Here is a 68,757-nt window from a genome sequence, read left to right as displayed (position 1 = left end):
CCTTTTTAAAAATTGGGACTACATTTGCCATTTTCCATACCTCAGGGAGTTGCCCAGTTTCAAATGATGTGTTGAAGATCTTTGTTAATGGCTCACACAATATCTCTGCTCCCTCTTTAAGGACCCATGGAGAGATGTTGTCTGGTCCCATCGCCTTTGAGGTGTCAAGTTCGCATAGCAGCTTCTTCACCTCCTCCTTGGTTATATGTACCTCATTTAACACTTTCTGGTGTGCCCCCCTGTTCTGATTTCTTGGAGTCCTACTGGTTTCCACTGTAAATACCTCTTTAAATCTTGTGTTGAGCTCCTGACATACCTCTCGGTCGTTTCTTGTGAATTCCCCATCACCCTTCCTCAGTCTGATTACCTGGTCCTTGACTGTTGTTTTCCTCCTGATGTGGCTGTACAACAGCTTCGGGTCAGTCTTTACTTTTGATGCTATGTCATTTTCATATTGTCTCTGAGCCTCCCTTCTTATCTGTGCATATTCGTTTCTGGCTCTTCGGCTGATTTCTTTATTTTCCTGAGTTCTCTGTCTTCTGTACCTTTTCCATTCTCTAGTACACCTAGTTTTTGCCTCCCTACACCTTTGGGTGAACCAAGGACTCGTTCTGTTCTTCCCATTATTTCTGTTTCCCTTGGGAACAAACCTCTCCTCTGCCTCCTTGCATTTTGTTGCTACATAGTCCATCATTTCTTGTACTGGTTTTCCTGTCAGTTCCCTCTCCCACTGAATGTCTTGAAGGAAGTTCCTCATGCCTGAGTAGTTCCCCCTTTTGTAGTTTGGTTTTTCCCAGCCTATTCCTGCTACTCTCTCCACTTGGAGCTCAACTATGTAGTCGAAGCACAGAACCACATGATCACTAGCTCCCAGGGGCCTTTCATACATGATACCCTCGATGTCCGAACTACTCATGGTGAATACAAGGTCCAACCTTGCTGGTTCATCCTCTCCTCTCTCTCTCTGATAGTGTCTCTAACATGTTGATGCATGAGGTTCTCCAGTACCACATCCATCATCTTGGCTCTCCATGTTTCGGGACCCCCATGGGGCTCCAGGTTTTCCCAGTCAATCTCCTTGTGATTGAAATCACCCATAACTAGTAACTTTGCTCCTCCCATGTGTGCTCTCCTGGCCACCTCGGCTAGTGTGTTGATCATTGCTCTGTTGCTCTCATCGTATTCTTCTCTTGGCCTCCTGCAGTTCTGTGGTGGGTTGTACATTACTGCAATTATCACCTTATGTCCCTCAGACTGGATTGTTCCTACTAAGTAGTCCCTTTCGCCCATGCCATCCATTCCTTCCATTTTCTCAAAACCCCACTGGTTTTTAATGAGCAGTGCAACTCCTCCTCCCCCTCTCCTCCCTCTGTCTTTCCTGAAGATTTGATATCCGGATGGAAAGATTGAATCTGTTATTATTCTGGTGAGTTTTGTTTCTGTGAGTGCTATTATGTCTGGGGATGTCTCTTTGATTCTTTCGTGCCACTCCTCATACTTGTTTGTTATTCCATCTGCATTTGTATACCACACCTTCAACTTCTTTTCTAAGACTGTGGTCTGGGAAGTATATTGGGGTTGGGGAAGTGGGAGACCTGGTAAGGAACTATGGGTTGTTGCTGTGGGGGTGAAGTTTGTGAAGTTTGTGAAGTTTGTGTGTGTGTGTGTGTGTGTGTGTGTGTGTGTGTGTGTGTGTGTGTGTGTGTGTGTGTGACTCAACAATCAATATTTGCACCAATAACTCATTATAGTTGTGACCGGGTGTGGAAGTGTGAATTGCTCATTACACTATAATTTGTTCATGATTGTAGCCATGTATAAACGTAAGTAACCATTCTTACAGAATTCATTACCTTTGTAACTTGTGAGCTCATTACCTTTGTACCTAGTTCAGCTATCAAAACTTTGGGGGCCCAGTCCCTGGACCCATTACGTACCTCTGTAATCTGTAAATACCTTTGTAACTTGTCATGATTGTGGCCAGACCTACCTGGAGTTCATTACCTTTGTAAATTGTGAGTTCATTACCTTTGTAAATTGTGAGTTAATTACCTCTGTAACTTGCTCAGCTATCAAAACTTTGGAGTCCAGTCCCTGGATCAATTATGTACCTCTGTAATCTTTTGACTACCGCCCACAGGATGAGTATGGGGTGCATAATAAACATATTAAACTAACTAAACTATTGCATATTATATGTATATAAGACATCCTCATAACTCTTCATCCTGTCGAACCTTACTACTGAATATCAACATCACATTTTTGTAATGCCTCTATTTTATTGTTTTATTCTGGTATTTCATTTTTACATTACTTTTTATGCTGTTAGTACTGTGCTTTATACTCTAAGGTTTAGGATAAACACTGTGTACATCACAAACAGTTGTTTATTTCCCAGAAATCTGGTATGCAAAACACGGTTGTAAGTCGAGTGGTTGTAAGTCGAGCAGGTCGTAAGTCGGATGGTAGGTGTGTATATATATATATATATATATATATATATATATATATATATATATATATATATATATATATATATTTTATTGAAAGTATTTTCTTTTTGGGGATTTTCTTCCTTTTTTGGGTCACCCTGCCTCGATGGGAGACGACCAACTTGTTGAAAAAAAAAAAAAAAAATATTTTATTTTGCCCATGAACGAGTGGTATCGATCAATAACAACACTGTGACTAGCCAAAGACACGAACCCATGCTGCTTTGGCCTGCCTTATGGTGGGTGAATACTCATGACGCTTTAATCCACTGGACCATACAATCCTTAACCCTTTCAGGGTCGAGAGGCCCTCTCTGAAACTTGTTTTCAAGGTTGAAAATTTTCAGAAAAAAAAAAATGATTTTTTCTTATGAAATGATAGAGAATCTTTTCCCGATCATAATGACACCAAAACTGTGAAATTTAAGTCTCGACAATGTTTACGCATCGGCGATTTTGCCCAATTTGAGCCCTATTTTTGGTTAATTCCAGTGTACTAGTTGACAAAAATCATAACTATTTCGCTAGAGCTCCAATTTTTCTATTGAATGAGTAAAAGAAACCACCCATTTACCGATTTTAACTATTCAATAAAGTGGTCAGAAATTAGCAATTTTGCCAATTTCACACAAATTTCAAAAGATGCCAATTTCCAAATAGGGTCCAGAATAAACAAGAAAGACATTCCTGGCACTAAAATAACATTTCCTCTGTTCATTAGTCATGTTCCCAGGCCCTTCTTACATTTCTTTTGCTTTCCAGTTTGAATTTTTATTCTCACAAAAAATAGAAGATTTACTGTTATGCAGACTACTGCATTAGTGTAGAAGTGGTATAAATAATATCAGCACACTTGTAAAAGGATATTAGATTCACCAGTTGACGTGTATTGGATGCATGGCATGATTTGTTTACTTTTGAACTTTGGCAAAAATCAAACATTTCTGCTAATTTGAGCTCAATTTCAAGGTGCCTTTCATTGTGAAACCAATCAAAATTGTCTCAATTTCTGTAATATGTCTTCCATTCCATAAAATGAGACCAGAAAAACTAGAATACAACCATAAATACCATACGAAAATACAGTGCAAAGTTGCTGTTTTAAACCAAAAACACGGTCAAAGTTTTTTTTTTCTCATTACACACAGTGTGCTGCAGGATTTTTTTTCTCATTACACACAGTGTGCTGCAGGATTTTTTTTATACTGCAGCACACTGACCACATAAACCCATTCTTTCATATGTAGGCCTACCAGCTTTCTCTCACTAGATTTGAGGGCACTAGAATTTAGGCGTACTAGTACGTCAATAACCCTGGTGCGTAAGCTGTACTAGTACGTCAGAAACCCTGAAAGGGTTAAGAGTAGTGCATCCAGCAGAACTGGATCCTGCCAGATGACTGTGAAACAAAAACCTGTAACTGTTTTGCATGATGGTAGGATTGCTGGTTTTCTTTTTCTGTCTCATAAACACGCTAGATAACAGGGATATCTTGCTACTCCTACTTACACTTTGGTCACACTTCACAGACACGCACATGCATATATATATATACATACATCTAGGTTTTTCTCCTTATTCTAAATAGCTCTTGTTCTTTTTTATTTCTTCTATTGTCCATGGGGAAGTGGAAAAGAATCTTTCCTCCGTAAGCCATGCGTGTCGTATGAGGCGACTAAAATGCCGGGAGCAATGGGCTAGTAACCCCTTCTCCTGTATACATTTACTAAAAAAGAGAAGAAGAAAAACTTTATAAAACTGGGTTGTTTAAATGTGCGTGGATGTAGTGCGGATGACAAGAAACAGATGATTGCTGATGTTATGAATGAAAAGAAGTTGGATGTCCTGGCTCTAAGCGAAACAAAGCTGAAGGGGGTAGGAGAGTGGGGGGAAATAAATGGGATTAAATCTGGAGTATCTGAGAGAGTTAGAGCAAAGGAAGGGGTAGCAGTAATGTTAAGTGATCAGTTATGGAAGGAGAAAAGAGAATATGAATGTGTAAATTCGAGAATTATGTGGATTAAAGTAAAGGTTGGATGCGAGAAGTGGGTCATAATAAGCGTGTATGCACCTGGAGAAGAGAGGAATGCAGAGGAGAGAGAGAGATTTTGGGAGATGTTAAGTGAATGTATAGGAGCCTTTGAACCAAGTGAGAGAGTAATTGTGGTAGGGGACCTGAATGCTAAAGTAGGAGAAACTTTTAGAGAGGGTGTGGTAGGTAAGTTTGGGGTGCCAGGTGTAAATGATAATGGGAGCCCTTTGATTGAACTTTGTATAGAAAGGGGTTTAGTTATAGGTAATACATATTTTAAGAAAAAGAGGATAAATAAGTATACACGATATGATGTAGGGCGAAATGACAGTAGTTTGTTGGATTATGTATTGGTAGATAAAAGACTGTTGAGTAGACTTCAGGATGTACATGTTTATCGAGGGGCCACAGATATATCAGATCACTTTCTAGTTGTAGCTACACTGAGAGTAAAAGGTAGATGGGATACAAGGAGAATAGAAGCATCAGGGAAGAGAGAGGTGAAGGTTTATAAACTAAAAGAGGAGGCAGTTAGGGTAAGATATAAACAGCTATTGGAGGATAGATGGGCTAATGAGAGCATAGGCAATGGGGTCGAAGAGGAATGGGGTAGGTTTAAAAATGTAGTGTTAGAGTGTTCAGCAGAAGTTTGTGGTTACAGGAAAGTGGGTGCGGGAGGGAAGAGGAGCGATTGGTGGAATGATGATGTAAAGAGAGTAGTAAGGGAGAAAAAGTTAGCATATGAGAAGTTTTTACAAAGTAGAAGTGATGCAAGGAGGGAAGAGTATATGGAGAAAAAGAGAGAGGTTAAGAGAGTGGTGAAGCAATGTAAAAAGAGAGCAAATGAGAGAGTGGGTGAGCTGTTATCAACAAATTTTGTTGAAAATAAGAAAAAGTTTTGGAGTGAGATTAACAAGTTAAGGAAGCCTAGAGAACAAATGGATTTGTCAGTTAAAAATAGGAGAGGAGAGTTATTAAATGGAGAGTTAGAGGTATTGGGAAGATGGAGGGAATATTTTGAGGAATTGTTAAATGTTGATGAAGATAGGGAAGCTGTGATTTCGTGTATAGGGCAAGGAGGAATAACATCTTGTAGGAGTGAGGAAGAGCCAGTTGTGAGTGTGGGGGAAGTTCGTGAGGCAGTAGGTAAAATGAAAGGGGGTAAGGCAGCCGGGATTGATGGGATAAAGATAGAAATGTTAAAAGCAGGTGGGGATATAGTTTTGGAGTGGTTGGTGCAATTATTTAATAAATGTATGGAAGAGGGTAAGGTACCTAGGGATTGGCAGAGAGCATGCATAGTTCCTTTGTATAAAGGCAAAGGGGATAAAAGAGAGTGCAAAAATTATAGGGGGATAAGTCTGTTGAGTGTACCTGGTAAAGTGTATGGTAGAGTTATAATTGAAAGAATTAAGAGTAAGACGGAGAATAGGATAGCAGATGAACAAGGAGGCTTTAGGAAAGGTAGGGGGTGTGTGGACCAGGTGTTTACAGTGAAACATATAAGTGAACAGTATTTAGATAAGGCTAAAGAGGTCTTTGTGGCATTTATGGATTTGGAAAAGGCGTATGACAGGGTGGATAGGGGGGCAATGTGGCAGATGTTGCAAGTGTATGGTGTAGGAGGTAGGTTACTGAAAGCAGTGAAGAGTTTTTACGAGGATAGTGAGGCTCAAGTTAGAGTATGTAGGAAAGAGGGAAATTTTTTCCCAGTAAAAGTAGGCCTTAGACAAGGATGTGTGATGTCACCGTGGTTGTTTAATATATTTATAGATGGGGTTGTAAGAGAAGTAAATGCGAGGGTCTTGGCAAGAGGCGTGGAGTTAAAAGATAAAGAATCACACACAAAGTGGGAGTTGTCACAGCTGCTCTTTGCTGATGACACTGTGCTCTTGGGAGATTCTGAAGAGAAGTTGCAGAGATTGGTGGATGAATTTGGTAGGGTGTGCAAAAGAAGAAAATTAAAGGTGAATACAGGAAAGAGTAAGGTTATGAGGATAACAAAAAGATTAGGTGATGAAAGATTGAATATCAGATTGGAGGGAGAGAGTATGGAGGAGGTGAACGTATTCAGATATTTGGGAGTGGACGTGTCAGCGGATGGGTCTATGAAAGATGAGGTGAATCATAGAATTGATGAGGGAAAAAGAGTGAGTGGTGCACTTAGGAGTCTGTGGAGACAAAGAACTTTGTCCTTGGAGGCAAAGAGGGGAATGTATGAGAGTATAGTTTTACCAACGCTCTTATATGGGTGTGAAGCGTGGGTGATGAATGTTGCAGCGAGGAGAAGGCTGGAGGCAGTGGAGATGTCATGTCTGAGGGCAATGTGTGGTGTGAATATAATGCAGAGAATTCGTAGTTTGGAAGTTAGGAGGAGGTGCGGGATTACCAAAACTGTTGTCCAGAGGGCTGAGGAAGGGTTGTTGAGGTGGTTCGGACATGTAGAGAGAATGGAGCGAAACAGAATGACTTCAAGAGTGTATCAGTCTGTAGTGGAAGGAAGGCGGGGTAGGGGTCGGCCTAGGAAGGGTTGGAGGGAGGGGGTAAAGGAGGTTTTGTGTGCGAGGGGCTTGGACTTCCAGCAGGCATGCGTGAGCGTGTTTGATAGGAGTGAATGGAGACAAATGGTTTTTAATACTTGACGTGCTGTTGGAGTGTGAGCAAAGTAACATTTATGAAGGGATTCAGGGAAACCGGCAGGCCGGACTTGAGTCCTGGAGATGGGAAGTACAGTGCCTGCACTCTGAAGGAGGGGTGTTAATGTTGCAGTTTAAAAACTGTAGTGTAAAGCACCCTTCTGGCAAGACAGTGATGGAGTGAATGATGGTGAAAGTTTTTCTTTTTCGGGCCACCCTGCCTTGGTGGGAATCGGCCGGTGTGATAATAAAAAAAAAATAAATATACATGTATAGGAAAGATAGATTCTTGTTCTCAGGTACCCATAATTTATGTGAAACATTAACATTTGGCTGGCATAGTATTATAGTCATTAATAGGTTTAATCATCTTGAGCACCAATAACCAAGTAATAGACAATAACAGATAAAATCAACTGTATATTCCACATCACCAAATCTAGATTATAGCTATATTGTCAGCAAATACTTATTACTTTGTGAACAAGTTGAACTAGTAATACTGAAAAGAGGTTGATAGTGTGAAACTGTGACCTGCTGCTTATATCTTATATATGAAGCAATGAACACTTTATTCTGAAGTTGTGATGATCCCAGGAGTTCCTCAGCTTGAATTGATATATGATTTAAAGAATAAAAAGGAACAATAATGTGCCTGTAATTATACACAAATAAGCTGCACAAAGGATATACTATTGATGATGTTTTGGTCCGAATTGCACCATTATCTAGGCACACACTGTGTAACCAGTTAATGGTTCTGGTTGGACTGAAATTTCATCATAAGTTTCTTTTTACTAAGTCTGAGTTATTTGTGTATGATCTGTGATTTGTTCCTCTTTCATCTGGGTTGAAAGCCCAACAATATCTACCAGTCAAATGGTAAAGTAGCCACTGCTGATGATGTGATGCACGCTTTTCAGTGGTTCATGCCAGAGTTCATATTCATGCACTTAAGTTTATCAAAGAAAAATGAAAATACTTGCCCAATCTTATTTTTTATCATGCGCTCAAAAAGCGATGTCTCTAGGTTGAACTTTTTAGCAAGTTCATATACTGTTGCACTAGGCTGCAGCTGCTGATGGTCACCTGGGAAGAACATGACAATATTATTATTTGACTGATGCATTATTATTATTAAAAATATTATGAAGCAGAAAAATAAGACTGCTGCAAATATGCATACTTTATTTCTTTTATGAAGTGCATATATAATGTAGTAAAATATGGTTAACCACAAAAGAAAGCCAATAGTATGCAGTATTTAAACTAGGAACTAAGGAGAAAATTGCAGAACTCAAAACTCTTTGTATGAGCAAATAATGGGGTAATACACGCTTTAAAATATGAGGTAAGGGATAACATAATGGACTGGGCATACCTTTTTATAAGTTAAGGAAAGATCTCATAACATTATTAAATACTGTATTGAATTAGTGAGTGTGATATACACCTACCATCCGACTTACGACCTGCTCGACTTATGTCCACTCGACTTACGACCGTGTTTTTTATGCCAAATTTCTGGGAAATAAACAACTATTTGTGTTGTACACAGTGTTCATCCTAAACCTTACAGTATAAAATACAGTACTAACAGCATAAAAAGTGAAGTAAAACATGAAATACCAAAATAAAACAATAAAATAAAGTCATTACAAAAATGTTTTGTTGATATTCAGTAGTAAAGTTCGACTTACGACCATTTTGACTTAAGACTGGTTTCTTGGAACCGAACTCGGTCGTAAGTCGGATGGTAGGTGTGTGTGTGTGTATATATATATATATATATATATATATATATATATATATATATATATATATATATATATATATATATATATATATATATATATACACACACACACACACCTACCATCCGACTTACGACCGAGTTTGGTATATATATATATATATATATATATATATATATATATATATATATATATATATATATATATATATATATATATATATATATATATATATATATATAGGGAGGTACCACCTCTAGAACTGTCATAGGGACCCTCATCCTCAGAGAAAAGAATAAACTTGCTTCAGGGAAAACTCAAGGTTTTCCCTGAAGCTGTTTGAGAATTTTCTCCTACCACCCCCTATATTTCAAGTATGTTTTATTTAAAGACAAAAATACATTGGCCAAACATTCACAAAAATACAACAGAAAGTAAAACAACATAGGTAACTCAGAGCTACATCTCGAATACTTCGTCCAGCTCCCCTGCGGTGGGCAGCGTGCCCAGAATGCTGCAGGCATTTCCTCTCTTGATCGCAACACTAAGTCTCTGAAAGAGAAAGCTGGTTGCCCTGTGGTCCTTGGTTTCTATGATGAGCTTTTCACCCAGCTCTTTGAGGAACTTTAGAGCACACTTGCCCCATGCTCCAAGGGTCTCCGACCCTATTGGAATGAAGTTATAGCAAGGGGGTAGGTCTTCATATTTTCAGATCTTCTGGGTCTCCCTGTGGCTGGCAGCTCCACCCCCTTCCACTACGGAGTATAGCAAGTAGGTGTCTGCCAATGTGGCAGCACAGGTGTAGTCCCAGGCAATCTGCTTTCCATCCTTCCAGGGTAGCATAGTGGCTCCATCAGGATGCTTTTGACTTCCATCAGACCTCTGTACTTGGGGTTCCCGTTGAGCTGGGCAACGGGCTGTGGCAAGGCTTCTCTTTATGATGTCATTCACCTCCCCATGTCTGGCATACTTCCCTTCTGCTGTGTGACACACAAGACCATGAAGTCCGAATTGATCAGCTGTCGCCCTGCTGCAAATACACCTATGTTCGGTGAGGATGGGGGCAGCTAGGCGAAGAGCAACACCAATCCGAATGGCCTGTGGGTCGAGACGGGTGCCCAGGGAGGAATTGGGAATAGCTAACAGGAAATCTCCTGAGTGTGGTGCCTTCGCTGCCAGGAGACGAGCTTTGTCCTTTCCTGAAGCATTGGAGAGCATTGTGTTGGCGATTTTTTCCATGATCGGTTTGTCCCAGTGGGACTGTTTGTGCTGTTTGGGAGGAACTGGTCTACTGGAGGAGTCTGTAAGGGTGTCCCACTGAATCGGTGCTTCAGTAAACCTGGGGCCTTGAGCTCCTACCACGTCTCTCAAGCGTTCGGGAACCATCTTCTTGACTAATGCACTGGAAGCCAAACACGAAGACAGAAAAGCAGGTAAAGCAACATGCGATGCTTTACGCACCCCTATACCTCCAAGTTGCACTGGGAGGGTTGCCTGATCCCATTGCTCATCCTCTAGTGGCAGGTTCAGTGCCTTCTTAAACGTTGATTTCAGGTGTGCGTCATATTCATCGAGTGTTGGGTTGTCAAAAGAGGGTGCACACCTCAAGAAGTAAGTGAGTCTTGGCATAGTAAGACACCTTATGAGGAGATACAGAGCATCATGGGCATCAAGATCGCTTATTCTCTCCTCCATTCTCATCAGGTCATTCTGGGAGGATTCTTCGCACAGCATTGATTATTTCCTGGTTCGCTGTGATGATTTCACACTTGGATGGATTGAGGATGAGTCCCAAGTCTTCTCCCTGTGTTTTCACCAGTTGTAGGTCCCCCACCAGAGACTCTTCAGTACCTGCCAGAGTGCCGTCATCCAGGTACCAGATATTGAGCTCACTGCGTAGGCTGGAAATTAGTTCTCTTACGGCCAAGCAGAAGAGAAGTGGAGCGAGTGGGTCACCCTGCTGAACACCCTCTGATGATTGAATTTCATGTTCTCCAAACAAAAGAATTGAGGGTTTGCTGTAGCCGGCTGAAATGAAGGGAAAAAGACTTGGGAACCGATCCCGAACAGCTAGCAAAACAGCATCTCTCTTCACCATATTAAAGGCATTTCTGAAATCAAGTTTGACTATGGCCTTGTCTTCTGGTAGGTCCCTGATGTAGGCCCTTGCAGCATGAGCTGCAGCTTCACTGCCTTGAGAGACCCCAAAGCCCAGTTGGTGTGGCTGGAGTAAAGTGGCAGCTTCTAGGCGAATGTTTCTCACTGCTGCTTTGGCAACGAGACGGCGAAGGGTGTTTCCAACTGCAATGGGTCTGATTCCCCCATCCCTCTTCTTCAAAGCACATAGTGAGGCTCCGAAAAAGAAAGGTTTAATTTCTTCTGGGATTCGCCCAGCCAGGCAATTGTTGACGAAAGTTTTTAACTCGGTGAGAAGAATTGATGCAGATTCACCGAGTACTGGATTTACCATCTCTTTGAGGTGCTGATGTCGAATTCCAGTGTAACCTCCTGCAGATTCTGCTGGAAATGACACAATCACCTTATAGACTTCCGATTCTGGCAAAATTAATTGTTCAATGATGGGTTCTTCCTCAGGGTTGTCGTTGATGGCTATGGTGTCCCTGGTTGGATGCTTGTCTCTTAGTGCTTTGGCCATGGTCTCATCCTTGGGGGCTACAGTGTCGTCACTTGTAATTATTCTTATTGCTCCCACTGTGTTACCTTCTTCAATTTTTTTTGCTAACCTGTGCGCAAATTTTCTCATTTTCAGTGGGACTTTTCTTGGGTCTACCTCTTTGATTCCTGCAATGATGGGGCAGAGGGACGCAGTTGTCCGTTCTTGGGTAGTTGCGCACTACCTTGATAACTGACGTGGTTAGCAGTTTGCCTCGTCTTTCAGGAACTGCAAGACAGACATTGCCGAACAAGAGTAGGTTGCACCATGCTTGGATGGTGCCTCGGGCTTCTAAGTTGGTGGAACCTCCATTCACCCACTTAAGAAGGTCTGTGAATTTCCCTGCTGCATATGGGCGAGCCGCTTTAGGGATGTGGGATAGTGTACTGCTAGCAGTGGATTTGAATGCAAACAGAAGGTTATCGCAAGTGACGAGGTTGCCATTGGAGTTGTCATCTGCCTGTGGAGGCTGTGGGCTGCTCTCTGCTGGGGGCATATGTGATCCTGCACACCCATTGTGTGCACGAATGCGGCCATCCCTGTTGCGTGCTCGAAACTCTCCACACACCTGACATGTGCCTCTTCTTTTATTGTTGGGTGCATTGTTTCCCTGGCTGGCTTCATCATCTGCCATATCTCAGACTGTGTGGTAAGCCCAGGCTGAAGGGAAAATAGGGCATAGCACATACCGCATGTGGTTCATGGTGGTGGTGGGGAGGAGGAGAGGGGTCTCCGGTCCTTGTGGTGGGCGGTGGAAGAAAGGGAGTGGAAGATGTGTGATGAGGCGGAGTAGGGCACTCACTCCCTCCCAGGACAAGTCACTATACACCACAATGCTCTGTGCACATGTTACTATACACCACTATGCTCTGTGCACAGCCCCCACTATCAACGACACACCTCTATACACTACAAATGCTATGCGCATACCATACACATATTATGCACTGTACACTGTAGACTATATACACTATACACACGGTGAACAAACACTCCATTGTTGTAACACGAGCACACGGTGTATGCGTGCCTGTTTGGGGAAGGGGGGGGGACAGTTTTACCCCTCAACCTCTGCCTCCTCCTCCTCCATGAGGCCTCCCCTCACTGACCTCTCCTACCCATAGGTGACCGTTATGTTCCCTCACTGAATTCACATACACAGAACTTTTCTTGATTCTGAAGGAAGAGACGAAATGTGGAGTCTTCTGGCCCTTTCCAACACGAGCAGCAGATATTCACACACCAGCCTGTTGACGATAATCCTGGTAGGTGTTCTTGATTGGACGATATTGTGCCAAAATCACAGAGCAGGATGCCCACAGCCTCTCTCTGGCAGAGGTGCCAGATATATATATATACATGTATATATATATACATGTATATATATATATATATATATATATATATATATGTAAAGAGAGTAGTAAGGGAGAAAAAGTTAGCATATGAGAAGTTTTTACAAAGTAGAAGTGATGCAAGGAGGGAAGAGTATATGGAGAAAAAGAGAGAGGTTAAGAGAGTGGTGAAGCAATGTAAAAAGAGAGCAAATGAGAGAGTGGGTGAGATGTTATCAACAAATTTTGTTGAAAATAAGAAAAAGTTTTGGAGTGAGATTAACAAGTTAAGAAAGCCTAGAGAACAAATGGATTTGTCAGTTAAAAATAGGAGAGGAGAGTTATTAAATGGAGAGTTAGAGGTATTGGGAAGATGGAAGGAATATTTTGAGGAATTGTTAAATGTTGATGAAGATAGGGAAGCTGTGATTTCGTGTATAGGGCAAGGAGGAATAACATCTTGTAGGAGTGAGGAAGAGCCAGTTGTGAGTGTGGGGGAAGTTCGTGAGGCAGTAGGTAAAATGAAAGGGAGTAAGGCAGCCGGGATTGATGGGATAAAGATAGAAATGTTAAAAGCAGGTGGGGATATAGTTTTGGAGTGGTTGGTGCAATTGTTTAATAAATGTATGGAAGAGGGTAAGGTACCTAGGGATTGGCAGAGAGCATGCATAGTTCCTTTGTATAAAGGCAAAGGGGATAAAAGAGAGTGCAAAAATTATAGGGGGATAAGTCTGTAGGTAGTAGGTTGGTAGACAGCAACCACCCAGGGAAGTACTACCGTCCTGCCAGATGACTGTGAAACAAAAACCTGTAATTGTTTTGCATGATGGTAGGATTGCTGGTTTCTTTTTCTGTCTCATAAACACGCTAAGATAACAGGGATATCTTGCTACTCCTACTAACACTTTGGTCACACTTCACAGACACGCACATGCATATATATATATACATACATCTAGGTTTTTCTCCTTTTTCTAAATAGCTCTTGTTCTTTTTTATATCTTCTATTGTCCATGGGGAAGTGGAAAAGAATCTTTCCTCCGTAAGCCATGCGTGTCGTATGAGGCGACTAAAATGCCGGGAGCAATGGGCTAGTAACCCCTTCTCCTGTATACAATTACTAAAAAAGAGAAGAAGAAAAACTTTATAAAACTGGGTTGCTTAAATGTGCGTGGATGTAGTGCGGATGACAAGAAACAGATGATTGCTGATGTTATGAATGAAAAGAAGTTGGATGTCCTGGCCCTAAGCGAAACAAAGCTGAAGGGGGTAGGAGAGTTTCAGTGGGGGGAAATAAATGGGATTAAATCTGGAGTATCTGAGAGAGTTAGAGCAAAGGAAGGGGTAGCAGTAATGTTAAATGATCAGTTATGGAAGGAGAAAAGAGAATATGAATGTGTAAATTCAAGAATTATGTGGATTAAAGTAAAGGTTGGATGCGAGAAGTGGGTCATAATAAGCGTGTATGCACCTGGAGAAGAGAGGAATGCAGAGGAGAGAGAGAGATTTTGGGAGATGTTAAGTGAATGTATAGGAGCCTTTGAACCAAGTGAGAGAGTAATTGTGGTAGGGGACTTGAATGCTAAAGTAGGAGAAACTTTTAGAGAGGGTGTGGTAGGTAAGTTTGGGGTGCCAGGTGTAAATGATAATGGGAGCCCTTTGATTGAACTTTGTATAGAAAGGGGTTTAGTTATAGGTAATACATATTTTAAGAAAAAGAGGATAAATAAGTATACACGATATGATGTAGGGCGAAATGACAGTAGTTTGTTGGATTATGTATTGGTAGATAAAAGACTGTTGAGTAGACTTCAGGATGTACATGTTTATAGAGGGGCCACAGATATATCAGATCACTTTCTAGTTGTAGCTACACTGAGAGTAAAAGGTAGATGGGATACAAGGAGAATAGAAGCATCAGGGAAGAGAGAGGTGAAGGTTTATAAACTAAAAGAGGAGGCAGTTAGGGTAAGATATAAACAGCTATTGGAGGATAGATGGGCTAATGAGAGCATAGGCAATGGGGTCGAAGAGGTATGGGGTAGGTTTAAAAATGTAGTGTTAGAGTGTTCAGCAGAAGTTTGTGGTTACAGGAAAGTGGGTGCAGGAGGGAAGAGGAGCGATTGGTGGAATGATGATGTAAAGAGAGTAGTAAGGGAGAAAAAGTTAGCATATGAGAAGTTTTTACAAAGTAGAAGTGATGCAAGGAGGGAAGAGTATATGGAGAAAAAGAGAGAGGTTAAGAGAGTGGTGAAGCAATGTAAAAAGAGAGCAAATGAGAGAGTGGGTGAGATGTTATCAACAAATTTTGTTGAAAATAAGAAAAAGTTTTGGAGTGAGATTAACAAGTTAAGAAAGCCTAGAGAACAAATGGATTTGTCAGTTAAAAATAGGAGAGGAGAGTTATTAAATGGAGAGTTAGAGGTATTGGGAAGATGGAAGGAATATTTTGAGGAATTGTTAAATGTTGATGAAGATAGGGAAGCTGTGATTTCGTGTATAGGGCAAGGAGGAATAACATCTTGTAGGAGTGAGGAAGAGCCAGTTGTGAGTGTGGGGGAAGTTCGTGAGGCAGTAGGTAAAATGAAAGGGGGTAAGGCAGCCGGGATTGATGGGATAAAGATAGAAATGTTAAAAGCAGGTGGGGATATAGTTTTGGAGTGGTTGGTGCAATTGTTTAATAAATGTATGGAAGAGGGTAAGGTACCTAGGGATTGGCAGAGAGCATGCATAGTTCCTTTGTATAAAGGCAAAGGGGATAAAAGAGAGTGCAAAAATTATAGGGGGATAAGTCTGTTGAGTGTACCTGGTAAAGTGTATGGTAGAGTTATAATTGAAAGAATTAAGAGTAAGACGGAGAATAGGATAGCAGATGAACAAGGAGGCTTTAGGAAAGGTAGGGGGTGTGTGGACCAGGTGTTTACAGTGAAACATATAAGTGAACAGTATTTAGATAAGGCTAAAGAGGTCTTTGTGGCATTTATGGATTTGGAAAAGGCGTATGACAGGGTGGATAGGGGGGCAATGTGGCAGATGTTGCAAGTGTATGGTGTAGGAGGTAGGTTACTGAAAGCAGTGAAGAGTTTTTACGAGGATAGTGAGGCTCAAGTTAGAGTATGTAGGAAAGAGGGAAATTTTTTCCCAGTAAAAGTAGGCCTTAGACAAGGATGTGTGATGTCACCGTGGTTGTTTAATATATTTATAGATGGGGTTGTAAGAGAAGTAAATGCGAGGGTCTTGGCAAGAGGCGTGGAGTTAAAAGATAAAGAATCACACACAAAGTGGGAGTTGTCACAGCTGCTCTTTGCTGATGACACTGTGCTCTTGGGAGATTCTGAAGAGAAGTTGCAGAGATTGGTGGATGAATTTGGTAGGGTGTGCAAAAGAAGAAAATTAAAGGTGAATACAGGAAAGAGTAAGGTTATGAGGATAACAAAAAGATTAGGTGATGAAAGATTGAATATCAGATTGGAGGGAGAGAGTATGGAGGAGGTGAACGTATTCAGATATTTGGGAGTGGACGTGTCAGCGGATGGGTCTATGAAAGATGAGGTGAATCATAGAATTGATGAGGGAAAAAGAGTGAGTGGTGCACTTAGGAGTCTGTGGAGACAAAGAACTTTGTCCTTGGAGGCAAAGAGGGGAATGTATGAGAGTATAGTTTTACCAACGCTCTTATATGGGTGTGAAGCGTGGGTGATGAATGTTGCAGCGAGGAGAAGGCTGGAGGCAGTGGAGATGTCATGTCTGAGGGCAATGTGTGGTGTGAATATAATGCAGAGAATTCGTAGTTTGGAAGTTAGGAGGAGGTGCGGGATTACCAAAACTGTTGTCCAGAGGGCTGAGGAAGGGTTGTTGAGGTGGTTCGGACATGTAGAGAGAATGGAGCGAAACAGAATGACTTCAAGAGTGTATCAGTCTGTAGTGGAAGGAAGGCGGGGTAGGGGTCGGCCTAGGAAGGGTTGGAGGGAGGGGGTAAAGGAGGTTTTGTGTGCGAGGGGCTTGGACTTCCAGCAGGCATGCGTGAGCGTGTTTGATAGGAGTGAATGGAGACAAATGGTTTTTAATACTTGACGTGCTGTTGGAGTGTGAGCAAAGTAACATTTATGAAGGGATTCAGGGAAACCGGCAGGCCGGACTTGAGTCCTGGAGATGGGAAGTACAGTGCCTGCACTCTGAAGGAGGGGTGTTAATGTTGCAGTTTAAAAACTGTAGTGTAAAGCACCCTTCTGGCAAGACAGTGATGGAGTGAATGATGGTGAAAGTTTTTCTTTTTCGGGCCACCCTGCCTTGGTGGGAATCGGCCGGTGTGATAATAAAAAATAATAAAATAAGTCTGTTGAGTGTACCTGGTAAAGTGTATGGTAGAGTTATAATTGAAAGAATTAAGAGTAAGACGGAGAATAGGATAGCAGATGAACAAGGAGGCTTTAGGAAAGGTAGGGGGTGTGTGGACCAGGTGTTTACAGTGAAACATATAAGTGAACAGTATTTAGATAAGGCTAAAGAGGTCTTTGTGGCATTTATGGATTTGGAAAAGGCGTATGACAGGGTGGATAGGGGGGCAATGTGGCAGATGTTGCAAGTGTATGGTGTAGGAGGTAGGTTACTGAAAGCAGTGAAGAGTTTTTACGAGGATAGTGAGGCTCAAGTTAGAGTATGTAGGAAAGAGGGAAATTTTTTCCCAGTAAAAGTAGGCCTTAGACAAGGATGTGTGATGTCACCGTGGTTGTTTAATATATTTATAGATGGGGTTGTCAGAGAAGTAAATGCGAGGGTCTTGGCAAGAGGCGTGGAGTTAAAAGATAAAGAATCACACACAAAGTGGGAGTTGTCACAGCTGCTCTTTGCTGATGACACTGTGCTCTTGGGAGATTCTGAAGAGAAGTTGCAGAGATTGGTGGATGAATTTGGTAGGGTGTGCAAAAGAAGAAAATTAAAGGTGAATACAGGAAAGAGTAAGGTTATGAGGATAACAAAAAGATTAGGTGATGAAAGATTGAATATCAGATTGGAGGGAGAGAGTATGGAGGAGGTGAACGTATTCAGATATTTGGGAGTGGACGTGTCAGCGGATGGGTCTATGAAAGATGAGGTGAATCATAGAATTGATGAGGGAAAAAGAGTGAGTGGTGCACTTAGGAGTCTGTGGAGACAAAGAACTTTGTCCTTGGAGGCAAAGAGGGGAATGTATGAGAGTATAGTTTTACCAACGCTCTTATATGGGTGTGAAGCGTGGGTGATGAATGTTGCAGCGAGGAGAAGGCTGGAGGCAGTGGAGATGTCATGTCTGAGGGCAATGTGTGGTGTGAATATAATGCAGAGAATTCGTAGTTTGGAAGTTAGGAGGAGGTGCGGGATTACCAAAACTGTTGTCCAGAGGGCTGAGGAAGGGTTGTTGAGGTGGTTCGGACATGTAGAGAGAATGGAGCGAAACAGAATGACTTCAAGAGTGTATCAGTCTGTAGTGGAAGGAAGGCGGGGTAGGGGTCGGCCTAGGAAGGGTTGGAGGGAGGGGGTAAAGGAGGTTTTGTGTGCGAGGGGCTTGGACTTCCAGCAGGCATGCTTGAGCGTGTTTGATAGGAGTGAATGGAGACAAATGGTTTTTAATACTTGACGTGCTGTTGGAGTGTGAGCAAAGTAACATTTATGAAGGGATTCAGGGAAACCGGCAGGCCGGACTTGAGTCCTGGAGATGGGAAGTACAGTGCCTGCACTCTGAAGGAGGGGTGTTAATGTTGCAGTTTAAAAACTGTAGTGTAAAGCACCCTTCTGGCAAGACAGTGATGGAGTGAATGATGGTGAAAGTTTTTCTTTTTCGGGCCACCCTGCCTTGGTGGGACTCGGCCGGTGTGATAAAAAAAAAAAAAAAAAAAAAAAAAAAAATAAAAAAAAAAAAAAAAAAATATATATATATATATATATATATATATATATATATATATATATAATATATATATATATATATATATATATATATATATATATATATATATATATATATATATATATATATATATATATATATATATATATGTATATATATATATATACATTATATATATATATATATACATATATATATATATATATATATATATATATATATATATATATATATATATATATACATGTATATATATATATATATATATATATATATATATATATATATATGAATTTGGTAGGGTGTGCAAAAGAAGAAAATTAAAAGTGAATACAGGAAAGAGTAAGGTTATGAGGATAACAAAAAGATTAGGTGATGAAAGATTGGATATCAGATTGGAGGGAGAGAGTATGGAGGAGGTGAATGTATTCAGATATTTGGGAGTGGACGTGTCAGCGGATGGGTCTATGAAAGATGAGGTGAATCATAGAATTGATGAGGGGAAAAGGGTGAGTGGTGCACTTAGGAGTCTGTGGAGACAAAGAACTTTGTCCTTGGAGGCAAAGAGAGGAATGTATGAGAGTATAGTTTTACCAACGCTCTTATATGGGTGTGAAGCATGGGTGATGAATGTTGCAGCGAGGAGAAGGCTGGAGGCAGTGGAGATGTCATGTCTGAGGGCAATGTGTGGTGTGAATATAATGCACAGAATTCGTAGTTTGGAAGTTAGGAGGAGGTGCGGGATTACCAAAACTGTTGTCCAAAGGACTGAGGAAGGGTTGTTGAGGTGGTTCGGACATGTAGAGAGAATGGAGCGAAACAGAATGACTTCAAGGGTGTATCAGTCTGTAGTGGAAGGAAGGTGGGGTAGGGGTCGGCCTAGGAAAGGTTGGAGGGAGGGGGTAAAGGAGGTTTTGTGTGCGAGGGGCTTGGACTTCCAGCAGGCATGCGTGAGCGTGTTTGATAGGAGTGAATGGAGACAAATGGTTTTTAATACTTGACCTGCTGTTGGAGTGTGAGCAAAGTAACATTTATGAAGGGGTTCAGGGAAACCGGCAGGCCGGACTTGAGTCCTGGAGATGGGAAGTACAGTGCCTGCACTCTGAAGGAGGGGTGTTAATGTTGCAGTTTAAAAACTGTAGTGTAAAGCACCCTTCTGGCAAGACAGTGATGGAGTGAATGATGGTGAAAGTTTCTCTTTTTCAGGCCACCCTGCCTTGGTGGGAATCGGCCAGTGTGATAATAAAAAAAAAAATATATGTATATATATATATGTATATATATACATTATGCACTGCGTGCACCAGGATTTTTTTCATATGGTGCACAATGACAACACAGACCCATTCTTTCACATGTGGGCCTACCAGCTTTCTCCTGCTTGCTTTGTCGCTGCTAGAATTTATGAGTATATATACGTCAAACACGGTACCTCGTAAGATGTATAAATACGACCAAACAGTCAAAGGGTTAAAGGGCCCAAAAATTTGGAATTCATTACCAGTGATTACCAAAGGAACCCTGACTGTACATCAATTCAAGACTCTTCTTAAAAACCACCTACTCACCCTAAACTAAATACACAGTATTTAACTTTCCCTACAAAGCTACCAAACCACTCTTCACCACCTCAAAATATGATTGCTCACTGTGTTACTCCCCTAGCCTCAGAACCCCATAAGCAAATGCTCAAAGTACAATAAATTCTCACATTTTAACCTAATGCAAATGTTGAATAACATATATTTAACCTTTAAACTGTCCAAACGTAGATCTACATTCACCTGCATTGTGCTCCAAATAATTTGAAGGATTAAAAAAATAGTTTTTGTTTTTAAATTAAAGAGGGCAATTTTATGTGTGGTATAAGACCAAAAAAAAAAAAATTAGGACCAGCACTTACCAAGATATTAAACCACAAAACTGGCTCTGGATGCTCACCTGATGGCAACATCCAGTCCTGCTGCTTGCAGAAGTGTTGCCAATTTACCTTTTTTTTTTCTTGTTTTTATTTTAATAATAATTTTTATGTTCTGATAATTACAATTTATAGTAGTTATTGTGATTTCATAGTCAATTTTTATTCTGACACTAATATTATGTACTGAAATAGTACTCAAATTGTAACAATCACACTGACAGGTGAACATCTTCACCTGCCCTGGTCATTTACTATTGTGTAGAAATATATACAAAGTATTTATAGGTCCCAGCAATCTTTTAGACAGTTGAAGTATGATGCTCCTTGAAGTATGGTGTTATGACAAGGGTCAGATAAGTGACATTTGATGAATGTGCCCTGCTGAAGCAAACCTTGCCTTCATATGTTTTTACTCTTTGTATGTCTGTCTCTCAGTCTGTCTGTCTGCCTGTCTATCTGTCTGTCTATCTGTACATCTATCTGTTGTCTATCTGTACATCTGGTGTTATGACAAGTGTCAGATAACAAGTGACATTTGATGAATGTGTGCTGCTGGATGGGGGAACCTTGCCTTTGTATGTTTTTACTCTTGCACACAAACATGTCTCTGTATGTCTGTCTGTCAGTCTGTCTATCTGAACATCTATCTGTGTCTGTCTGTCTATCTATCTGTCTGTCTGTCTAGCTCTGCTCATGTCTGTCTAGTTCTGCTTATCTGTCTTTCTGTCTGCCTGTGTGTGTCTGTCTTTCCATCTGCTTGTCTCTGTCTCAGGGAGCGGCGAGTAAACCTGTTGGTTTGTGGTGTATGGGCTGCTCCCTGATTGCTGAGCAAGTGACAATGCTATGATTTGCATCATGTTTATTCATGTCTTGTATCTACAAACACTATAGCACTTGGCCTGGAATTTTTGGGTTATCCTAGGTAATTCACATTATGTATAATAACTGTATTTATGAGCACATGTGAGAGGCAGACATGCAGACAGAGATACAGATAGACAGTGATATAGACAGATAGACAGAGATATCGACAGATAAAGGTCTACTGGCCCATGCAAGGCAGGTCCATGTCACCCCCCTGGCTTAGACCAATGACCCAGCTAGTCATTTCACATCCACTGAAAGAAGGAGCATGACATTTGACCTAGTAGCACAAGCTAGTCAGGTCCAACTCACACCCACCCACACCCACTCATGCATTTATCTAATCTATTTTTACTTTTCTCTTAAAATGTGAGTGTTAATATGACATAACATCAGTGAATCACTGGTATTTGCCACACTATTTGCTCTAGCTGGCACTCAATTGAACTGGTGCTCCCACAGGGTACTAAGCGGTTCCCGATTTTTTCCACAGTGCGCACACTGAGTGCACAGACCAATTCTTTCATGTCTAGGCGAATCAGGTCTATCATGCCAAATTAAAAGGAATGAAAAATAAAGCGCTGATCTACATTCGGAGCCCACCGCACATGAACGTAGATCTACATGTGGACAGTTTAAGGGTTAATAGATGTATAACCTATTGTAAAACTAATGCAATCTGATCAAACTATGTTTTGTACATCTAGTGTTAAGTAATCAGTAATCTATTAGGTTTAGACTGCCCGTAATGCCAAGGCATGATAGTGGCTCTCTTTGCACTACAAATCATTGTAAACCCTCACTGTAAACTACAATACATCAACGACATAGTAAACTTGCAATTTAATTAATTCAAAAAAATTTTTAAAAAGTTGAAATTTTTCATCACTGAACTTCATATTGTTTTCTGCAGCTCATTTAAAGATTTGGTTTATGTCTGCCTGGAGTCTTGCGGTGTCTTCAATGGAGGACACTGTCATGCAAATTCGGGTGTGTCATCTGCTTATATCCCTCTCTATGTCCGATAGGATGAGGAACAAAATAGGAGCAAGTACTGTGCCTTGTGGAACAAAGCTTTTCATCATAGTTGCCTCAGTCTTTACTCTGTTTATTACTACTCTTTGTGCTCTATTTGTTTGGAAGTTATAGATCCATCTACCAACTTTTCTATTATTCCTTTATAATGCATTTTGTGTGCTATTTAACCGTAGTTGCACTTGTTGAAGGCTTTCGCAAAATCTGTGTATACTACATCTGCATTTTGTTTATCCTTTAAGTCATAGTGGTCCAGTAGGTGGGACAGGCAGGAGCGACCTACTCTAAACCCGTGTCGCCCTGGGTTGTGTAACTGATGGGTATCTAGGTGGTTTGCAATCTTGCTTCTTAGAACCCTTCCAGAGATTTTTATATGGGATGTGTGAGAAATTACCTGCATAAGATTTACAGGGTATTACCTGAATTATTACATGCAAGTAATTTGGGTGAGATAAGTGGGACTTAGTCACAGTAGGTCACAGAACTGTTACTCCCTCGATGCCCACTCCTTCACCACTTACAAAAAGCTAGATCTAACATTAAATTAATAATTTATTTGGGAAGAGTCTTAAATTGATGTTCAGACTGGGTTACTATAGTATTTACTGGTAATGAATTCCAAATCACTCTTTGATGTTCCCCATGTCCGTCTCACACTATGTAAAAACTCTATGCACTTAAAGCTACTCTGGTAAATTAAAATTATGTGGACTGTATACAATTCAAAAAAAACAATCACCAGTAAGAATTAATGATGTAGACGAATGATTCAGAGAACCGACAAGTTGATAAATTAGACACATATGCAACACTTGGGTATCTTTATTGAGGATACCCAAGTTTTGCATATTTATTGAGGATACCCAAATGTTGCCTATGTGTCTAATTTATCAAGGATTAATGATGAAATGGGAGGTGTTCATCTCGTTGTATCTGCCTCACGAAGCACAATTATATAAACTATGGGTTAGGCAAGTTGGAATTATTATGTTACAAACTTAAATTCCTAAAAAATTATTTTAGTTTTTATTATAACAGTTAAGATAATGCTAAACTCATTAGTAAAGAGAATATTATTATTGAAAGATGTAACTGTATACAGTAGGGCCCCGCTTTACAGTGTTACACTAATACATGTATGTACATTCCAAATTATGCCCAAAACTTGCTATATGGCTCCCCTCACCTGAATTTCTAACACTGTCACCATGCCCCAGATGTGGTGCACCAGATGTGGTGCTCAGTAAGCACCACATCTTTCCATTATGTCAACTCCAAAATTTCAAGTGTTTTTCAAAGTTATTTCATATATTATATATTCTCTGATAATAATACTTACATATACCTGTACCTAAATAAACTTACACACTGTGCTGGTGTGCAGGTACACATTTAAATCACTAAGAGTGTCTTATGTCTTGAGATGCCATATTAGTAATGATAATAATAATAGTAAACATGAGGAAATTAAATCTTCATCAGAGTACAAAACAAATTCTGGCCACAAAATAGAGCGAAACACCAACGTCAAAGACCTGGGAGTGATCATGTCGGAGGATCTCACCTTCAAGGACCATAACATTGTATCAATCGCATCTGCTAGAAAAATGACAGGATGGATAATGAGAACCTTCAAAACTAGGGAGGCCAAGCCCATGATGACACTCTTCAGGTCACTTGTTCTATCTAGGCTGGAATATTGCTGCACACTAACAGCACCTTTCAAGGCAGGTGAAATTGCCGACCTAGAAAATGTACAGAGAACTTTCACGGCGGGCATAACGGAGATAAAAAACCTCAATTATTGGGAGCGCTTGAGGTTCCTAAACCTGTATTCCCTGGAACGCAGGAGGGAGAGATACATGATTATATACACCTGGAAAATCCTAGAGGGACTAGTACCGAACTTGCACACGAAAATCACTCACTACGAAAGCAAAAGACTTGGCAGACGATGCACCATCCCCCCAATGAAAAGCAGGGGTGTCACTAGCACGTTAAGAGACCATACAATAAGTGTCAGGGGCCCGAGACTGTTCAACTGCCTCCCAGCACACATAAGGGGGATTACCAACAGACCCCTGGCAGTCTTCAAGCTGGCACTGGACAAGCACCTAAAGTCAGTTCCGGATCAGCCGGGCTGTGGCTCGTACGTTGGTTTGCGTGCAGCCAGCAGCAACAGCCTGGTTGATCAGGCTCTGATCCACCAGGAGGCCTGGTCTCAGACCAGGCCGCGGGGGCGTTGACCCCCGGAACTCTCTCCAGGTAAACTCCAGGTAAGTAATAATAATCACTGAGTCTCATTAAATGTTGTATATTACATTAATATACACATTTTCATGAATCCATTTATGATATTTTTTCAAAATTATATAATAAACACAATATATGACATATAAAGATGATAAATACGCCCCACAGTAGAATAAATAAACATAAATATGAGATGTGGTAGCCAGACGACCTGTACGAGTGACGCCGTATTAGTAATGATAATAATAATATATGTAGTAGGTTGGTAGACAGCAACCACCCAGGGAGGTACTACTGTCCTGCCAAGTGAGTGTAAAATGAAAGCCTGTAATTGTTTTACATGATGGCATAATTGTTGGGGTCTTTTGTCAGTCTCATAAATATGCAAGATTACAAGTACGTCTTGCTACTTCTACTTACACTTAGGTCACACTACACATACATGTACATATTTATTTATACACACTCATCTGAGTTTTCTTTGATTTTAAATTAATAGTTCTTGTTTTTATTACTTTTCCTTTTACATCCATAGGGAAGTGGAATAAAAATCTTTCCTCCATAAGCCATGTGTGTTGTAAAGGTCAACTAAAATGCAGGGAACAATGGGCTAGTAACCCCTTTTCCTGTAATGATTGCTAAAAAGAATAAGAAGAAGAAAATTGTCAAAGTGGGATGTCTGAATGTGTGTGGATGTTGTCTCAGTAGTACCAGTTACCAATTACCAGTAGATGACTCACTACCAACCATCTGTGTGAATCACTGACTGTTATTCATGTTGCTGCTGACCATAGCATGTTTTTGAACACTGCTCACCACCTAGGCACTGGTGGGTCAGTCTGAGACAGAGAGCAGAGAGAGGCAGGGTGGCTGATGGTGCTTCCCATACTTTCCATTATAATTATACGTACTAACCAGCCTACATGAGTGTTCTTACCCCCATCCACATTTCGAACCCCACATGACAAATTGGTGGAATGACAGACCGACCCAGACACTGAGACACTATAGTTTTACTCATGATTCCCTTGATGCGTTGCCTTTATTCAATGGCCATGTACATAGTCCTGAAGCATGGTTTACTGCCATTCGTTCTCGTGTTAATGCTCTAGTTGACGGTTCTCCTTCAGAGGAAAGTCTTATCAGACTTGCAAAAGAAGCTCTTCATCGGTTCACGTTGTTGATCTCCTTGAAATGCGAGACTTCCGGAATCTTACTAAGTGGTCACAATATGAGGAACTGATTCGTTCTTTCCTTGTACCAGTAAAAACATGCTATGGTCAGCAGCAACGTGAATAACAGTCAGTGATTCACACAGACGGTTGGTAGTGAGTCATCTACTGGTTACTGGTAACTGGTACTACTGAGAGTTGTGCGAATGATAACAAAGAACTGATTGTGGATGTTATGAGTGAAAAGAAGCTGGATGTCCTGGCTTTAAGTGAAACAAAGCTGAAGGGGGTGGGAGAGTTTCAGTGGAGAGAAATAAATGGGATTAGGTCAGGGGTTTCAAATAGTTAGAGCTAAAGAAGGAGTAGCAATAATGTTGAAGGATAAGCTATGGCAGGAAAAGAGGGAGTACGAATGTATTAATTCAAGGATTATGTAGAGTAAAATGAAGGCTGGATGTGAAAAGTGGGTTATAGTAAGCGTATATGCACCTGGAGAAGAGAGAAGTGTAGAGGAGAGAGAGAGATTTTGGGAAATGTTGAGTGAATGCGTGGGGAGTTTTGAACCAAGTGTGAGAGTACTTGTGGTTGGGGATTTCAATGCTAAAGTGGGTAAAAATGTTGTGGAGGGAGTAGCAGGTAAATCTGGAGTACCAGGGGTAAATGAAAATAGGGAGCCTTTAATTGAGCTATGTGTAGAAAGAGGTTTGGTAATAAGTAATACATACTGTATGAAAAAGAGGATAAATAAATATACAAGGAATAATATAGCATGTAATGAAAGTAGTTTGTTAGATTATGTATTGGTGGACAAAAGGTTAATGAGTAGGCTCCAGGATGTACACCTTTATAGAGGGGCAACTAATATATTGGATCATTATTTAGTTGTAGCTACAGTTAGAGTAAGAGGTAGATGGGACAGGAAGAAAATGGCAACAACAAGTAAGAGAGAGGTGAAAGTGTATAAATTAAGGGAGGAGAAGTTCAGGTGAGATATAAGCAACTATTGGCAGAAAGGTGGGCTAGTGTAAGTATGAGTAGCGGGGAGGTTGAAGAGGGTTGAAATAGTTTTAAAAATGCAGTATTAGAATGTGGGGCAGAAGTTTGTGGTTATAGGAGGGTGGGTGCAGGAGAAAAGTGAAGTAATTGGTGGAATGATGAAGTAAAGGGTGTGATAAAAGAGAAAAAGGTAGCTTATGAGAGGTTTTTACAAACCAGAAGTGTTGTAAGAAGAGCAGAGTATATGGAGAGTAAAAGAAAGATGAAGAGAGTAGTGAGAGACTGCAAAAGGAGAGCAGATGATAGAGTGGGAGAGGCACTGTCTAGAAATTTTAATGAAAATAAGAAAAAATTTTGGAGTGAGTTAAACAAGTTAAGAAAGCCTAGGGAATGAATGGATTTGTCAGTTAAAAACAGAGTAGGGGAATTAGTAGATGGGGAGATGGAGGTATTGGGTAGATGGCGGGAATATTTTGAGGAACTTTTAAATGTCCATGAAGAAAGGGAGGCAGTAATTTCATGCATTGGCCAGGGAGGAATATCATCTTTAAGGAGTGAAGAAGAGCAGGATCTGAGTGTGGAGGAGGTGCATGAGGCATTACGTAGAATGAAAGGGGGGTAAAGCAGCTGGAACTGACTACTTCCCGATAAAAGTAGGTCTTAGACAGAGATGTGTAATGTCACCATGGTTGTTTAATATATATATAGATGGGGTTATAAAAGAAGTAAATGCTAGAGTGTTTAAGAGAGGGGTGGGATTAAATTATGGGGAATCAAATACAAAATGGGAACTGACACAGTTACTTTTTGGTGATGATACTGTGCTTATGGGAGATTCTAAAGAAAAATTGCAAAGGTTAGTGGATGAGTTTGGGAGTGTGTGTAAAGGAAGAATGTTGAAAGTGAACATAGAAAAGAGTAAGGTGATGTGGATATCAAATGATTTAGATAAAGAAAAATTGGATATCAAATTGGAGAGGAGTATGGAAGAAGTGAATGTTTTCAGATATTTGAGAGATGACATGTCAGCAGATGGATTTATGAAGGATGAGGTTAATCACAGAATTGATGAAGGAAAAAAGGTGAGTGGTGCATTGAGGTATACGTGGATACAAAAAACGTATCTATGGAGGCAAAGAAGGGAATGTATGAAAGTATAGTGGTACCAACACTCTTATATGGGTGTGAAGCTTGGGTTGTAAATGCTGCAGCGAGGAGACGTTTGGAGGCAGTGGAGATGTCCTGTCTAAGGGCAATGTGTGGTGTAAATATTATGCAGAAAATTCAGAGTGTGGAAATTAGGAGAAGGTGTGGAGTTAATGAAAGTACAGTATTAGTCAGAGGGCTGAAGAGGGGTTGTTGAGGTGGTCTGGCCATTTAGAGATAATAGATCAAAGTAGAATGACATGGAGAGCATATAAATCTGTAGGGGAAGGAAGGCTGGGTAGGAGTCGTCCTCAAAATGGTTGGAGGGAGGGGGTAAAGGAAGTTTTGTGGGCGAGGGGCTTGGACTTCCATCCTGTGTCAAAATATGTTAAATAGGAGTGAATGGAAACGAACGGTATTTGGGACCTGACAAGCTGTTGGAGTGTGAGCAGGGTAATATTTAGTGAAGGGATTCAGGGAAACCGGTTATTTTTATATAGCCGGACTTGAGTCCTGGAAATGGGAAGTACAATGCCTGCACTTTACAGGAGGGGTTTGGGATATTGGCAGTTTGGAGGGATATGTTGTTTATCTTTATACGTATATGCTTCTAAACTGTTGTATTCTGAGCACCTCTGCAAAAACAGTGATTATGTGTGAGTAAGGTGAAAGTGTTGAATGATAATGAAAGTATTTCTTTTTGGGATTATCTTTCTTTTTGAGTCACCCTGCTTCAGTGGGAGATGGCTGACTTGTTAAAAAAAAAAAAGTAATACTCAATAATAATCATTGAGTCTCATGAAATGTCATATATTACATTAACATAAACATGTTCATTATTCCAGCTACGATATTTTTTCAGAATTATATAATAAACACGATATGTAACATATAAAGATGATAAATACACCCCACAGTAGAATGAATTAACATAAATATGAGATGTGGTAGCCAGACAACTTGTAGGAGTGACGGCAAGAATAACGTTTTCTCTAGTCCAGTGTAAGAGAAAATGTGTTACTGGGGGTAACTGTAGAAAATTATTCCTTTCGTATACCTTCACTCAGAGCATCATTTCTTCTAAAAATAGTGTTACATGAGAATGGAAGTGTTCCTCTTTATTTATTCTACCTTATCAACATAGAGACAACTTGTATACAAACCAGACGTGTTTGTCTGGTTTGTTTACAAAACTTGCGTTCGCCTGGTTTGTCTACATAACTCTGCGCCTGTCCTCTCATGTATTCATTCTCTCTTTCTCTCTCATTTATTCTTTATATCTCATTTACTCCCCTCTGACCCTACATTAAGGCAACAAATATTTTAAGATAAGTAATGAGTGAACTGTATATGCATTTTACTGCTCTGGGATGATTAAATGTCACAGAATATTGTGTGGGTGGGGTGGCCTGGTATGGTAGCCTGGCTGGCTACCATACCTACCACACTTGATTTCTTACAATAAATGCTACTCGTCTCACCCTAGAGTAAGACTACAAATATTTTATGATAAGTAATGAGTGTACTATATGTGTATTTTACTTTTTTATTGTTTTCTAATGCCTAGTTCTATTGCTAACTTAATATATGTTAGTGTAAACTTGTTACCTAGTATTTATATGCATTTAAAAGTGGAGAAAAAGGGTGTTAGACTTTACAGCAATTTTTGCTTTATGGTGGTAGCCTGGAACATAACATACCGTATAAGTGGGGCCCTACTGAAAATAAATAACAAAAAGGCACAATACCGTGACTGGAACAATACACAAATAACCCGCACATAAAAGAGAGAAGCTTACGACGACGTTTCGGTCCGACTTGGACCATTGACAAAGTCACACTGTGACTTTGTCAATGGTCCAAGTCGGACCGAAACGTCGTCGTAAGCTTCTCTCTTTTATGTGCGGGTTATTTGTGTATGGGGCCCTACTGTATAGTTAAGGAAGAATTATTGAATTTTTAGATCTAAATATTATTTCTACTTATCATCAAAAAATTTCTTGCTGAGAAATGAACAGTTCTTTTAAATTAATTAGAGTAAGCTAATTTTCAGAAAAAAAAGGATTATAAATGAGGACAATCACATTTTAAGAGTCTAACATTAAGGTTTACAGAGCAATGACTCTTAATATTTGTAATCCTCTCAAATGTTAATCATTCCATTTTTGTCTACCTTAGGTTAATAATCAAAACTGTAATTCTTCTCTATCAAACTTATTGAAGCATTATAGCATGAACTAATAGAATATTCAGTTCTCTTGTATTCATTGTAAACTCACCTAATGACCAAATGCACAAAAATTACTGCACCATTATTGCCTTATTAATTGCCTTATTCATAAGTTAGTCGTAAGTTTGTGTGAAATGCTCTGCATATTAAGGGGTTTTTGGCTTGTACGCCCAATTGTTATACTCCTTTGTAAAAACATGTATCATGCTGAAATAAAATTATTATTATTATTATTATTATTATTATTATTATTATTATTATTATTATTATTATTATTATTAATGCAAGGACACAAATGCAAAAAAGCACTTACCAATCATTATGAGATGTTGACAATTTCCTGTCAGCGATGAAATCACATGAGCTTCTAAAATTTCTGCTGCTTCTTCAATTATAACTGAAAGAAAAAGAGTGGTTAATTTTTCAGTTTTAAATACAAGCTAATCTAGTTCACTAGCTAATTTTTGTTTGTTAGGCAATCAGATCATGCCGAGTCACAACCAAAAATATGTATATTATCTTGGTTGAATCCTCAATGATATTCTGAAGTCATTTATAAAGTTTTGGGATTATTATATTTTCAATATAATCATGAGGAAGTACCAAACATGCAGAGGTTATGTAGCAATCAAGAAATGCAAGACAATCCCCATGAGAAGAGGCTTCAGCTGGTTCCTCCTGGTTGGGTTAGATCCTTTAGGGTGCCTGTTATAGGCGCTGACATACAACTGGTTTGCTTGCCCCTCTGGAAACGACCAATTAACATCATAAAGCAAACTTAGAAGAGCTGATATTCTGCTTCTAGCCAGAAAATGCATCAAAGTTCCAACTTACAAGAGGTCTTGGTCGCCTGTAGATTCTAAGAATGAGAAAAGCATGATAGTCTTGACAGAAATTTGTGAAGTGCTAGTCCTCTGTCTCAGCTGTGATGGTGCACTCTATAGATGCTGCAGCTTGTAAGGGAAATGTGCTCACTCTCTCCCACAAGTTGTCTGTTATATTCTTTGGTTGATCACAAACACTGAAAGCTTCCATATTTTGTGGATACCAGCAGATCTCTGGCTGATATGTGGATACTAGCATAGTTCTGGCTAAGGTGTATTATTTGGTATTTTCAATGTATGAAATAGTTTTGTAACATATATTTCTGATTTAAGTTGTTGTTGGATGTCAAGGTGTTTTAAGCAGGTATTTTCATGGAATTTGATCCATCTGATGTTAACACTGAAGCTGCCAATATAAATGAAGCTCGAGCTAGGCAGACCGGGTCAAAAATAAAGTGCGATGCTAAGATTTCACTCACTTGACTGGAAAAAGGGCCTTATAGATTCTTCCATCCAGGCAAATTATGAAGTGTTTGTTAGTGAATGTGAAGTGTTTGTTAATGAATGTTTAACAAGACAGCAACAGAACCTATTATAAAGACTTCACAAACTCAAACATGATAATAGTGATAAAATTAAAAAAATGTTTCACTTGTGATGGCACAATTATAGTGAAACGGTCAGACACGGGTCAAGGGTATAAAATAACAAATGAACATGACCTATCGAGTCTGGTTAATCCAAAAATCACACTGATGTCAACCATGTATAGTGCAACATGTATAGTGTAAATTGCCCCATTTGTTATAGCTTTTTATTGCTGAACATGTAGTGCCTTACTTCAATTCCTTGTTCTTTTTTTTCTATCACCAAGCTTGATAACAATATTATCAGTTAAAAGATTATATTGAAAAGTATTGTGCACTCATTTGTCTAGGAAAAAAGGGTATACATATATTTTTTTATATAGTCAACTTCAAGCTGCCTATTTTATTTACCCCCAAATTTTTTTATTATGAAGTAATTATGGTTTTCTTATATACTTTTGTTAATTAACCATAATAATTAGTTTTATTTGTTTTCAAATTAAGCGACTTCAAATGTCTTTGTTCTAATATTGTACTAGTTCTAGTATATACATATATTATTTACTATACTGTTTGTCAGTTTATATTATTCAGCAATACCAAGTGCTAAAGCAGGTGCTAATCAAGGTGCTCAGTCAGGCGCTAAGTGTTATCTTTTAAGATTAGCTTATTATGCTCAGTAACTCGTTCTTTTTGTTTTAATTAATAGTCTCAATCCATATACTCATCCTTGATAATATAGTTGTTAGTAATTGCTTTTCAGTTTATTTTTTTTTTACAGCATATCCCATAGTTAATTTTATTTGATACTCAGCTGCATTTTCCATTACTCTTATGAATGCAAATATTGATCCTCATATTAACCTCTTGTTAAACAGCACAAATAATCTTAACAATAATTGTCATTACTACACTGCCAGTCAGGCTAAAACTGTACTCAGTGTGAACAAGAACATAACAATATCAATTACAATATCAGATCATTGAGTAAACACTATGATGACCTCCTTGTACTTGTTAATTCTCTAAATGTTCACATATCCTTTATCATTCTCACTGAAACCCGGCTCAAACATGATTTAACAGACATCTTTTTCTTACCTGGTTACACAGCCATACACAACTGCAGACCTGATCAATCAGGAGGAGGTACTGCTATCTACTACTCTAATGAACTGAAATGTATTGAATCTACTTGCACCAGGGATGAATATGGTGATAAATTTGAAAAATTCACATCCAAAAACCTAAAAAAAAAAAAAATAGTGGCTGGAGCAGTTTACAGTTAGCAGTTGGAGCAGTTTACAGTTTACATTTAGTGACAGCTTAAGAAACATGATAACTGATTCAGAGATAAATAAATACCGCCTGCTACTTGCTGGTGACTTTAATATAAACCTCATTCAAGCAACTGACCCCCAAGTACCTGATTTCACAAACACTAACAGCACTATGGACCACTACCCAACTTTTCTCATAACCAACTTAGGTAGACTGCCTCAGCAACACAACTAAGATCTGTTTTTGAATACATGATGAGTATTTTTTTTTTTTTTTTTTTTTTTTTCAACAAGTCGGTCATCTCCCACCGAGGCAGGGTGACCCAAAAAAAAGAAAGAAAATCCCCAAAAAGAAAATACTTTCATCATCATTCAACACTTTCACCACACTCACACATTATCACTGCTTTTGCAGAGGAGCTCAGAATATAACAGTTTAGAAGCATATACGTATAGAGATACACAACATATCCCTCCAAACTGCCAATATCCCAAACCCCTCCTTTAAAGTGCAGGCATTGTACTTCCCATTTCCAGGACTCAAGTCCGACTATATGAAAATAACCGGTTTCCCTGAATCCCTTCACTAAATATTACCCTGCTCACACTCCAACAGATCGTCAGGTCCCAAGTATCATTCGTCTCCATTCACTCCTATCTAACACGCTCATGCACGCTTGCTGGAAGTCCAAGCCCCTCACCCACAAAACCTCCTTTACCCCCTCTTTCCAACCCTTTCGAGGACGACCCCTACCCCTCTTTCCTTCCCCTATAGATTTATATGCTTTCCATGTCATTCTACTTTGATCCATTCTCTCTAAATGACCAAACCACCTCAACAACCCCTCTTCTGCCCTCTGACTAATGCTTTTATTAACTCCACACCTTCTCCTAATTTCCACACTCCGAATTTTCTGCATAATATTTACACCACACATTGCCCTTAGACAGGACATCTCCACTGCCTCCAACCGTCTCCTCGCTGCTGCATTTACCACCCAAGCTTCACATCCATATAAGAGTGTTGGTACTACTATACTTTCATACATTCCCTTCTTTGCCTCCATAGATAACGTTTTTTGACTCCACATATACCTCAATGCACCACTCACCTTTTTTCCCTCATCAATTCTATGATTAACCTCATCCTTCATAAATCCATCCGCCGACACGTCAACTCCCAAGTATCTGAAAACATTCACTTCTTCCATACTCCTCCTCCCCAATTTGATATCCAATTTTTCTTTATCTAAATCATTTGATACCCTCATCACCTTACTCTTTTCTATGTTCACTTTCAACTTTCTACCTTTACACACATTCTCAAACTCATCCACTAACCTTTGCAATTTTTCTTTAGAATCTCCCATAAGCACAGTATCATCAGCAAAAAGTAACTGTATCAATTCCCATTTTGAATTTGATTCCCCATAATTTAATCCCACCCCTCTCCGGAACACCCTAGCATTTACTTCTTTTACAACCCCATCTATAAATATATTAAACAACCATGGTGACATTACACATCCCTGTCTAAGACCTACTTTTACCGGGAAGTATTCTCCCTCTCTTCTACACACCCTAACCTGAGCCTCACTATCCTCATAAAAGCTCTTTACAGCATTTAGTAACTTACCACCTACTCCATATACTTGCAACATCTGCCACATTGCTCCTCTATCCACTCTATCATATGCCTTTTCTAAATCCATAAATGCAATAAAAACTTCCCTACCTTTATCTAAATACTGTTCACATATATGCTTCAATGTAAACACTTGATCTACACATCCCCTACCCACTCTGAAACCTCCTTGCTCGTCCGCAATTCTACATTCTGTCTTACCTCTAATTCTTTCAATTATAACCCTACCATATACTTTTCCTGGTATACTCAGTAAACTTATTCCTCTATAATTTTTACAATCTCTTTTGTCCCCTTTCCCTTTATATAAAGGGACTATACATGCTCTCCGCCAATCCCTAGGTACCTTCCCCTCTTTCATACATTTATTAAACAAAAGTACCAACCACTCCAACACTATATCCCCCCCTGCTTTTAACATTTCTGTCATGATCCCATCAGTTCCAGCTGCTTTACCCCCTTTCATTCTACATAATGCCTCACGTACCTCCACCACACTTACATTCTGCTCTTCTTCACTCCTAAAAGATGGTATACCTCCCTGGCCAGTGCATGAAATTACCGCCTCCCTTTCTTCCTTAACATTTAAAAGTTCCTCAAAATATTCTCGCCATCTACCTAATACCTCCCTCTCCCCATCTACTAACTCCCCTACTCTGTTTTTAACTGACAAATCCATACTTTCCCTAGGCTTTCTTAACTTGTTTAACTCACTCCAAAATTTTTTCTTATTTTCATTAAAATTTCTTGACAGTGCCTCTCCCACTCTTTCATCTGCTCTCCTTTTGCACTCTCTCACCACTCTCTTCACCTTTCTTTTACTCTCCATATACTCTGCTCTTCTTATAACACTTCTGCTTTGTAAAAACCTCTCGTAAGCTACCTTTTTCTCTTTTATCACACCCTTTACTTCATCATTCCACCAATCACTCCTCTTTCCTCCTGCCCCCACCCTCCTATAACCACAAACTTCTGCCCCACATTCTAATACTGCATTTTTAAAACTATTCCAACCCTCTTCAACCCCCCCACTACTCATCTTTGCACTAGCCCACCTTTCTGCCAATAGTCGCTTATATCTCACCCGAACTTCCTCCTCCCTTAGTTTATACACTTTCACCTCCCTCTTACTTGTTGTTGCCACCTTCCTCTTTTCCCATCTACCTCTTACTCTAACTGTAGCTACAACTAAATAATGATCCGATATATCAGTTGCCCCTCTATAAACATGTACATCCTGGAGCCTACCCATCAACCTTTTATCCACCAATACATAATCTAACAAACTACTTTCATTACGTGCTACATCATACCTTGTATATTTATTTATCCTCTTTTTCATAAAATATGTATTACTTATTACCAAATTTCTTTCTACACATAGCTCAATTAAAGGCTCCCCATTTACATTTACCCCTGGCACCCCAAAATTACCTACTACTCCCTCCATAACATTTTTACCCACTTTAGCATTGAAATCCCCAACCACCATTACTCTCACACTTGATTCAAAACTCCCCACGCATTCACTCAACATTTCCCAGAATCTCTCTCTCTCCTCTACACTTCTCTCTTCTCCAGGTGCATACACGCTTACTATAACCCACTTTTCACATCCAATCTTTATTTTACTCCACATAAGCCTTGAATTTATACATTTGTAGTCCCTCTTTTCCTGCCGTAGCTTATCCTTCAACATTATTGCTACTCCTTCTTTAGCTCTAACTCTATTTGAAACCCCTGACCTAATCCCATTTATTCCTCTCCATTGAAACTCTCCCACCCCCTTCAGCTTTGTTTCACTTAAAGCCAGGACATCCAGTTTCTTCTCATTTATAACATCCACAATCATCTCTTTCTTATCATTTGTACAACATCCACGCACATTCAGACTTCCCACTTTGACAATTTTCTTCTTATTATTCTTTTTAGTAATCTTTACAGGAAAAGGGGTTACTAGCCCATTGTTCCCGGCATTTTAGTTGACTTTTACAACACGCATGGCTTACGGAGGAAAGATTCTTATTCCACTTCCCCATGGATATAAAAGGAAAAGTAATAAGACCAAGAACTATTAAGATAAAATCAAAGAAAACTCAGATGAGTGTGTATAAATAAACGTGTACATGTAAGTAGAAGTAGCAAGACGTACCTGTAATCTTGCATATTTATGAGACAGACAAAAGACACCAGCAATCCTACCATCATGTAAAACAATTACAGGCTTTCGTTTTACACTCACTTGGCAGGACGGTAGTACCTCCCTGGGTGGTTGCTGTCTACCATAACACTGACTGGCTGGGTGACTTAGCGGACAGCCACGATGTTGATGAATGTGTCAAAATATTCCTAGACAAAGCCCATAACCTCTACAATAGACATTGTCCAATGAAAACGAAGCAAATCTCATCAAAGAGACTAAACAGCCCCTGGCTTACAAATACAGTGAACCCTCGACCAGCGATGGCATCAATTAACGATAAATCTGACTAGCGATACATTTTATCGCAAAAATTTTGCCTCGATTAGTGCTAAAAAACTCGACCAACACTATTCGTTCCTTCTGAGACGCGTCCACTTCTGGCCAGTGTTTACAAGCCAGCCACCGTAGTCGCTTCCAAGCATACAATCAGAACATTTCATATTATCAGAGCCTTTTTAGTGATTGCACCTGCAAAATAAGTCACCATGGGCCCCAAGAAAGCTTCTAGTGCCAACCCTACAGCAAAAAGGGTGAGAATTGCTATGGATATGAAGAAAGAGATCATTGCTAAGTATGAAAGTGGAGTGCATGTCTCCGAGCTGGCCAGGCTGTACACAAAACCCCAATCAACCATCGCTACTATTGTGGCCAAGAAAACGGCAATCAAGGAAGCTGTTCTTGCCAAAGGTGCAACTATGTTTTCGAAACTGAGATCGCAAGTGATAGAAGATGTTGAGAGACTGTTATTGGTATGGATAAACGAAAAACAGATAGCAGGAGATAGCATCTCTCAAGCGATCATATGTGAAAAGGCTAGGAAGTTGCATGACGATTTAATTAGAAAAATGCCAGCAACTAGTGGTGATGTGAGTGAATTTAAGGCCAGCAAAGGTTGGTTTGAGAGATTTAAGAATCGTAGTGGCATACATAGTGTGATAAGGCATGGTGAGGCTGCCAGTTTGGACCAAAAAGCAGCTGAAAAATATGTGCAGGAATTCAAGGAGTACATAGACAGTGAAGGACTGAAACCTGAACAAGTGTTTATGGTGACTCTGACAATGTTGTGAAACACTTTAGGAATGTCATAAAGGAACGGGAGGTACAGGCCTCTATGGGCAGATATGTTGTGCGACAGAGGTCCAGTGACTCTCAAGCTGGTCCTAGTGGCATTAAAAGAAGAAGGGAAGTAACCCCGAAAAAGGACTTGCCACCTCAAGTCCTAATGGAAGGGGATTCCCCTTCTAAACACTAAGACCATCAACACACTCCCCTCTTCCCATCCCATCAATCATCACCAAATCTTCAATAAAGGTAAGTGTCATGTAACTGTGCATGTCTTCTTCAGTTTGTGTGTATTAAAATTAATATTTCATGTGTTAAATTTTTTTTTTTTCAATACTTTTGGGTGTCTTGCACGGATTAATTTGATTTCCATTATTTCTTATGGGGAAAATTAACTTGACTAACGATTATTTTGACTAATGATGAGCTCTCAGGAACGGATTAATAGCATTAGTCGAGGGTCCACTGTACATAGTATACTTAAATCCATTGATAAAAAACAATTCAGACAGGGCCTAATAACAAAAGTATTAACTAAACAATACACCTCAATATTTACTAGTACAGTGGACCCTCGCCTAACGATATCAATCCGTTCCTGAGAGCTCAACGTTAGGCGAAATTATCGTCAGCCGAATTAATTTTCCCCATAAGAAATAATGGAAATCAAATTAATCTGTTCCTGGCACCCCAAAGGATGAAAAAAAAAATTTTTTACCACATGAAATTTTAATTTTAATACACACAAACTGAAGAAGACATGTACAATTACATGAAACTAACCTTTATTGAAGATCTGGTGATGATTGATGGGATGGGAGGAGGGGAGAGTGTGGATGGTGTTAATGTTTAGAAGGGGAATGCCCTTCCATTAGGACTTGAGGTAGCAAGTCCTTTTCTGGGGTTACTTCCCTTCTTCTTTTAATGCCACTAGGACCAGCTTGAGAGTCACTGGACCTCTGTCGCACAACAAATCTGTCAATAGAGCTCTGTACCTCCCGTTCCTTTAACCCTTAAACGGTCCAAACAGATCAACGTTCAAATTCATATTGCTACAAAAATAGATCCACTTTTTTTACATATTTTCAAATATAATAAAAAAAAATGTAGATAATAGTTTTTTACACGTTTTCAAATGTAAAACAAAAAAGAAGATCTACATTTTTTTTTTACATACTTTCAGATGTTGAAAAAACGTATATATACGTTTGGACCATTTAAGGGTTAAGACTTTCCTAAAATGGGCCATAACATTGTCATTGTACAGGTTGCTAACACGGCTTGCTGTAGCTGTGTCAGGGTGATTTTCATCCATAAAGGTTTGGACTTCAAGCCACTTTGCACACATTTCCTTAATTTTTGAAGTAGGCACAATGGATTCCACAACTGGCATAGGCTTCTCAGGGTTACCTGGAGTTTACCTGGAGAGAGTTCCGAGGGTCAACGCCCCCACGGCCTGGTCTGTGACCAGGCCTCCTGGTGGATCAGAGCCTGATCAACCAGGCTGTTACTGTTGGCTGCACGCAAACCAACGTACGAGCCACAGCCCGGCTGGTCAGGAACCTACTTTAGGTACTTGTCCAGTGCCAGCTTGAAGACTGCCAGGGGTCTGTTGGTAATCCCCCTTATGTATGCTGGGAGGCAGTTGAACAGTCTTGGGCCCCTGACACTTATTGTATGGTCTCTTAACGTGCTAGTGACACCCCTGCTCCAATAGTTGAGACAGACAGGAGCGACCTGTTCTAAACCCATGTTGCCCTGGGTTGTGTAATTGATGGGTTTCTAGATGGGTGGTGATCTTGCTTCTTAGGACCCTTTCAAAGATTTTTATGATATGGGATGTTAGTGCTATCGGTCTGTAGTTCTTTGCTGTTGCATTACTGCCCCCTTTGTGGAGTGGGGCTATGTCTGTTGTTTTTAGTAACTGTGGGACGACCCCCGTGTCCATGCTCCCTCTCCATAGGATGGTAAAAGCTCGTGATAGGGGTTTCTTGCAGTTCTTGATGAACACAGAGTTCCATGAGTCTGGCCCTGGGGCAGAGTGCATGGGCATGTCATTTATCGCCTGTTTGAAGTCATTTGGCGTCAGGATAACATCAGATAGGCTTGTGTTAACCAAATTTTGTGGCTCTCTCATAAAAAATTCATTTTGATCTTCGACTCTCAGTCTGGTTAGCGGCTTGCTAAAAACTGAGTCATATTGGGACTTGAGTAGCTCACTCATTTCCTTGCTGTCATCTGTGAAGGACCCATCTTGTTTAAGTAGGGGCCCAATACTGGACGTTGTTCTCGACTTTGATTTTGCATAGAAGAAATACTTTGGGTTTCTTTCGATTTCATTTATGGCTTTTAGTTCTTCCCACGATTCCTGACTCCTATAAGATTCCTTTAGCTTAAGTTCGATGCTTGCTATTTCTCTGACCAGTGTCTCCCTACACCTTTCAGATATATTGACCTCTTTTAGCTGCTCTGTTATTCTTTTCCGTCGCCTGTAAAGGGAGCGCCTGTCCCTTTCTATTTTGCATCTACTCCTCCTTTTTCTTAGAGGAATAAGCCTTGTGCATACATCGAGCGCCACCGAGTTAATCTGTTCTAGGCATAAGTTGGGGTCTGTGTTGCTTAGTATATCTTCCCAGCTTATATCAGTTAGGATTTGGTTTACTTGGTCCCACTTTATGTTTTTGTTATTGAAGTTGAATTTGGTGAATGCTCCCTCATGACTAATCTCATTATGTCGGTCTGGGGCTCCGCGCATACATGTCTGAACCTCAATTATGTTGTGATCAGAGTATATTGTTTTTGATATGGTGACATTTCGTATCAGATCATCATTGTTAGTGAAGATGAGGTCTAGTGTATTCTCCAGTCTAGTAGGCTCTATTATTTGCTGGTTTAAATTGAATTTTGTGCAGAGATTTAAAAGCTCGTGTGAGTGTGAGTTTTCATCAGAATTGCCTCCTGGTGTTATTACTGCAACAATATTAATTGCTATATTCCTCCATTTTAGGTGCCTTAAGTTGAAATCCCCCAGGAGTAAGATGTTGGGTACAGGAGCTGGCAGATTTTCCAGACAGTGGTCAATTTTTAACAGCTGTTTCTGGAATTGCTGGGATGTTGCATCCAGAGGCTTGTAGACTACCACAATGACTAGGTTTTGGTTCTCGATCTTTACTGCTAAAACTTCCACTACATCATTTGAGGCATTCAGCAGTTCTGTGCACACAAGTGACTCTGCAATGTACAGGCCCAAACCCTTCAAAATCTTTCTTAATTTCCATACTAATTCTCACCCTTTTTACCACAGGGTTGGCACTAGAAGCTTTCTTGGGGCCCATGGTGACTTATCACTAAAAACGCTGTGATAATATGAAATGTTCCGATTGTATGTTTGGTTTGGATGTGACTGTAGTGGCTGGCTTGTAAACACTGGCACCCATGGGACAAGTGAGGCACGCTCAGGCCACACGTGGACGCGTCTGTGTTAAAATGTATCACTAGGCGGATTTAACGTTATGCGATGTTAGGCGAGGGTCCACTGTATTTACTAATCTAATATGGAAGTCCAAACAAATGTATTATGTAAACGGATTTAACCCTTTGACTGTCGCGGCCGTATATATACGTTTGCGAGGTACCGTGTTTGACGTATATATACTCATAAATTCTAGCGGCTTCAAATCAGGCAGGAGAAAGCTAGTAGGCCCACATGTGAGAGAATGGGTCTGTGTGGTCAGTGTGCACCACATAAAAAAAATCCTGGAGCACGCAGTGCATAATGAGAAAAAAAAAACTCCGACCGTTTTTTTTAATTAAAATGCCGACTTTGTGGTCTATTTTCGTATAGTATTTGTGGTTGTATTCTCGTTTTCTTGGTCTCATTTGATAGAATGGAAACTATGTTATAGAAATGGAGGTGATTTTGATTAATTTTACTATAAAAAGAACCTGGAAATGGAGCACAAAGTACAGGAAATGTTTGATTTTTGCCGATGTTCAAAAGTGAACAAATGATGTCATTGTCCAATAAATGTCCAAATAGCCATTCTAATACGCAGTCATGAATGGGTTGATGTAATTTTTACAATTATTACAGTATTGCAGTAGTCTGCATAACAGTAAATCTTCTATTTTTTGTTTGAATAAAATTTCAAAATAAAAAGCAAGAGTAATATCACAGGGACCTGGAGACATGACTGATGAACAAAGAAAATGTTATTTTAGAGCCAGGAATGTCTGCATTGTTCATTCTGGACCTTATTTTGAAATTGTCGTATTTTTTAATTTTCGTGAAATTGGCCAAATTGCAAATTTCTGACCATGTTATTGGGTAGTTGAAATCGGTAAATGGGCAGTTTCTTGTACTCAATCGATAGAAAAAATAGAGTTCTGAAGAAATAGTTATGAGTTTGGTTGACGGGAATAACGGAATTAGCCAAAAATAGGGCTCAAAGTGGGCGAAATTGCCGATTTTTAAATATCGCCGAAGTCGCTAACTTCGCGAGAGCGTAATTCCGTCAGTTTTCCATCAAATTTCGTTTTTTTGGTGTCTTTACAATCGGGAAAAGATTCTCTATCATTTCATAAGAAAAAATAATTTTTTTTTTTTCGAATATTTTGCGACACCAGAAGCAACTTCAGGATTTGGCCCTTCGACAGTCAAAGGGTTATGACAGTATTACAACCTAGGATTTCAAATGGCCTGTTATCCCAGGTGTAATGGGAGCAAATAAACACAGTAGAAAAAGTTTAGACTTATATTATCCTTCACCAATTTAGAACAGCAATATGTACACTATGTACAGTGATAAATATAGTGCACTCCACGGTAAGCAAGGCAGAAATAGAAGCCACAAGATAGCAGACCGTGCTTCAACCAGCTCTAGAATGGGAATGACAAGGGCAGACAGGAGAGCGGTATCCACATAACCTCTGCGATTGTCAATCCCACCTTCTTATTGGCTAGAACCTGGTCACTAGTTGAACGATGGGGCCCCATCATCAACTCTTAGCAACCTGGTTCGCTGGTTGGGGGAGATAACCTGTAAATGAGGGTGTGTCCATGCGCCGAATAAAGGTTACGTACTCTTTGCATGCCACACCCCCACCCCCGAGAAGGCTCAGGATTAGGCTGCCACCTCCCAGTGGTAACCGTGCCGCCATGGCACAAAATAATGGGACCGCCTATCCTCTCCACCATCCAACTCTTAGATAGAGCTCAGCTTTCCTAGTGACCAAAAGCCAAACCCTAAACTCAGAGTGAGACAGCAGTCAGATAGGCCAACATAGGTCCAAGATACAAGCGGACGGTAGCCCGTATCCCCTCACTAAAAAAAACCCCCACATCAGGGGATAAAAAAAAGAGCTTGAAAGGGGGGTTACCACAAATACATCCTAACCTAAATAAAATATTAAACTAGACTCTTGACAAAGAGTCTGCCAACACATTTTCTTTGCCGGCAATATAATTAATTTTTATATTGTAGGGCTGCAGCCTGAGCGTCCAACGCATAAGCCTTGTGTTGTGATTCTTCATGGCTTGGAGATAGACTAACGGGTTGTGATCACTGTAGACTGTGACCACCTGCGATGTCTGGCCCACATAAACATCGAAATGCTCCAAAGCCATTACCAGCGCGAGGGCTTCTTTTTCAATGGTAGAGTAAGCTCTCTGATGTGGCTGGAACTTAGCTGAAAAGTATGCGATTGGCTGCAGCTCCTTGTTCCCGATTTGTAATAGTACCGCCCCAACCCCAGACTCACAAGCATCAACCTGTAATGAAAAAGGTTTGGAGAAGTCTGGAGACAGGAGAATGGGTGCAGAGCACAATAATCTTTTTGCTTTATTAAAAGCAGTGTTACAATCTGACGTCCAATTAAAGGGAACTTTATGACTGGTAAGAGAGGTAAGAGGGGCTACAATATCTGAGAAATTCTTACAGAATCTTCTGTAAAATCCTATCATGCCTAGGAAACGTTGAAGAGATTTCCTATCATGAGGAACTGGATAATCTTTAATCGAAAGAACTTTAGCAAGTTTAGGTGCAACATTACCACTACCTACTTCATGGCCTAGAAAAGTGACAGTGGCCTGGCCAAAGGAAGATTTAGATAAATTAACTGTTAATTGGGAATTCTTAAAGGTCTCAAACAGAGCTTTAAGTCTAAGTAGGTGTTGATCCCAAGTATCAGACACCACAACAATATCATCTAGGTATGCTGCCGTGCCTTCAAGTCCTTTAATAGCCTGATGGACGAGTTTCTGGAATGAAGAGGGGGAATTTTTCATTCCGAAGGGGGTAACTGTATACTGATAATGACCTCCTGGAATTACGAAGGCAGAGATTTCCTTCGCCTTATCTGTCAAAGGTACCTGATAGTAACCTTTAAGGAGATCTAATTTGGACACAAAAGTAGCCTTACCCACAAAGTCAATTACGTCATCCAGACGAGGAAGAGGGTAAGCATCTGTGATTGTGACCTCGTTCACTTTACGGTAGTCTGTGCACATACGAAACCCTCCATCAGCCTTTTTTACTAGGATGCACGGTGAAGCCCATGGACTAGATGACTCCTCCACTAAACCATGTTCTAACAAGAAGTCTACTTCCTGCTGAAGTAGCCTTTGCTTTTCAGGATTAGCTCTGTAGGGGGAGAGTTTAATTGGTTTAGATTTTCCCACATCTACATCATGGTAACCTAACGTACATTTTTTCGGCACATCCGAAAAAATATTAGGATATGACTGTAGAAGCTCAGTTAAATTGGTTGCTTGTATTTCAGATAATCCATCCATTAACGGGCTAGGATCCTTGAGGAGGACAGAATTTGAAAGTTTAGTATTAATTTCAGAGATAGAGTGCAAAGAGTCAGAGTCGTCCTCAGAGGTAGAGGACAGAGTCATTACTGGGACTTTATCTGGTGTATGAAAGGCCTTGATTTGATTAATGTGGTAAGTTTTTGTTTTTGAGGTCTTATCAATGGGAGCTACCACATAATTTAAATCAGATAATCTACTTACTATCTGCATAGGTCCCGTAAATCTAGCTTTCAAGGTGTGGCCAGGTATAGGTTCCTGCACCAACACCTTGTCTCCTGGATGGAAGGAGCGGAATTGTGCACTTCTGTCATACCTCTGTTTCATCTTACTTTGAGCTATCTTTAGGTTAGCCGTGGCTAACTCACGTGCCACCTGCAACCTTGAAGACGGGTTGTAGAGTGCTGAGCTTACGTCTTCTCCCATCCATCCTTCTTTGAGCACCCGAAGAGGACCTCGTACATTGTGCCCAAAGATCAGCTCAAACGGACTATACCCTGTAGACTCTTGCACCGTCTCTCGTACTGAGAACAGCAACAACGGTAGAGATTCATCCCAATCTGTCGGAAAGTGCATGCAAAAACTTCTCATCATTGTTTTTAATGTTTGGTGGAATCTTTCCAAGGCGCCTTGGGACTGAGGGTGATAGGCAGTGGATAAGTTGTGAATTATCCCTAACCTAGTTAATACTTCCCTAAATGCTTTGGCAGTGAAGTTAGTACCTTGATCACTTTGTATAGTTTTAGGAATGCCAAAACAAGAAATGAATTTTGTTAAAGCTTTGAGAATAGCTTTAGTATTGATACTACGCATTGGGATCGCTTCAGGATATCTGGTTACTTTATCCATAATTGTAAATAAATACTGATTTCCAGACTTTGACTTAGGTAGTGGACCTACACAATCTATAATTAAATCTGCAAAAGGTTCTCCATCAGCAGGTATGGGTTGGAGAGGTGCAGGTTTAATGGAATGTCCAGGTTTTCCAACTTGCTGACATTCTCGGCAACACCTAATATGATTCTTCACATCTTTCTTTAATTTTGGCCAATAAAATTCTTTTGTGATTCTATACAAGGTTTTTGTAATTCCTAAGTGACCTCCTAATGACGTATTATGAGCTATATTTAATATCTGAGGTCTATACTTGGTTGGAACCACTAACCTGTCGTATAATTGCCGGCCCTCTATCTCCTTACCAGTCTCAGTGCAAACCAAATAATCATTTTTAACTTCATACTTGACTGGATGACCCAAAGAGGATTTACCCATGGCTGCCTGAAAAGCGAATTTTAAAGAAGGGTCCTTTCGTTGTTCCTCCCGGAAGGACAGTCCCTCGGGCATGGAAACAGAGACATCTGGCAATCCTGCAACCTGGGAATAGGAAGGCTTGATCGGGGTCTGTTCACTTGATTTACGAGACTCCGGCCGGTGTGTCTCATAAAACAACGTGGCTATTCCGAGATCGGAGTCGTCCAAGGATAGGTCAACATTCTCCCCAGACAACCCTTGGGATGTTGCCCGAGTTATGGCCAACACTGGAGAAGCATTAATCATTATAGGTTCAGGACACGAAGTAACAGTAGTAATGTTATTACCCAGTAATAACATGGCATTTTTCATGGGAAATCCTTTTGAGATACCTACAGTCAAGTACCCAGTGTAATATTTGCACTGTACATAAATTTTATGCAAAGGAACAGAATATATAGCTCCTCCATAGGCTTCCAATAAAACTGAGGAATTCAAGGAAGTATTCTCTGAAAGGGGTAATATTCCTTCTCTGACAAGTGAGCAATATGCTCCAGTATCTCTAAAGGTATTTACTTTAGTTGGTTCTGAGTTTTCCTGAAGGGAAATAAGACTTTCGCAATAATAAGGGGCCATACCTTTTTCTACTTCTCTAGGGGACATGTTACTAGGGATATTAGAGATTTTCCCGATGGGTTGAGGTTTTTGGGGGCAGTTGGAACTGATGTGACCTACTTTATTACACCTGAAGCAGACGACAGGCTTGCCCTTTACTCCCTGATGACGTTGCAAGTGGTGTCGTTCTGGCTGGTGCCTCTCTGGATATTGTTGTCGAGATGCTCCATAAGTAGTTTGCCTCTCCGCAGGGGGACCATATGTTGAGAAGCGTGGCTCACCAGGTGACTTGGTTGGATGACGTAGACGCTCTCCCTCCGGCTGGCACTTCATTCTCCAATGTTGTCGATCTCTGCTCACGCCAGACTGTTGAAAAGAGAGACGGGACCGCTCGGACAAGGAGCGGTTCGTTTCGAAGGTATCAGCCAACCTGGCCGCCTCCCATGCAGTGGTTCAGTCACGATCCTGCAGAAAGACACGAACCTCTGGTCCCACAGACTCCAGCAGGTTATCAATCAGAATAAGCTGCACCAGCTCCTCAAAGTTAGAGACACCACTCGCTTTATACCAGCTGGTAAAAGCTTTGGTTTGCTGTCTCACAAAGTCCACCAGGGATTGACCAAGCTGCCGCCTGTTCAATTTGAAGGTCTTACGATATTTAGCTGGGATACATGTATATGCTCCCAACACTGTGGTCTTCACTACTCGATAATCAGAGAATTCAGCGTCAGTTAATACCGACGTAAATTCCTGTGCCTTACCCAATAATGCTGTATGAACCAACGCTGCCCAGTGCTGTTCCGGCCACCTCAAGGCTCGAGCCTGATTTTCGAAGCTTTCGAAAAATTGCTCTGGTTCGGCCTCATTGAAGCGGGGAACAAGCTGTACTGCTTTTTGTAAACTGAAATCGTTTACAGAATGCGAAAACTGCCTCCTTTCTCTTTCCCTATCAAATTCTTCCCTTGCGAATGCTCTCTGTTCCCTAGTTTGCTCCAGCGTGATTTTTGCCAGCTCAAGTGCCAACGACGCTGATTCACCTCGAGACAACCCAGCTGCACCATACTGACCATTTTGCTCCGTAGGTGTATCATCTTCCTCATGCGAGAACATAAGAGTTTTTTCCCCAGCTCCCGTAGAGGGAGGAGTTTGATGTGCCATCTCTTCTTCAATAAGTATGTCAGCAATAAGTGAACGCAGTTGCGCAGCTGTGAGAGTGCGTTTATAGGGAATGCCAATGGAACGAGCAATTTGCCAACAACGCTGTAGGGACAATTTAGGTAGGTTATGCAAAGTATATGCCGACACCAGGCGTCTGACTCGTCTAGGTGGCATAAGTTATTCGCTATGCACAGTACGAATACCCCAACGTAACACGTTAATTTGCAGAACACGCTTAGCTATGCACAGTACGATTGCAGAATACGCATACAAGCAAAGCCGACTGCACACAAGATTGACCGTAGCGAAGCGAGCACACTGAACAAGCTAGTAGCGAGCTGTTGAACGATCACACAATAGCAAGGCTGATCATAAGCAACTGACACGCAAAATTTGTAAAGCGAAGCGAAACAGCAAGCTACACAATGTTCCTGCTACAAGCTTCACCCTAAGCTCAACCGTTTCTCTAAGTCCAGCTCCCGGACAGGCCCCCATATTACAACCTAGGATTTCAAATGGCCTGTTATCCCAGGTGTAATGGGAGCAAATAAACACAGTAGAAAAAGTTTAGACTTATATTATCCTTCACCAATTTAGAACAGCAATATGTACACTATGTACAGTGATAAATATAGTGCACTCCACGGTAAGCAAGGCAGAAATAGAAGCCACAAGATAGCAGACCGTGCTTCAACCAGCTCTAGAATGGGAATGACAAGGGCAGACAGGAGAGCGGTATCCACATAACCTCTGCGATTGTCAATCCCACCTTCTTATTGGCTAGAACCTGGTCACTAGTTGAACGATGGGGCCCCATCATCAACTCTTAGCAACCTGGTTCGCTGGTTGGGGGAGATAGCCTGTAAATGAGGGTGTGTCCATGCGCCGAATAAAGGTTACGTACTCTTTGCATGCCACAGACAGTATATAAATCTCCACACTGTTGCTTGTTCCTTCAGATTGTTTCAAACTATGGAACAGAACTCTTCTCCAGGCTGAGGGACTGACAACCTCAAATCTCTGACTACAAGGGTGATGGACTGATTACATCGTCTTCACATCTCTACTGCTCCTGCCTACTTTTGTACTCGACTGAAGAAGCCTACTGTGTAGGTGAAACATTTCGGAATAAAGTTGCCTAACTGTTGCCCATTTGTCTTACCTACCAACCTGTCAGTATTGTATACCATTTTAATATTCAAAAACATTACTTAATCCGATTATTACTTAATCCAATGATGTTTTAATCTGGGGTCCACTGTACTGGCTTCCTTTTTACACTCACTTGGTAGGATGGTAGTACCTCCCTGAACTGTTGCTGTCTACCAACCTACTACCTAGTAAATACTATACAAAATATACACAATATACAAATATGCAAAATACAATATACAAAATATACACACTCATTACTGTGTCAACTGTATATACAGAACATTAAACTCCACTATCAACTCACACTTCTCCTAGACAGCTTCAACAGAACACACAGGCATAACACTAGGCACAAAACCCTTTTTGACATCCTCCTGTCTATCTTACACTATACAAAAATGCAATGCACATAAAGGGTCCGAAGATCTGGAACTCTTTGCCTGAAACAGCAAGAGGTCCCCTGCCCACAAATCAGTTGAGGAGCTCACTCAAAAATCATCTCATCTTTCAATAACAACTCTTCCAAATATTTTATTATCCCTTAACCATTAAGCCATCATTACAAACTTAAAAATTTGTGTTTGTATCATTAATTGTACTACTTCATATTAATAAAAGAGTAAAATACTGAATATTTGTATACTACCACTCTTCACCCATCTAGACTTAAGTAGTCTATAAGTATTAGGTTAAGTCTGCCTGAAATGCCTGGGTATGATAGTGGTTTTTTTGGTACCAGTCAGATTATGAAATGTAAACACACAGTGTAACCGTAGCAAAGAAATAAAATTTTATTTTATTTTTCATTTTATTTTATGACTAGCAATCTGTTACTGAGCAGTAAAAAACATGTTTTATGTGTATATTGTTAAAAAATACCTAAATCATGCATACAGCATAGTACAAAATTGTGAAAGAGGTTAATTTTTCTTACCTATAGAAGGCTGAAGTGCCTGGATGACATTAGTGTAAGTAGCAGCCCCTGTGGTTGTCATGCCCACTACTGCTGCATGTCTCATGATGTGCAGGTACTCTTGATCTTTGATCTCTCTCCAAGATTTGCTGGTGCGTTTAAATTCTTTCTCAGCCTCTAATAGCTTCTTCTTTACTTTTTCAGCAAGTCTACTTAACCATAACTTGTATAATGCCCAACGACTCTGAAAGTCTAACTTTCTGAAGTTAACATTTTCAAGGACTTTTACTTGTTCTGTGTTTCTTGGCAAGGTCTTTAAACCTATTTTCAGAACCCGTAACTTCTTTATGATGGCTACAACTCCAGGGTTAAAGTCGCTCATATCATCATCTTGTCGGAGATCATCTAAACTTTCTTCTAGTGTCTTTGCTTTTATTTCATATTTAAGTATATCATGAGCTGTAACACCAGTTTTCAATTCCTCTACAAGATCTTCGTCATCCACCAATCTGTCACGTTCTTCATCGGCATACAAATCCTCAAGATCTTCCTGCCAGACATCTTCATTACTTTTAAATCCACTGTTAGAGTCTAACTGGTTGGTGATAATACTTTTAGCTGCAATTTCTTCCATATCTTCTCGAGTGCAGAGATTTTCGTCTAAAAGCCAAGTCTGCAAGTTCATTCCCCTAAACTGTTGAAGTACAGTATCAGGTAATATGTCTTCTGATGAAAAAACATCAAGTCTCAGGATTCCACTTGGTGACAAAAGTTCTTGCACTACTCTTCTCCATGATTTAACATCTGATTCCAATTCCCTTATTTGCCACATTAAATTGTTGTTCATTTCATAAACATCAGCTGGAAGTTCTTTCCGTGATCTAAGAGCCTTTACAAGTTTGTTTATTTGGAATTCATCAATGATCTCACTCTTGGATCTTGAGCCCACACGTACAATGCTATTTGTGTAATGGCTCATTCCTTCCAGAAACTGATCAAGAGCATGATTAGTAAAACACACTACTAATATTGGCGAAGCCTGGTTTGGGTTCTTCCAGTATTGACTATTGTGAAGAAGTACTTGAGATATTTTGAGACCAATAAATGTCTTTCCAGTGCCTGGGGGACCTTGAATGATAGAAAGTTTACTAACAAGAGCACTTCTAAGTGCTCGGCGTTGAGAGTCATCTAAACCAAGTGCATTTTCAGTGGGCCAGTATGGAAGCTCACTCATAACCATCACATTCTGAAGTTGTGGCAGATATTCATTTTGCTCTTCTGTGGTCTTATTAACGTGTTGGAATAGTTTACTGCTAGCCTCTGACTCTTTCATCATACTTGCACTCTGCATTACACGAAGATCATACACTGCATGTTGTGCCAAGTAACTTGGAGGTCTCATATGCGGTTCAACATGAACAATAAAGGACTCCATTGGGAATGAATCCTCTATGATACCTTGAAGAGCAAAGAGAACATGTTTATAGGCCACAAAGTATGATCTTGTTTCTGCCATAACAAATACTGAATCTTTATGCAAGTCAATGTCTGAATCAAACTTTACTCCAATTATTCCATTTTTCAGCTTTTCTGAATTTCTGTCACACACTGATCCAAGAAACAGAGTGCAAAAATTATCATTACTTAAGCATAGCAGATTACCAAAGAGCAGTCTCTTTGAACTTTCAATTTTGAAATTCTTTGGTAGATTGAGTTTTATGTAATGAATCATTTCAAAATTCTGAATGTCCTCTCCAACAATTTTCACATTTTCATAGATCCAAATGTCTCTGTTCTGGGAATGTGACTTGCATCTGAACTCATTTATGCCATTTCGGAGGGGTCTCACGAAGTCTTCTCTGAGCAATCGAAACTGTACATCCAAATAATGGTTAACATTTGAGTATTTGCCTTGAACAATATTTCTGCGAAGAAATGGCTCAACATTATCATTAAGATCTTCTGCTGTGGGCAAGACTGATAACTCTCTGAAATCATTTGGAGGTGCAAGGTCATCTTCCCATCTGCCTCTGTGTCTTTTCTTGTGTTCTACATATCCTGACTCTCCCAGTCTCTGCTTATATTCTTCAAGAAAATGTTTGATTTCTTGGTATTTTCTCAGAAAAGAATTTTCTTCTTGTAAAGTCGACATCTTTTGAATATTCATGATACAACTTTCAAGCAACAATGTGATACTGTCAGAGGCATGAGTGGGCATAGCATTTGCATAAACATTCAAAACATTACAAAGCTTATCAAAATATGTTTCACTATTTTCACTATATGCTTTTAATCCAAATTCAATGGAAAAACTTATCAGACGATTAATAAAATTTTTTTTAAATGTTATGCTAAAAAGCTTATATAAATTCTCTCGGTTTGATCGGGTCTCTGATGCATGTGATAAAACCTTCATTAATAAGCATATTTTATCTGGGGTGATGTCTTCCTCTTGATCAATGAGCAAATCATATCCTGACATTGCCATCTGGAGCTGCATTACCACTTCATCAGGATAAAGGGTAAGCATTCGTTCTAAAGCTTTATATCCCATGGGATGTTCTCGCTTCTTTCTGGTACCTCCATAGTTAGCTTTTCCTTTTGACTTTGTGTTCCCATCATTTGTACTACTCAAATCACCCAAACTCTGTGCACCTCTTTGTGTATTCGCTCTACCACGACCACGTGGTGGATTAGGAAACCTTCCTCTTCCTGTGAAGTATCTGCCCCTGACATGATGTTCTTGTCCAGGCTGGAGCCTCTCATTTTCATTGTTTTGTCCTGGCCTAGAAGTAAATCCATTTCCTCTTGGAGTGCTCCGCCACATTCCTCAAGTTACTGAAAAATAAATAAATTATAAAATGTTAGAGACAATCACTGCCGAAATCTGGAAACTACAATTGTACCTTTTCTACAGTACAGTTGGAGGATAGATGGGCTAATGAGAGCATAGGCAATGGGGTCGAAGAGGTATGGGGTAGGTTTAAAAATGTAGTGTTAGAGTGTTCAGCAGAAGTTTGTGGTTACAGGAAAGTGGGTGCAGGAGGGAAGAGGAGCGATTGGTGGAATGATGATGTAAAGAGAGTAGTAAGGGAGAAAAAGTTAGCATATGAGAAGTTTTTACAAAGTAGAAGTGATGCAAGGAGGGAAGAGTATATGGAGAAAAAGAGAGAAGTTAAGAGAGTGGTGAAGCAATGTAAAAAGAGAGCAAATGAGAGAGTGGGTGAGATGTTATCAACAAATTTTGTTGAAAATAAGAAAAAGTTTTGGAGTGAGATTAACAAGTTAAGAAAGCCTAGAGAACAAATGGATTTGTCAGTTAAAAATAGGAGAGGAGAGTTATTAAATGGAGAGTTAGAGGTATTGGGAAGATGGAGGGAATATTTTGAGGAATTGTTAAATGTTGATGAAGATAGGGAAGCTGTGATTTCGTGTATAGGGCAAGGAGGAATAACATCTTGTAGGAGTGAGGAAGAGCAAGTTGTGAGTGTGGGGGAAGTTCGTGAGGCAGTAGGTAAAATGAAAGGGGGTAAGGCAGCCGGGATTGATGGGATAAAGATAGAAATGTTAAAAGCAGGTGGGGATATAGTTTTGGAGTGGTTGGTGCAATTATTTAATAAATGTATGGAAGAGGGTAAGGTACCTAGGGATTGGCAGAGAGCATGCATAGTTCCTTTGTATAAAGGCAAAGGGGATAAAAGAGAGTGCAAAAATTATAGGGGGATAAGTCTGTTGAGTGTACCTGGTAAAGTGTATGGTAGGGTTATAATTGAAAGAATTAAGAGTAAGACGGAGAATAGGATAGCAGATGAACAAGGAGGCTTTAGGAAAGGTAGGGGGTGTGTGGACCAGGTGTTTACAGTGAAACATATAAGTGAACAGTATTTAGATAAGGCTAAAGAGGTCTTTGTGGCATTTATGGATTTGGAAAAGGCGTATGACAGGGTGGATAGGGGGGCAATGTGGCAGATGTTGCAAGTGTATGGTGTAGGAGGTAGGTTACTGAAAGCAGTGAAGAGTTTTTACGAGGATAGTGAGGCTCAAGTTAGAGTATGTAGGAAAGAGGGAAATTTTTTCCCAGTAAAAGTAGGCCTTAGACAAGGATGTGTGATGTCACCGTGGTTGTTTAATATATTTATAGATGGGGTTGTAAGAGAAGTAAATGCGAGGGTCTTGGCAAGAGGCGTGGAGTTAAAAGATAAAGAATCACACACAAAGTGGGAGTTGTCACAGCTGCTCTTTGCTGATGACACTGTGCTCTTGGGAGATTCTGAAGAGAAGTTGCAGAGATTGGTGGATGAATTTGGTAGGGTGTGCAAAAGAAGAAAATTAAAGGTGAATACAGGAAAGAGTAAGGTTATGAGGATAACAAAAAGATTAGGTGATGAAAGATTGAATATCAGATTGGAGGGAGAGAGTGTGGAGGAGGTGAACGTATTCAGATATTTGGGAGTGGACGTGTCAGCGGATGGGTCTATGAAAGATGAGGTGAATCATAGAATTGATGAGGGAAAAAGAGTGAGTGGTGCACTTAGGAGTCTGTGGAGACAAAGAACTTTGTCCTTGGAGGCAAAGAGGGGAATGTATGAGAGTATAGTTTTACCAACGCTCTTATATGGGTGTGAAGCGTGGGTGATGAATGTTGCAGCGAGGAGAAGGCTGGAGGCAGTGGAGATGTCATGTCTGAGGGCAATGTGTGGTGTGAATATAATGCAGAGAATTCGTAGTTTGGAAGTTAGGAGGAGGTGCGGGATTACCAAAACTGTTGTCCAGAGGGCTGAGGAAGGGTTGTTGAGGTGGTTCGGACATGTAGAGAGAATGGAGCGAAACAGAATGACTTCAAGAGTGTATCAGTCTGTAGTGGAAGGAAGGCGGGGTAGGGGTCGGCCTAGGAAGGGTTGGAGGGAGGGGGTAAAGGAGGTTTTGTGTGCGAGGGGCTTGGACTTCCAGCAGGCATGCGTGAGCGTGTTTGATAGGAGTGAATGGAGACAAATGGTTTTTAATACTTGACGTGCTGTTGGAGTGTGAGCAAAGTAACATTTATGAAGGGATTCAGGGAAACCGGCAGGCCGGACTTGAGTCCTGGAGATGGGAAGTACAGTGCCTGCACTCTGAAGGAGGGGTGTTAATGTTGCAGTTTAAAAACTGTAGTGTAAAGCACCCTTCTGGCAAGACAGTGATGGAGTGAATGATGGTGAAAGTTTTTCTTTTTCGGGCCACCCTGCCTTGGTGGGAATCGGCCAGTGTGATAATAAAAAAAAAAAATAAATAGTTAATTGAAATATATATATATGTACAGTGGAACCCCGTGTTTCAGCCATCCTGAGTATTGGTCAATTTTGAGTTTCGATCGCTTTTTTTGGCCAAATTGTGTCCCAAGTTTTGGCCATTGCCCCATGTTTCAGCCGGCGTACACAACCTGTCCCCCTGACTGAACATGGGCACCTTCCTGCACAGGTGTCATAAGTCAGTCTAGTGCTGTTTATCCTTGAGTGAACATTACCCTGCACACTCATCCAAACATTTCACAACAAATTTATTGTGTTTAGCACTTATTCATTAATTGTGACTGTAAAATAAGCCACCATGGCTGCAAAGAAACTTCCTAGTGGCAGCCCTGTAGTAAAGAAAGTGAGGAACATCATAGAAGTGAAAAAAGAAATTGTAGAAAAATATAAGTGGCGTTCGTATGGGGGAGCTTGCCAGGATGTATGGCAAAAACAAATCAACTATCACTTCTATCCTGGTGAAGAGAAAAGAACTTAAGGAAGCTGATGTTGCCAAAGGTGTTGACATGTTAACCAAAAATAGATCACAAACAGTGAAAGAGGTTGAGAAGTTGTTATTGGTGTGGATCAACAATAAACAGATAGCAGGTGATAGTGTTTCGAAGTCAATCATTTGTGAGAAGGCAAGGCAATTGCATGCCGATCTTATAAAGAAAATGCCAGGAACCAGTGCTGATTTTAGTGACTTTAAGGCCAGCAGAGAGTGGTTTGACAGATTTAAAAAGCATAGTGGCATACACAGTGCTGAAAGGCATGGTGAGGCAGCCAGTTCAAACAAATGGGCGGCTGAAAAATTTGTTCATGAATTTAAGGGGTATGTAGAGACTGAAAAATTCAAACCCCAACAAGTGATCAGTTGTGACGAAACAGGCCTGTTTTGGAAGAAAATGCCAAAGAGGACCTACATTACTCAGGGGGAAAAGGCACTGCCAGGATACAAGCCTATGAAAGACAGGCTAGCTCTTTTCTGTCCTATAGCTAGTGGGGATTTTAGAGTGAAGCCTTTACTGGTGTATCACTCAGAAAATCCCAGAGAGTTTAAGAAAAACAATGTCATCAAGAATAAATTGTGTGTCTTATGGAAAGCAAATAATAAGGTGTTATGGGGCTATAAGACCCAACATGTATTTATGTATCTGTAACAGTTACTCTGGAATACCTAATTATAATGAACTAATGGGGGCACGACTGCTTAAATGTCAGAAAGCCAGATCACCCTTATGGCTGTAAGGCAGCTGAGTCAAGCCTGTTTTTCTCAATATAATGGAGTATACTATAGACAAACAAACACACAATTTAAATAAGTAGTTTATAAAGTTGTATTTCTTTTTGTAAGAATAAAATAAGGTGTGATAGAGAATTGTGCTTGGTGTTATGGGGCTATAGGACCCAACATGTATTTATAAGTAACAGTTACTCTGGAATACCTAATTATATTGAATTGATGGGGACTTTGCTCTAAATGTCAGAAGGACTGATCAACCTTATGACTGAGAGGCAGCTGGGTCAAACCTATTTTTCTCAATATAATAGGTTATACTATAGACACATAAACACACAATTTAAATAAGTAGTTTATAAAGTTGTATTTCTTTTTGTAAAAGTAAAATTAAGAGGTGGTAGAATTGTGGTAACTGGAGAATTGTGCTTGGCAACAGTCTTTTGTTTTAGTGGGAGGAGCTTAGCCTTTCTCTCTCTCTCCCTCTCACTGACTCGCTCTCTCTGTGGCTGGCCTTCAACCTGGCAGGATCTCTGGGTCCTTCTTCTATCTTTTGGGGCATTATGTGTGCTCCAGGGGTGAGTTTTTTTTATAATTTAAGTTGTGACCACCATACCCAGGGTGACTAAAGTGTGTCAAAACACTGGTTAGCCCAGAGTTATGTCAAGGAGAGAGAGGACTAAAGTTGTTGAGATATACCATGTGGGAGAACAGCTATGCAGTGTGTAGATCGTTGTTTTGAAAATGTGAGGCTGTAATTGTATATTCTGTACATATCTATTGAGAATACAGTTATATTTTTATAGTAGTAGTTTACATAACCTGTGAAGAGGGCTGGTGAAAGGGTATCAGAGACACTCAGGATGATCAGCCATGATGTAAGTATTACCCCTAGACAAATAAGACCATTAAGTAAAAGCTACCCCACACTAGAACATGTAGTGAGAACCTTACTATCAAAGTAATAAGGGACAACCAACGTAACATGGGAGCTTGACCGGGAGAGTTATTTGACTGCTAAAATAACTCAAAACATTCTTTGAACTATATGTGCTGGTATGGGGGTAATAACAGTTGCATGTTTCTGGTAGAAGATTTACCAAGGTGGGTCAGTGGAAGTGTTGTTTTCATATATTAGTTTACAGGTTGTTTTTCTCCCAAGGTGGGAGAAAGGTTGAGTAACACATTTTTTGTTGTGGTTATGGTAAGTGCTATGTGCATAGTTTACATTCAATTTGTGTTATTTTATGTGCCTGTGGGAAAACTTTGTCCACTGATACTGTAAGAGGGAAGCAAGTGTTTAAAGATAAAACTATGTCAGAAGATGAGTCTTCAGATTTTTTAGGCTTCAGGGAAGAAGGTAATAATTCATCAGTAAACATGCCTGTTAATAGTGAAGATGAGGAATCACCTACTCCAGGTGATATGGAAATGGAGAGAATGAGACTGAAATTAGCTGTACTAGAGGCTGAAATGAAATTAATGAAAGCTAAGGAGAAAGAACGTCAAAGGTTAGGAGGTTCAGAACAAGAGCCTGAGCAGTACTTTAACATAACTAAAGCTGCAAATTTTGTCCCTAAGTTTACAGAGAGTGACCCAGATAGATATTTTTCTTTTTTGAGAAGACTGCTTTGGAGCAAGGATGGCCCAAACAGAAGTGGGCTACCCTAGTTCGCACACAACTTGTGGGTAAAGGATTCCAGAGAGTAGAGACTCTGGAGGGGCAAGATTTTTCTGATTATGATAAGATTAAAGAGGAAGTATTGCTTGCATACCAAATGATACCTGAGAAATATAGACAAAAGTTCAGGAATCAAAAATTTCAGGATGGGCAGACCTTAACTGAGTTTGGGAATGAGAAACTGTTCCTTTTTAAGAAATGGGTTTGTTCTAAAGGAGTTAATAAAGACTATAACAAATTAGTAGATCTGATGGTTCATGAGGAATTGTACAATACAATCCCTGTTGACCTCAGAGAATATTTGGAGGACAAAAACCCAGAAAATCTTTCAGAAGCACTGGATCTAGGTGACCGATTCTTGGCTCGCAGGGAATTGGTAAGTAAAAACAGTCATGCTGTTTCTAAAAATTTCCCCACTCATTCTAAACCTTATTCCAAGTCCTATGGTCATAAAGGTAAGTGGGACAAGAATTTTCAGGGACAAATGAAGGCTGAGGTGCCCTCTAAAATAGAAGGAAAAGGTAAGTCAGCTGGAGTTCAAAGTTTACCTAGACAATCAGATAATGTTTCAGGTCCTCGAGTAAACAGTACCAGTCCTACACCAAATGGTAAAAATACCTTTAAGAGTTTTATCTGTTACTACTGTAACAAAACTGGACACACACAAAAGTTTTGCTGGTCAAGGCGGCGAGATCAGGAAAGGGAGGAACCACACCAGAGGACTCTAACTGCAGAGATACATCCAGTTGCCTGCATTAGGTCTTCAAGGCAAGGTGAGGAGGAACCTTTGGATCTAGACCCCAGGATGAGTATATTTTCTAGTAGGTCCACAGTTGGTTTGCAAAAGGATGTAGGCAGAGTTGAGAACATATTGTCCTTGAGAGATGGATGTAGCACCTACTCTTTGCTACGTGCTGGAGTGCTACCAGTGTCTAAGGATACCTATACTGGAGTAGATGTATTATTGAAGGGTATTACAGGTTCAACCATAAGGACACCAGTACACAAATTATGGGTAGAATCTACATACCAAGTTGGCTATCTCCCTGTAGGTATCTCAGATGAAATTCCCTTCGAAGGGGTCGACCTCTTATTAGGGAATAATGTTATGGGCCTGTTAGACAGTGAGGAACAACTAGTTTGGGGGAAACCAAGTCCCAAATGTTGGGAGGAAATGGCTAGGAAAACCCTGCCAGACCTTCTCCCTGATGGTTCCACCATGAAAAGTATGGCTCATGATCATGCTACCAACAGTCTTCATGATATTTCTCATGAGGATGGTGAGGGCTTAAGTTTGGTAACTCTGCTTTCTGATGTTGAACTGCAGTCAACTGAAGAAAAGGATGTTCCAGCCAGAGCTGAGCATGATTGGAGAATGGATCAGTTAAATAGTGTGAGAGAGGCTGCACCTGCTAGGGTGCAATTAATTTCTGTGCAGGAAAATGTCGCTGTTGCTGAGGAAGAGATTTTACAGTTAAATAAGTGTTTTCATTTCAGGGAGGAAACTCTTATAAAGAATTCACCTCTGTTTGCAGTATCGATGGAAGGAGAACAAGGGCTTTGTCCCCAGGTGGTGATGTCCAAGGTTTCCAGGCATTTCTTCTGGTCTCAGCTGTGGGAGACTGTCAGAGAGCATATTGAGACCTATCATGCCTTTCAAATTATAGGGAAACCTAGTCGAAGTATTAAACCTGTTCCCCTTCAGCCGATTTCAGCACCAGGTGAACCCTTCAGCAAGCTGGTAGTGGATGTCGTTGGCCCACTCCCAAGGACCAGAATGGGAAATGATTATTTACTCACAAATATTTGCTCCACTACCAGGTACCTGGAAGCAGTCCCTCTGCATAAGATAACAGCTCATGTAGTCTTAAGGGCTTTGATGAAGTTCTTTTTTCATGTTGGTTTTCCACAAGCAGTGCAAAAAGACCAGGGGCCTAACTTTACCTCAAAGTCTTTTAGAAATGTTTTGAAGGAATTAAAAGTAGAGCCTAACTTTGCAATGGCCTATCACCCTCCATCTAAAGGGGAAATAGAGAAATTACATCAAACCCTCAAGACAATGATGCAAGCCTATGGTATAGACAATACTAACAACTGGGATGAGATGATCCCTTTCTTTGTATTTGCTGAGTGGGGAAGCACTCTGGAATCTCTGAGCTATTGGCTTGGGGATGATGGTGATGCTCCCCCCTCGGAGCTTTTCTCAGTTTCAGATACTGTTTGGCTCGTATGAGGTGGATGGTACCAGTGAACGTGCCCATCAACCAGACCAGGATGATGATGTGGGACCATAATGTGGACCATGATACTCTGGAGGCTGGAGAGGAAGTGCTGATACTGGAGCCAATTCATGTGAAAATCTGTATGGCAAGTTGCTGTGAACTGAACATGTTGTGGGGGAAGTTCCCAGGGGTTAGATATAAAACCCACACCCCTGAGCAGAAAAAGAATGAGTATAATGTACACAGTAACCGGTCAAAGGGTTTGAAGTTATGTCAAAAATTCAGAGACCAATGTTTTAATGGAATGTAAAGGGCTGCAAAACAATAATCTGTATGAAATACCAAAAGTGTATTTAAGAAATAACATGTGTGTAAAAGATTTTGGGAAATGCATGCTTGGTTTTAATGAGAAAAATGTTGGAGAGTTGGCTCAGCCACCTTGGAACTTTATAAAAGTTTGGGATGTCAGTAATGGGGAAAAGTTGAAACTCCATGAGGAAATTGTTAAGGAAGCTGAGCCAATTCAACTATTTTTGTGTGGGAAAAATCTGTATGAAAAATTGGATATAGAAGAAAAAGTGAAATTCTTCCACCACCAGTTTGTAGTGCTTAGTGAGAGTCAGTGGGCATTCCCATGCTTCATGGTTCCCAAATTAGATGGCACCCTGGGCATAAACACTGACTACCACAAAGTACGTTTAACAACTAAGGTTTACAGGATTAGAAAGATTGATACTTATGCACTAAGAGATGCAAACATTTTAAATAAACTAAAATATAGGGCAGGAAGATGTGATTTCCATGGCCTGTGTTCCAGTACCATTTTAATGTGTGTAATGCAAATTGTGTTCATTGTGTGCTTAAAATTTGTGTGTGAGATGGAACGTGATGGTATTTATGTAAACTTGATGTATCCAACCTGGGTGCAAAGAGATGTCTTTGGTGTTTGTTGTTGTACTGCGAGAAGTTGCAGAACTGTTACTATCAGGGAGCAACCTTCTAAATTTAAATGTAAACATTTTACCACAGGAAAGAAAATTTTCATTTTGGGGCTGGCTATTCAGCATTTGTACATGTCTCAGGATCTCTTCATCCTGTTCCTGTGTATAGTGACTAAAATCAGACTCTTAAAATGGGCTTTGTTCCTACAGCCTTTTAATTTGAAAGTTAAATATATAAAAGGCTCAGAGAATGTGGTTGCTGATGCTCTCTCTAGATGTTTCATGTAGATGCATGGTGCGTACTTTGTACATAGTGTTTGTCATGTGCTGACCTTGTTGTTTTTGCAGTGGTGAACTCTCGGCGAGCCTGAGTACTCCCTACCAGCCATCTGACTGTGAAGGAGTTGAGTCAGAGCCAAAAGTGTGACGAGGGTCAGGGTGTACGTAAATGTGAGTTGAGGCAGTAGTTGACAACCTTCGGTAACATGAGACGTTCAGGAAGGTACGTGATGTTGTGTCTTGGTGTGCTCTATATACAAAACGACCCGACGGTTTGCCTTTGTGGTCCCCTGGACCCCTCCATATTCTATGTCAGCCTCCTCTTCATAAGTTTGGAGGATCTGTGTGGAGTGGGACCTCGGAAGATGGGCTTAAGTGCCTGACCATGATAAGGATCGTGAGTGTTGACTGGAAGTCTCACTGTTTGGTTCGGCCACCAAGTGAGAGACACCTTGACATGTTTTGTGAAGTTTCCTGCCTGGTGTACACCTGACTGCTCTGGGTTTGGCTCTACTCTCGTCTCCTGATCAGGAAGATGCCACCCTGGAGTACCAGTTGCTTGCTGGATTACCGTAGCAGAGGCACAGGCCTGTTGGTGCGGGCTTTCACAGTGGGCATTGTGTGCAATTTTTGCATTGTAATGTGTATTGTTTAAAAGTCACTAAAATTGTAAATAGTTACACCCTTGAGTATATGGGTATGGTTAAAATGCTTTTCTAAAAAATTCTGCAATCTGTTGTAAATAACAGTAAAGTGAAGAGTAGTTATGGTGCTAGGAAATATGTAGCATTTCTAGTAGTCTTGTTTACCGCCTTCAGACTTAAGCAATATACTTTTTACTAGCCGTATCCTGAGGGACACGGCTAGCTTTTGTGAGACTTCGTCTGGAGGTGGGGGTGTTATGGGGCTATAGGACCCAACATGTATTTATAAGTAACAGTTACTCTGGAATACCTAATTATATTGAATTGATGGGGACTTTGCTCTAAATGTCAGAAGGACTGATCAACCTTATGACTGAGAGGCAGCTGGGTCAAACCTATTTTTCTCAATATAATAGGTTATACTATAGACACATAAACACACAATTTAAATAAGTAGTTTATAAAGTTGTATTTCTTTTTGTAAAAGTAAAATTAAGAGGTGGTAGAATTGTGGTAACTGGAGAATTGTGCTTGGCAACAGTCTTTTGTTTTAGTGGGAGGAGCTTAGCCTCTCTCTCTCTCTCCCTCTCACTGACTCGCTCTCTCTGTGGCTGGCCTTCAACCTGGCAGGATCTCTGGGTCCTTCTTCTATCTTTTGGGGCATTATGTGTGCTCCAGGGGTGAGTTTTTTTTATAATTTAAGTTGTGACCACCATACCCAGGGTGACTAAAGTGTGTCAAAACACTGGTTAGCCCAGAGTTATGTCAAGGAGAGAGAGGACTAAAGTTGTTGAGATATACCATGTGGGAGAACAGCTATGCAGTGTGTAGATCGTTGTTTTGAAAATGTGAGGCTGTAATTGTATATTCTGTACATATCTATTGAGAATACAGTTATATTTTTATAGTAGTAGTTTACATAACCTGTGAAGAGGGCTGGTGAAAGGGTATCAGAGACACTCAGGATGATCAGCCATGATGTAAGTATTACCCCTAGACAAATAAGACCATTAAGTAAAAGCTACCCCACACTAGAACATGTAGTGAGAACCTTACTATCAAAGTAATAAGGGACAACCAACGTAACACTTGGCAACAGTCTTTTGTTATTTTGGTGGCTTCAAGCTGGTAGAACCTCTGTCCTTTATATTTTTTGGGCATTATGAGTGCCCCAGGGATGAGTTTTATACCTTAAGTTGTAGCCATCATACCCAGGGGTGACTATGGTGTGTCAAAACACTGGTTAGTCCAGAGATTAGTCAAGAAGAAAGAAGGGCAAATTGCTCAGATGCACCATGTGGGCTGTCCTAGAAGATTATTATTATTATAATCAAAAAGAAGCGCTAAGCCACAAGGACTATACAGCTTGTCCTAGAAGAGCACCTAAGGTGTGTGCAGGCTTGTTTTCTATATTGTATATTCTGTATATATTTACCTGAATATATATATTTTTGTAATATCAGTTTAAATAACCCGTGAAGAGGGCTGGAGAAAGGATTTCAGAGACACTGAGAAGAATCAAATATGAAAGTATTACCCTAGACTGACAAAGCCTTAATGTAAAAGCTACCCCACACTAGAACATGTAGTGGAAACCATACCTTCAAAGTAAATAAGGGACAATAATGTAACATGGGAGCTTGACCAGGAGAGTTATTTGACTGCTAAAATAACTCAAAACATTCTTTGAACTATATGTACAGGTATGGTGTAACAACAGTTGCATGTTTCTGGTAGAAGATTTACCAAGGTTTTCAGCAGAAGTGTTGTTTCATGTCCCTTAAACTGTCCAAACGTAGATCTATGTTTTTTTTCAACATTTGAAAGTAGTATGTAAAAAACGAACATCTTTTTTTTTTTTACATTTGAAAACATGTAAAAAAAACTTTGATCTACATTTTTTTTTTGTTATATTTGAAAATATGTAAAAAAAAACATAGATCTACTTTTGGAGCACTATGCATGTGAATGTAGATCTGTTTGGACAGTTTAAAGGATATATTAGTTTACAGGTTGTTTTTCTCCTAAGGTGGGAGAAAGGTTGAGTAACACATTTTTGTTGTGGTTATGGTAAGTGCTATGTGCATAGTTTACATTTGACTTGTGTTATTTTATGTGCCCGTGGGAAAACTTTGTCCACTGGTACTGTAAGATGGAAGCAAGTGTTTAAAGATAAAAACTATGTCAGAAGATGAGTCTTCAGATTTTTCAGGCTTCAGGGAGGAGGGTAATAATTCATCAGTAAACATGCCTGTTAACAGTGAACATGAGGGATCACCTACTCCAGGTGATACGGAAATGGAGATGATGAGACTTAAAGAAGCTGTGCTAGAGGCTGAAGTGAAATTAATGAAAGCTAAAGTGGAAGAATGTCAAAGGTCAGGATGTTCAGAACAAGAGCCTGAGCAGTATTTTAACATAACTAAAGCTGCAAATTTTGTCCCTAAGTTTACACAGAGTGACCCAGATAGATATTTTTATTTTTTTGAAGACTGCTTTGTAGCAAGGATGGCCCAAACAGAAGTGGGCTACCCTAGTTCGCACGCAGCTTGTGGGTAAAGGATTCCAGAGAGTAGTGACTCTGGAAGGGGACAAATTTTCTGACTATGATAAAATTAAGGAGGAAGTATTGCTTGCATACCAACTGATACTTGAGAAATATAGACAAAAGTTCAGAAATCAAAAATTTTGGGATGGGCAGACCTTCACTGAGTTTGGGAATGAGAAAATGTTCCTTTTTAAGTAATGGGTTTGCTCTAAAGGAGTTAATAAAGACTATGACAAATTAGTAGATCTCATGGTTCATGAGGAATTGTACAATACAATCCCTGTTGACCTCAGAGAGTATCTGGAGGACAAAAACCTGGATAATCTTTCAGAAGCACTGGATTTGGGTGACAGATTCTTGGCTCGCAGGAAGCTGGTAAGTAAAAACAGTCATGCTCCTTCTGAAAATTTCCCCACTTGTTCTAAACCACATTCCAAGTCCTATGGTCATAAAGGTAAGTGGGACAAGAATTTTCAGGGCCAAACAAAGGCTGAGGCACCCTCTAAAATAGAAGGAAAAGGTAAGTCAGCTGGAGCTAAAAGTTTACCTAGACAATCAGATAACGTTTCAGGTCCTCAGGTAAACAGTACCAGTCCTACACAAAATGGTAAAAACACCTTTAAGAGTTATGCCTGTTACTACTGTAACAAAACTGGACACACACAAAAGTTTTGCTGGTCAAGATGGCGAGATCAGGAAAGGGAGGAACCATTCCAGGGGACCCTAACTGCATAGATACATCCAGTTGCCTGCATTAGGTCTTCAAAACAAGGATCTATACCCCAGGATGTGTGTATTTTCTAGTAGGTCCACAGTTGGTTTGCAAAAGGATGTAGGCAGAGTTGAGAACATACTGTCCTTAACCCCTTCAGGGTCCAAGGCCAAAATCTGAAGTGGTGCTCCAGTGTCCAAGAAATTTTGAAAAAAAAAAAAAAAAAAAAAAAAAAAAAAAAAAAAAAAAAAAAATTCTTACAGAATTAGAGTATATTTTTGTGAAGGTAATAAGACAAAAAAAAATTTTCTGATCAGTACTTACCGAGATACAGTGCCGAGAAGTTTACCCCAAATTACGTGGTGGTGGCAGCAGCAACGATTTCCACATACACACATTACTTTATTTACCGTTTTTTGTAGTTTTTTCTTTTCTTTTCTAATTTTTTTCTTTTCCTACTAACATTTGGGGCCTGAGAGACCAATACTGTATATAATGTATATATATATAAACTCACTGTATTGAACACAATAACCGCACTAAAGTTATTATCATATTATTGTTTACCACTGTTGTTTATTACAATAAACATGCACAAATCTTGTATAATACTAATGTTCTATCATATATTTACATATTTACAATCACTGGACATGGTTTTAGAACTGCTGGAGCTTGTGGAACTCCTTGAAACAAGGCACCATACACAGAGGTACCTTACATTCCTCACACATAAACCAAGTGTCTTTGCATCTTTGTTGCTGTCATTTTGTTTGTGCACAGACGATGCATCTCTTCTGAGCAAATTTCTTCTGAGTTGAAGGAAGCTGTATTATGAAATAATCACCTTCCCTCCTCAAATGCTTGGGTATATCCTGAGGAGTTCGAGGACCTTGTTGTATAGCAGGTGTTCTTACCTGGTACTTCATTATGAGTTGTCTGACAACAGACAAACAAAATTCACCATACGGTGGTCTGTTGCCAGTCTTCATTTGGCACAAATTATATGCATTGAGCATTGAAATGTCCATGAAATGGAAGAAAAGTTTCATGTACCACTTGTAACTTTTACGAACACAAACAACAAAGCCAATCTGCATGTCACATTTGTCAACCAAGCACATGTTTTGTGTATAATCAATCACTGTCACTGGTTTTTGAATACGTTCATTAGTCACTCGATCAACTTTGCCACTGTCTTGCATTTCATTACGGTGAATGGTTGTTAACAATGTGACATCTCGTTTGTCATGCCACCGTAATGCCATGATGTCATTGGCAGTAAACACCTGCACGTCATCACCACAAGCACCTGCGTTGAGCCTGGGCATATGTTTACGATTAGAACGCACTGTGCCACACACATCTGTCTTGTTCACTCGCAAGAAATCACTGAGAAATGGGCTTGTGTCCAGTTATCGGTATATAATGTATGCCCCTTACCAAGATAAGGTGCCATCATGCTTCTCACTACGTCACCTGAGATGCCCAATAACATCTTCGTATCTTTCAATGTTTTACTTCCCGTGTATACAACAATATCCAATACCAGGCCACTGTCACAGTCACAGAGTACAAACAGTTTTTTACCAAGGCGTTTCCTCTTGCTCGGTATATACTGCTTGAATGACAGCCTACCTTTGAACAAAATCAAAGACTCGTCAATTACAAGATTCTTGAATGGATAAAAGTACATGCTGAACTTTTGTTTGAGATAATAAAAACATTTCTAAGCTTGTATAACCTGTCACCTCTGTTAGGCCTGGTTTTGTCAGAGAAGTGCACCTAAAATGGAGGAATATAGCAAATAATATTGTTGCAGTAATAACACCAGGAGGCAGCTCTGATGAAAACTCACACTCACACGAGCTTTTAAATCTCTGCACAAAATTCAATTTAAACCAGCAAATAATAGAGCCTACTAGACTGGAGAATACACTAGACCTCATCTTCACTAACAATGATGATCTGATAAGAAATGTCACCATATCAAAAACAATATACTCAGATCACAACATAATTGAGGTTCAGACATGTATGCGTGGAGCCCCAGACCGACATAATGAGACTAGTCACGAGGGAGCATTCACCAAATTCAACTTCAATAACAAAAACATAAAGTGGGACCAAGTAAACCAAGTCCTAACCGATATAAGCTGGGAAGATATACTAAGCAACACAGACCCCAACTTATGCCTAGAACAGATTAACTTGGTGGCACTCGATGTATGCACAAGGCTTATTCCTCTAAGAAAAAGGAGGAGTAGATGTAAAATAGAAAGAGATAGGCGCTCCCTTTACAGGCGATGGAAAATAATAACAGAGCGGCTAAAAGAGGTCAATATATCTGAAATGCGTAGGGAGACACTGGTCAGAGAAACAGCAAGCATCGAACTCAAGCTAAAGGAATCTTATAGGAGTCAGGAATCGCGGGAAGAACAAAAAGCCATAAATGAAATCGAAAGAAACCCAAAGTATTTCTTCTCCTATGCCAAATCAAAGTCGAGAACAACGTCCAGTATTGGGCCCCTACTTAAACAAGATGGGTCCTACACAGATGACAGCAAGGAAATGAGTGAGCTACTCAAGTCCCAATATGACTCAGTTTTTAGCAAGCCGCTAACCAGACTGAGAGTCGAAGATCAAAATGAATTTTTTATGAGAGCCACAAAATTTGGTTAACACAAGCCTATCCGATGTTATCCTGACGCCAAATGACTTCGAACAGGCGAAAAGTGACATGCCCATGCACTCTGCCCCAGGGCCAGACTCATGGAACTCCGTGTTCATCAAGAACTGCAAGAAGCCCCTATCACGAGCCTTTTCCATCCTATGGAGAGGGAACATGGACACGGGGGTCGTCCCACAGTTACTAAAAACAACAGACATAGCCCCACTCCACAAAGGGGGCAGTAAAGCAACAGCAAAGAACTACAGACCGATAGCACTAACATTCCATATCATAAAAATCTTTGAAAGGGTCCTAAGAAGCAAGATCACCACCCATCTAGAAACCCATCAGTTACACAACCCAGGGCAACATGGGTTTAGAACAGGTCGCTCCTGTCTGTCTCAACTATTGGATCACAACGACAAGGTCCTAAATGCACTAGAAGATAAAAAGAATGCAGATGTAATATATACAGACTTTGCAAAAGCCTTCGACAAGTGTGACCATGGCGTAATAGCTCACAAAATGCGTGCTAAAGGAATAACAGGAAAAGTCGGTCGATGGATCTATAATTTCCTCACTAACAGAACACAGAGAGTAGTCGTCAACAGAGCAA

General features: G+C 40.1%; 1 protein-coding gene across 1 annotated transcript; it reads right to left on the bottom strand.

Moving 5' to 3' along the window:
• Nucleotides 1-8,149: 8,149 nt before the first annotated feature.
• On the bottom strand, nt 8,150-52,774 carry LOC138851665 (NFX1-type zinc finger-containing protein 1-like; the record flags this gene model as incomplete). Its single annotated transcript, XM_070081020.1, is given in 3 exon segments — nt 8,150-8,252; nt 30,743-30,826; nt 49,958-52,774. Coding segments are annotated over 3 exon segments (2,993 nt in total), but the record flags the coding sequence as incomplete, so codon positions are not given.
• Between the last annotated feature and the right edge of the window lie 15,983 nt (nt 52,775-68,757).

The sequence above is a fragment of the Cherax quadricarinatus genome, unplaced genomic scaffold, assembly GCF_038502225.1.
Source record: "Cherax quadricarinatus isolate ZL_2023a unplaced genomic scaffold, ASM3850222v1 Contig1474, whole genome shotgun sequence".
NCBI lineage: Eukaryota > Metazoa > Arthropoda > Malacostraca > Decapoda > Parastacidae > Cherax > Cherax quadricarinatus.
The sequence above is the reverse complement of the archived record's forward strand: the minus strand, read 5'-3'. Positions and strand labels throughout refer to the sequence as shown.